Source organism: Mustela nigripes, chromosome 9, assembly GCF_022355385.1.
Source record: "Mustela nigripes isolate SB6536 chromosome 9, MUSNIG.SB6536, whole genome shotgun sequence".
NCBI classification, from domain to species: domain Eukaryota; kingdom Metazoa; phylum Chordata; class Mammalia; order Carnivora; family Mustelidae; genus Mustela; species Mustela nigripes.
In genome coordinates this window covers 13,570,017-13,641,897 of record NC_081565.1, presented here as the reverse complement: position 1 = coordinate 13,641,897, position 71,881 = coordinate 13,570,017, and the positions used below count along the sequence as shown (strand labels likewise).

General features: G+C 41.0%; 3 protein-coding genes and 1 long non-coding RNA gene across 4 annotated transcripts in view; 2 read left to right on the top strand and 2 right to left on the bottom strand.

Moving 5' to 3' along the window:
• LOC132025033 (uncharacterized) overlaps positions 1–1,612 on the top strand; it is a 2,578-nt gene extending 966 nt beyond the window's left edge. Inside the window, exon 2 of the long non-coding RNA XR_009406391.1 lies at positions 1–1,612. This exon is cut by the window's left edge and continues 456 nt beyond it. This is a non-coding gene — a long non-coding RNA (uncharacterized LOC132025033).
• Positions 1,613–20,286: 18,674 nt separating this feature from the next.
• Positions 20,287–44,969, bottom strand: FBXW2 (F-box and WD repeat domain containing 2). The gene is made up of 8 exons (XM_059410927.1): positions 44,881–44,969; positions 44,670–44,778; positions 39,582–40,091; positions 32,530–32,724; positions 30,313–30,446; positions 27,819–27,905; positions 26,813–26,982; positions 20,287–20,947 (listed from the first exon to the last, which is right to left on the bottom strand). The coding sequence occupies exons 3-8, from the start codon at positions 40,069–40,071 to the stop codon at positions 20,659–20,661; spliced, it is 1,365 nt and encodes a 454-aa protein (XP_059266910.1). The 5' UTR covers positions 40,072–40,091; positions 44,670–44,778; positions 44,881–44,969; the 3' UTR covers positions 20,287–20,658.
• On the top strand, positions 44,421–49,872 carry B3GALT9 (beta-1,3-galactosyltransferase 9). The gene is made up of 5 exons (XM_059412170.1): positions 44,421–44,453; positions 44,601–44,817; positions 44,879–45,064; positions 47,444–47,535; positions 48,769–49,872. The coding sequence occupies exons 1-5, from the start codon at positions 44,421–44,423 to the stop codon at positions 49,870–49,872; spliced, it is 1,632 nt and encodes a 543-aa protein (XP_059268153.1).
• Positions 49,873–53,313: 3,441 nt separating this feature from the next.
• Positions 53,314–71,881, bottom strand: part of PSMD5 (proteasome 26S subunit, non-ATPase 5) — a 25,091-nt gene continuing 6,523 nt past the window's right edge. Inside the window, exons 2-10 of the mRNA XM_059410926.1 lie at positions 71,006–71,150; positions 69,914–70,027; positions 69,357–69,485; positions 65,858–65,967; positions 64,617–64,759; positions 63,569–63,760; positions 56,905–57,014; positions 55,676–55,816; positions 53,314–54,131 (exon numbers count right to left, since the gene is read on the bottom strand). Coding sequence (XP_059266909.1) covers positions 53,874–54,131; positions 55,676–55,816; positions 56,905–57,014; positions 63,569–63,760; positions 64,617–64,759; positions 65,858–65,967; positions 69,357–69,485; positions 69,914–70,027; positions 71,006–71,150 — 1,342 coding nt within the window. The 3' untranslated portion in view covers positions 53,314–53,873. The remainder of the gene's footprint in view (positions 54,132–55,675; positions 55,817–56,904; positions 57,015–63,568; positions 63,761–64,616; positions 64,760–65,857; positions 65,968–69,356; positions 69,486–69,913; positions 70,028–71,005; positions 71,151–71,881) is intronic.

The following is a 71,881-nucleotide window of genomic DNA, read 5'->3' as shown; positions in this document are numbered from 1 at the left end:
CTCGGGGCCAACATGACATCTCAGAAAAGAGGCGAGACCAGAAGGAGGGCAAGGAGGAAGCTAGATGGCAAGTCCATCTCTGGGACAGAGGAACAGAAGAGCCAGCATGCGGAGGGCACGATGAATGAGGGGAAGAGGGTAGGAGATAAAATCTGGGAGGAGCCTGTGGTCTGCACCACGACCTACTGCGCTGTGCCTGGCCCAAGAAGAAGTCATGGCATGATCCCAGTCCCCAAGGAGCAGAGCTACAGCAAAGCAGAAATCACAGCAGCCTCCTGCTGGTACCTGTGAGGACCGGGTGCTCTCAGGCACCTGGCTAGCCTGGGGTCACGGGGGCTACTGTCTGACTCCTGCTCCTACCCAGCTTTCCAGTTCAACAGCAGACATCCATCCACCTGGGCTTTCTGCCTAGGCCACCATGTCAGGAGGGTTCCTCTGCTTCTCCCCCAGGGAACTCGGTGCTCCTGGGGCAGCCACACAGGCCAGAGGCAACCAGAGAACGCTGTTCTCAAAGTTTCTGAGAAAGGCTAGACTCTCGGAGCTTCACCTCCTTCGTAGGGCTCCTTCCCCGGCTCTCAGAGTCTTGTCGGGGACCCTTCACTGTCTTCTCCAGTCCGACTAGTTCTCAGGGTCAGTGATGACAAGACGGTTCACCCAGGAGGGATAGATGGCACTATGCCCTCTCCCAGGGAGTCCTGTATTTTTTCAGAAGTCAAAAGTCCTAGTGAAAGAAATATACCAAAACTTAATTTTGGTAATCTGCCCTCCAGGTGGGCACGGGAGGGAGCACCTGTGGAGGTACCAGGTGTATGGCAGGGCCCTGCCTGCCTGCAGCCGGGGCTTCTGGCTCCAGGCTCCAGCGTTAACTCCACCAGGCTACGTGGCCTTCTTCGGGTAGGACATTTACTCCACCCACCACAGGCATCTGACTCTCCGGAATTTGTAGGGTCTGCACTAATGGCTGGAGTCTGACTCCTGTGGAAGGGTGGGGTAGTCCCAAATAAGTGGACAGTCAGAGAACTGGGTATCAGTTGAGGATGTTCTCATGGAAAAGCCAGAAAGTTCTGTCTGGCTCAGCAAATTGTCTTGTCGTCTCTTTGGCACTGCGTCTGTATTTCTTTCCCATTTCAGACCAGGAGAGAACACATGGGCAATCTCTGCGATTTGGTTTTATCTCTCCTTGGGAATGATCTAACCTTAAGCTACAAGGCCAAGAAAACCTATTCCCACCCTTTGGTCCTTCAGTCTGCTTCTAGGAATGTGTCGCAAGGAAATACTTCCAAAGATTGTTTTCAAAGCTTGTTTTCATAAAGGTTGATAGTATTACATACAACAGCAGAAAGTTGGAACTACCCCAGTGCCAAAGGACAGGTGGAAGGACAAACTGGCCCATCCACTTGAAGGAATATTATGACAAGCCTTACAAATGACAAATATAAATCTTGTCAAGACACGGAAAAACACGTATGAAAGAACGTCCAGTGACTATATGAGAAATCAAAACTGCACAGGTCTATCAATTTCTTCCCCAGAGGGCTATACCTAAAAACTGGAAGAGCTCACGGAAATTTTAAAAACAACTTAAATAAAGCACATCTCTATTTTGTGGATATTTGGGTGCTTAGATAAGTAAATAAAATAAACCTGGGGAAAATGCTAACTTTTCAATATAAAACCTGAAAAGTTTTATATTGAAATATTATATAATTTCAATATAAAATTATTATTAATTTTCTCCAAAATATAGTCCATGATTTTAATAACTGCTAATTGCTCAATCCCCCCTTAGGTGGTCAGGACAGAAGAATGATTGTTTGCTGCCTGGGGTCGGGAAGAATAGAGATTGAGTCTTGACCAGGGCACTCCCCATCTCAGGTTACTCTGGGAACTGGGATCCAGGCAGAACCACACTTGCTCACGCTAAAGCACAGGAGATTACTCTGTCAGCCAGCTCTTGTACTGGCCCAGGGGAAACCATCCCTCCGGCCCCAATGGCCTGTCCTAGAGAACTCCTCTTCTCCCAACTAATAACAGTAACCATATCAAGACAGGATTCTTGGCTGCAAACAACAAATATCTCTTATGGAATTTTTTTCAAAAATAACAATAATTCCTGTTGCTATTACTATCGTTGGCATCCCTGTCACTAGATGCTGGCATTGTCCCGGGCTAGGTGGCAAGGGTTGATGTGCATTATCCCTTTTTATCCAGAATTTTAAAAAAAAGGAGGCAATTATTCCCAGGTAAAAATGAAGTAATTGAGGTTTAGAAAGGTTGCCAAATTTGCTCCAAGGCCACGGATTAGTAAGCGGTGGAGATGGTGTTCAAAGCCAGAGCTAACTACAAAGCTGGAGGTCCCACCCACCCAGTCCTGCTGTCCGGACAGTGAAGCCTCTTTTGGGCTGGAGCAAAAATCCGGCCAGCTGGGGATGGTGCCTCCATCCTCCACAGGCCCCTACGGGCCCCAACTGTTCTGTGCGATTTCCAGAGTGCTGGCTGGAGTTGGTTGTTGACATTCACGCTAGCAGAGCCATGAAGCCCACTCTCCTAGCAGCTCTCACGAACTGGCAAGAAGCAGAAAGTGCTCTCATGGCCTCAGGAAACATCTGCAAGTCCTCAAGGAGGCAAGACCTGCCCCTTTATCGCCCTTCCAGGACAGATAACAAGCCTGCCCCCTCTGCAGGGATAGGACAAATATGCTGCATTTACTTTCCAGGCTGGGTCCCAGCAAATGGAACAATTCACTCCTATGTCACTTTTAGGAGCAGCCACTGGGGAGCAGACCCCACACGGGGCAGTAGGGTCACAGTTCTGAAATCAGAGTGACTGACTACTTGCCTTCTAGGGCTCACAAGGCAATGGTGAAAACAGCAGTAAACAGGATTTGCAATTCAAGGTGACTGCTGTAGGAGAGAGGATGTGGGGTAAGGGGAAAGTATGACTTTGGAGTCAGAAAGACCTGTTGCATCACATCCTGGTTGTGTGATTCTGGGCAAATTTCCTAACTTCTCTAAGGTTGTTTCTTCTTCTGAAAGAGATGTAAATAATTATACTTTCATTGCATAATTCCCATGAGACTTAAAAGGAACAAATATGTCAATGGTTAAAATTGCCTGGCACAAAGTGGGGATCTCCAAATGATAGCTACTATTAATATTATCGGTATTATTCTACAGATGCCAGGAAGGGCATCTATAAATGTTGTTGATAAGAAGAAAACAACAGAAGGGACATTTGAGCTGGGTTTTGACAGGTAAGTAGGAGTTCATGGAGTTGAGTGGCTGGTGGGCAGGAAGGGTTTTCTAGTTAGAAACAACAGCAAGGACAAACTTTGTGAAGGAGCTGAGTGGGCCAGTTAGGAACTACCAAAATATTCCCATCAAGCAATAAGGGACTAGTCTGGGGCAAGATAAGTCTCTGAGATCCCCTTCCTAACCCTCAAATAAAGGAAAATAAAGGACCTCTCTGGGTAAGTACATAAACCACCATTCTTGGAACCTATGTTCTCTGTAGCAAAGCAGGCTCCATCCCCCTGGTCCGTCAGTGCACAGGGAACAAATAAACTAGCTTCTGGGCACCCAAGCTTCTGACTCCCCTCCTCTGGAGTCATACAGGCCTGGGTTTGATTCCTGGTGGGCCACATTCTCTGCTGTATAGCCTTGGGAAGCCACTTGTCTCTCTCACCTCTCAGTTCTGTTATCTGAAACAATGAGAATAATTATATATTACATTCTATGTACATATTACATTCATGATGCACTATCTCAGCCCCCAGCAGGCAACCGGTTCTACAGTCCAGAGAAAGAGGGTGCTCTTATGCCTGAGGTCACAGCACAGTGAGGGCAGGACAGACATTTCCTGGGGGAAGCCTCACAACTTCAAACACTGAGAATAGAAAACAAAACTTCCACCAAAGTGCTATGTCTTAGATAGTGCTCTGCACTTTGCTTTTTTCAATGTCAATATAGGTCTTCCTCATTCTTTTTTCTGTTGAGCTATAACTCACATACCATAAAGTTTACTCTTTTAAAGTATATAATTCAGGGCTCCTGGGTGGCTCAGTCAGCTCAGGTCATGACCTCAGGGTCCTGGGATCGAGCCCCAAGTTAGGCTCTGCCCTCAGTGGGGAATATGCTTCTCCCTCTGCCTCTGCTCCTCTTACTTCTCCTGCTGTCTCTCTAATAAATAAATAAAATCTTTTAAAAAATCAAAGTGTACAATTCAGTGGATTTTGTGTGTTCCCAAGGTCATGTACCCATCACTACTAACTCCAGAATAATTTAATCATGCCCCAAAGAATCCTAGTTCCTGTTAGCAATCCCATTATATCAATAGTATAGATCAATAGTTAGAATTTCCCCTTCCCTTCCCAACGCCTGATAACTACTTATTTTCTGTCTCCATAGATTTGCCTATTCTAGACATTTCATATAATGGAATCTATTATGTGAGGCCTCTGATTCCTTTCACTCAGCATGTTTTCAACATTCATCCATGTTGTAGCATGTCTCAAATCTTCATTGCTTTTTACAGCTGAGTGATATTCCATTGTATGGATATCATACCACATTTTGCTTATTCACGAGTTGATGGAGATTTGGCTTGTTTCTACTTTTTGGTTATAATGAATAATCCTTGTTCTTCTTCTTCTTCTTCTTCTTCTTTTTTTTTTAAGTAGTCTCAATTGCCAGCATGGAGCCCAATACAGGGCTTGAACTCACAACCCTGACATCAAGACCTGAGCTGAGATCATGAGTCAGGATACTCAACTCACTGACCCACCTAAGTGCTCCATAATCCTTGTTCTTTTTAATAGTTGCATCATATTTCATTGATTGGTTGGCATGTAGTTTATTTAAGCACTTGCTCCTGAAGGACAGTTCTGATCTTTCCCATATTTGGTTCACACAAAATGCTAATGCAAAAAATGTTGCCACAACATCCTTCTAGTCTTCCCTATGAGGCAGTCAAAATCACCCCGTTTCCTGAGGAAATTATCCAACCAAAGCAAAAAGTTATGTTGACAAAGACGTTAATTGCAGCAATTTTCACAGTTACATAAAATTGGAACTATTTAAAGAGTCCACAATAAAGGAGATGTTTAGATAAATTCTGTTATTCAACAGAATAATGTACAGTCGGTGAAAATGATAACGATGAAGGCAATGTAGCAACAAGTGACTTAAAGTGATGATCTTCAATAAAAAAAACAACAATAAAATACAAAATGGCAACCCTTGTGTATGCTGGTTCTCCCAATTACATACAGAATCCTAACACATTAGAACAGATTTGACCATTGCAAAAACTTCCTTATGTCCCCAACAGGAAAAGTGAGGCTCAGAGAGGATGAGGGACTTGCCTAAAGTAGGACTGGTCAGATCTGGGATTTGCACCAAGGTCTTCTTTAAGGCTCGTATACTTTTCACGGTGCTACAATTAAAAAAATGCTTCTGAAAACAATTGGACCCCTGGCAGCTTAGTCAGTGTTGAGTGTACACAAAGCAAAATGTGTCTCGAAGTCCTTAGATGACATAAAATAACTACATGCACGCACACACACACGTAACACACACATACAGGCACAGGTATACATGTGTGCATTCACACCCACTTGGTACAACCAGCGAACACATTCATGTTGATAGAGATAGGATATGAGGACTTCATTATTCTTGAGAAACTATTGGTTAAGCACCTGCTATAAGACATTTTTGATACCCTAGATCCTGGTAATCAATGGCGATTGAAAAAGATAAGATTCTTGCCCATGTAGTCTTAAACAATATTTAAATCTGGCTAAAAGTTGCTGAACATCTATTATACACTGTACGTTTGTGGTATTAAAGCAATAATGTTAACCCTGTTTATTGAGTTAGGGTGTGTTATGCGCCATAACCAGGGAACTATTTCTAATCTCATAACAACCCTATGAGATAGTTGTCATTAACCCCATTTTATAGATGTGAAACCTGAGAATCTGAGAGTCCGTGGATTTCCCAGGGTGACACAGACCAGACCATCAGGGGCAGAGCTGTTTTTCCAATGCATGTCTCTCTGCTTGCAAAACTAGGGTTCTGTTTCCTACAAGGCAACTTCTCCTTCCAACACCCATTCATCACAAAGCCCAAGTAACAGCTTAGGATTTGGTGTATTTGGACCTATCCAGACTTACTGAACTTACTGGGATGGGACCCAGGAATCTTCTGTTTGTTTTTTTTTTTAATCAGTTGTTAGATTTATTTATTATTTATATTTATTGTCAGAATCTTCTGTTCTTAGTAAGATCGCTATATACTCCATACTGATGCTAAAGTTTAGGAACTACTACCCTAACCTGTAACCTGGAATCCTATAGTTCAACCTTCCAAGAAAGGAATTAGCCCCCTCTTCAATCTTCAAATTCCACTAGGGGGCAGTATAGCCCACTGGGTCCAGAGAAGCAGTCCATCCTTGAAGGGGGTGGTGGAATCAGCCTTGACATTCATTCTTTCATTCACTGGACCAACAGTGAGGGCCTGCTGGGTGCTAGGCACTGAGTCGGTCAATGGTGGATGATTCCTGTAACTCTTCCGCTGTCTACAAACTAGGAAATTTGCTTTGGAGCAAATTTAATAATATTTTGTAGACTTTCCCATCAAGGGGTGGTATCTGTTTCCTCACCCCTTGATTTGGGGCTGACCTCATGACTTGTTTTGACCAAAAGAACCTGGTGGAAGCAACTTGTGGTGTTCCTTCTACAGAAGCCTTTGGAAGGCTTCTGCCATGGAGAAGAGAAGCCCTGGGTGAAAGACCACAAGAGAGAGGAGGCCCCGACCTGTGGGGGAGGCAAACCCAGACAGGCTACCAGGAGAGGTCAGCAGGCCCAGTCCACCTGCTAGACTGTGAGAAATAACAAATCACTGTTGTTTTAAGCCACTTACTTTCGGAGTAGAATATTACCTGGCAATAGCTAGAAACAGCAATACACAGAGGGTTACTCATTCCCTTAACAATTATTTACTGAGGGTGTACTGTGCACCAGGTTTTATATTATCCTAGGTGTTGGGATCTTCTCCTTGTGGAACAAGAGAGAAGCCCCAGACTCATATGGGAGAAGAGAGACGATAATTAAGTAAACTGATAGGCATATAATTTCATTGGGGATTAGGTGTGTAAAGAAAATCAAAGCAAATAAATTTGAAAGTGATTGGTGTTGGGCATGCGTACTTTGAGAGTAGAGTGGTCATGGAAATTTCTAGAAAGGGGAAATCTGAGGATAGTCCTAAGTACTGAGAAACATGGCTACTAGCAGAGATCTGAAAGAAGTGTGTTGTAGGCAAATGGAAAAATCACTACACATACCCAAAGCAGGAAAATCTTTATATTCACACACAGCCTGGAGGCCAGTGGGATCTGTTAAATACAACATTTCTCGCTTAAGGTAACTTTGTAACATATTTAGAATTCTCTAGGAAGTGCTAACTCAAATGGATACAGTTCGAAAGTTATTTGACAAAAGATGTCTAAAAGTTCTTTCCTTTTCTGGCTTTAGAATCAGCAAACTATTTTCCACTTTTCTATAGTTCTTTGGTGTTTTTTGTCTTTAGTGTTCTTACAGTGTTCACAACCAGATGTTCAGACCTAAACCACCTCTTCAAAGAATATTAACGGTTTTAAAGCAGACAAATTAAGTTATGGGGTCCATATGAAGATGGTCAGCTAACACTGGGCCTTCTGTCTTTAGGAAAATGGAAGGACAGAGTTGAGGAGATTGCAAACAACACCTAAGAAGGGGCCTCTGAGGAGCCAGAAGTGTGTCTGGAACTGCTGTGTGTGCACCTGGAAGCAGGGAGGGGGTCCCTGCAGCGCCGGGAGGGGGGGTGTGGGGGGGGGGGAAGGCTGACAGAGGGAGCAGAAAGAAGACAGGCTGAAAGAAAGGCCTTTAAGGCTGGCTACTGCCTCATCAGGTGCTGTTCTGGGATAACCACTGTCTGCCTTTCCCCGTGAGTTTCTGCCTTTCCCCGTGAGAAGCCAGAAGCCCAGGCAGGCCACAGGCCAGCCTGTCAGGAAAGCAAAAAAGCCTCCACAAAAAAAGAAAACGGAGCCAGAGATTACACTTCAGAGAGACAGCCTCCTCCCAATGCTGCCGCTTACTGTGACTTTAAAGACAAATCCCTGATCAGGGAATTAAGTCCACTTAGAAGAGTGGGATTAAACCAGAGAGATCAAGAGTCATTGTGGAGGGAACTGAGGGTCTGTGACCTGGGGCTTACCCCTCCTCATACCTTAAACCCCCGGGGAGGGGGGAGGACAGAGACTAGAGCCCCTCCCCCAAAACATTACAGAGCAGTGATATCTCAAGGGAACCTGTGCTCACAAGCCAAACTAATGAGCCACTTGAGAGGCACAATCACAGTAAAAGGAGGACAAACATCTACCAGGACAGACATCCAACCATCTGAACCAAAATGACCGGAACAGACTGGCTGAGAATACGCATGGTAAATACACTAAAGGCATTTTAAGTAAGTGAGTAAGGAAAGGAAGAAAGGATGGTAGGAAGAAAGAAAGAAAAAAATGTAAAAATAGAAAGCAAAAAACAGGAAGTTGTTTTTAACCAACTTTCGTGATGTGTAATTAACATACAATTTGCTGCACGCATTTGAAGTATTCGATTTGATGAGTTTTGACATAAGTATCCATCTGTGACGCCCCCGCTCTAATCAAGATAATGAAGATCTCCTCCCCCTGGAAAGGTTCCTCCTCCCCGCCCCCATAACCCGCCCTTACCTCCGTCTCCATCTAGACCGCCGCTGATCTGCTTCCCGTCACTAGGAGTCAGTTTTACACTGAGAATTTCGTGTCACTAGAATCTTAGAGGCTGCTTTCTCTTGTGTGCGGCGGGTTTCACTCAGCGTGATAATTCTGAAGTGCACGCATGTTACCATATGTGCTGGTAGTTTTTCCTTTTTATTGTTGAGTAGCATTCCGTCGTGCGGACATACCTGCTTTTGTTTACCCATTTACCAGGAGTAAAATATACTGGTTAAGATACATTCAGAGCCTTGGGGCACCTGGATGGCTCAGTGGGCTGAAACCTCTGCCTTCAGCTCCGGTCATGATTTCAGGGTCCTGGGATCAAGCCCCAAGTCGGGCTCTCTGCTCAGCGGGGAGCCTGCTTCTTCCTCTCTCTCTGCCTGCCTCTCTGCCTACTTGTGATCTCTGACAAGTAAATAAATTTGAAGAAAAAAAAAAGAGAGAGAAACATTCGGAGCCTTGCCTCTTTCATAAAATCCCATCTTTTGTCTCTTTTAATCTATAGATTCCTCTTCTGTCCTTTTTCATTTTCCTACCAAGTATGAGTTGCAGAATCTTTGAACTTGCAGCTTCCCGCAGACCGCATCCCCCAGGCCACCCTGCACACACACACACACACACACACACACACACTGTCTTCAGTCCTCCGTATTCCTGTACAACAGCAGCAGTGTTCAGAGAGTGGTTCAGACTCAGGTTTGGTCCCTTTGGCAAGGCTGTAAGAGGCCCATGTCTGGTTGTTTCTCCCCTGGGATCTCAGAAGCCGTTGATGCTTCATGCCTAAGTGTTCAGTGGGGCTGACAACCCGTGCTTTTCTATCACTCTTTTCCCGCTTAGAGTTGAAATGCTTTTATTAAGATGCGTTTCTCCTCACCTGTTATTTGGGTGGTCCCTCTGGGTCAATATTTTCAGGTACATGGTATACTTTCAATATGCAGTGTTGACCTTTTTGTTTAAATGGAATGTTTCCTTGAATTACAGTTTTTAGCATTTCTTCTTGCTTTGGGGTTCTTCTTCAGGCCTGTTACCTGTGTTTGATCTCCTTTGCGCGCCTCAAAGATGGGTCACTTTCTCTCGAATCTTGTGTCTCCAATTCTTCATCTCCTCTTTACTTATATGTCTTTTTCTTTATCACCCTCTATTTTTCTTAAGGTGTTTGTTATCTGTTGTGTTTAGTCCTTAACGCTGCTTGTGCTCCAGTCTTCACTTCTCTCTTCTAAAACTTTTCATTTATTCATTTGAGAGAGAGAGAGTGCACATGAGCAGGAGGGAGAGTCAGAAAGAGAGGGAGAAGCAGAGTCCCCGCTGAGCAGGGAGCCCAACCCGGGGCTCGATCCCAGGACCCTGGGATCATGACCTGAGCCGAAGGCAGAAGCTTAATGGACTGAGCCACCCAGGCGCCCTGTCTTCATTTCTCAAATAATTTCTCATTTTCTTAATTCTTCATTCCATTTTCAATCTATGTAATTTTCTCATGTCTTCTTTCATGTGCTTAGTGTATTTTCATTTTTAAATATGTTATGGTTTTGGTCTCTAACCACGTCTCCCTGGTGTGCTTCCATTGTCTATAGGGATGCTATTGTGCTTCCTCTTGGTCCCTTTTCTGTTCATAACTTTGGATGGAATTTGGCCTTAATACTTTTCTATTGTTTATTTGATTGTGAAATGATCCTTCCTGGCTTTTTGGATTAAGGCTATGTTCAGAAAAGATTTTCAACCTTCACAGAGCCCTCTCTTCTGTTGCTTTTGTATGGAGTTTAAAAATAAAACAGCTTGCTTTCTGGGACTGCCTCTGTCCTTACCCTTTCTTGAGTCTGGGCCATCTTTCTTTCCTTGTCTTCAAATTCTTGTAGGGTCTTACATGTTCCTACACTGCCTACAAAGACTCTCAAGAGGAATAGTCTCCCCTTTGTCTCTGTCCTGCTCAATTCTGCTTTTAGTCCCAGGTGTTTTCGCAAGTGTGGAGTCCTGTCCTAGAAGAAAGCAGGCAGCCTCATGAGCTTATAAGGGCTGCCTTGCTCCAGCCCTTACAGGTGCTCTTCCAGCAGGCCCTCGCATGAACCCACTTTTGGGAGAGGACAAAACTTCTCTCAGCTTCAGCCAGCACTTTTAGATGGGCTTCCCCTCTTCAGTGATCACCTATTGCCTATCGTGGGTTCTCCTGTTCTCACGTCCATCGTACACTACCTCGTTCCTTCCTATTCCTCCTGCACAAATGCTGTTCTCGTGGCAGTTTTTTGTTTGCCCCACCTGCTTATATTTTGGGGCTCATGGGGTTACCTTGTGACCTACTTCCAAGTATTGTCTGAATTTTTAGTTTTGCTACTGAGGGTTTGGTTTTTTTTTTAATGGACAGATTTGAAGAGATTGAAAAAATAGGCCTCCACCAACAACTTGCTTTTTCTGTTGAATTTCAGTTGTTTAATGATTTTGTCTCCAAATTCTAGCACTGTCTTATGTGTTCCTCTATTGACTACAGAGACCCCCAGGAGTAATACAATCCAGTCAACCACGAATATCCTACAGTCGGCTTACAAAGGCTGGTAACTTACAGGGTATCTGAATCTAGAATTGTCTTAGTTTGGGAACTCTCTGGAAAGTTACTTCCTCTGGGAAACTGTGGTTACCACGCCTAAGTAGAGCTTCTCCCTTACTTGTATTTCCTTCATTATACCGCTTGGGTTTAGTGTGTATGCCACCCCAGAGAACTGAGAGCTCCAGGAAGCAGAGACCATACACATTTCATCTCTGCAACCCCAGACCCTAGCACAATGTCTGTCTGGTATGGGGACTTCATAAATTCTTCCTGAGAGAAGAAATTTGAGCTAAATAATGCTTACAGCTGTATTACATAACTTACAACATTTAAAAAATTATTCTTAAAAATAATTCAGACTCATCATATAAAACTTAGAAAATTTTTTAAAAAGCATATAGAAAAAATTTACCTACAATATCATCCCCAAGAGAGAACCACTATTAATTACGCTTTGGTTTATTCCATTTTGTTCTTCTGCATATTTAAACTATTTAGTTGGAAAAATGTTGTAGGCCATTTTAACCCCGTTTTTCATATATATTTTTGCACTTCTCCCGTGTATTATTCTTCCTAGCACTATTTAATAGCTGCGTATTATTCCAGTGTGATAAAAGCAATTTCAGTACAAAATTAAAGGCACTTCAATAAAGATGAGCTTACACAGACTTCCTGCTGATATCTTGACATAACCTGCCCTATAATAACTGGAAATGAGTATAAGGCAACTCCCGTTTTAGAATCCATTCAGAGAAGCTTAAGGGCAAAAAAATTAATAGAATTAATGTAGTAGACTCATTGCCAGGTGCTATTCCCATAAATTCCAGTAGGTGGCAGAACAGGTTAGCTAATAGTGGTTCTCAACCTCCATGGGCATTGTCACCTGCCAGGCTCCTGCCAGAGATTCTGAGTAAATAGCCTTGGCGTGGCCCAGTCATTTGCATTTCTGATAAGTCCCAGGTAATTCTGATACGCTGGAAGGAAACACACTGTGAGAACTCTGAATTACAGGAAATCGATGTAGATCAATCCAAAGCGCATTCACGCACACATCCATGCATGTCCGTGTTATTTACTTTCCACCGGTTCTGTGAACACAGGAAAGAGGAAGAGATTTCCTGTTCTCCAGACATAGCCTTATGAAAGGGGTGGGGGGGCAGGAGAGAGGAGGAATAAAGCAAATAATGCTCTGCTTATTACTTGTACCTCTCCGTGTTTTTCTTCCTGACATGCAGCCTTCATGAATGTTTGTTTTTCTGATCCTGTCTCCAAAGAGAGTTCGAGCTTTGCGCCCTTAAAGCCTGAATGGACAACTAGGTCAAGAGTCACCTCACATGGCTGAATGTGCTCAACACCAAACTCAGTATGTCTGCTCTCCAAAAATTCCCAGAGATGAAATCTCTCCTCTCTGAACCTGAGATATAAAAGCACACCAGACAACCTCTTCCCTGACTCTGCATGAGGAAAAACAAAACATTGGTATGACTACGTTCTTGGTATCTGCACTTGGCTGCCTCTTGGATTAACTCCCCCATTTTAAATTTCAAACATATTATGGTTAATTTTGGAAGAAAAACTTGGCTCGTGATTGTCCCTATTTTCCTTTAAATACTACTCATCACCTGTGATACATCCACATTAGTAAAGGATAAAATTAAAGTACAGTTTTACTATATAACCAATACTGTTGATTAGCTCTGTTCTGCAGTTCTGGGTCTTACTAGACCTACTTTAAGAGACAATGCAGGGGTGCCTGGGTGGCTCAGTTGGTTAAGCATCTGCCTTCCGCTCAGGTCATGATCTCAGGGTCCTGGGATTGAGCCCCACGTAGGGCTCCTGGCTCAGTGGGGAGCCTGCTTCTTCCTCTGCCTGCAGCTTCCCCTGCTTGTACTCTCTTCTCTGTCAAATAAATAAATAAAATCTTTAAAAAAAAAAAAAAAGAGAGAGAGAGAGACAATGCATATTTGTGACCTATCACATTAATTACTGGAATGTTAATTGTGATTGTTGATAGGTTTGCTTTCAACACATGCCTTGGGTTTAATTATTATTTCTAAATTAGTAATGCTCAGATTAGTGAAATTTTATTTGTGACCTTAATTCATCTTAAACAATATTGTCCAAGTATTTGAAAATGTAATAAAAGTAAATGGGTGAAAGATGAAGAAAGAATTAAAAAGAAGTACAAATAATCACACATAGAGTAAAAAAAATCTGTTTTCTGTCTTCACATAAAGACAAGAAATGTCAGTTAAAGCAACCTCGAGATGCCCTCTTTATATAAACTAAATTGGCAAACATATTCAAAATAACCACTCAATCTTCCCATTAAACTAACTGCTACCATAAGGAATGACTTTATAAAATTCTGAAAACTATATAGGTTACATCAATATAAAAGAAAATAATGGCAATACATCTGTGATGTTTTCCAGTCAACATAAGAATTACAGGTAAATACTGTTAAATTCTTTGTCCAACAACAAGAGTTGATTCATTTGGACAGTGTGATTTATGATTTATTTTTTTAACCAAATACCTCCTCAGTAATTTATAATGGCTTTGCAGTAATCAGCGCTGGAAAACAGATACACATTTCAAGTGGCATGAAAAGCCACACAATGGATGTTAAAAAAAAACACTCAAAACTGACGGTGTTGTGGTGAAACATTGTATTTAATCCAGCAAGGTGATAAAGTAAATCCCTGTAACCCCTTCGGAAAGCCATAAGATAATTATGATACAAAGGTCATGAAATGTTCCTTCCCACATAGAGGAAGTTTCTGGGGAGCCAGAAATGATCCTTCGTGACTGTGACAGTCCTTAGGTGTTCGCTTTGTAACTGTTCAATAAACTGTGTGCTTTATACACTCTTCCCTGTCAGTGACAAAAGTGTTAAGAAAGAATTCTCTGCTTTTACTCGTGAGTCTTCTACTGGGAACTTATTCTAAGAAAATATGCACAAAGAAGTCCTCTGTACCACTGTCTAAAAGCAAAACTGGAAGGTACGTAATCACCCACCAAAATAGGAACAGCTTAGCAAATTATGATAATAAAAGAATAGTACAAAATATTATGGTAACGGAAAAGAGAGCACATTTTTGACAGCGCAATAAAACACAAAGATTTGTTACCATATGAATCAATACTTAGGTGATAAGGATTAGAATATTTAAAATTGTTACGATATAGGAGCTCTGGGGAATTTTCTCTATAAATCTGTCTTATTGTTAGATGATCTTTACCACAGTGAGAGCAGAACATGTGGTTCAAATGCAAAGAACAGGTACATCCCACTGGTAAAGACTACTCATGTCTAATCAGAGCAATCATCAAACATTGTGCCCAAATGTTCTCAGAACAATTTAGATGTTTATACGATATGCAGAACAGGGGAATCTAGGAGGTAGAGCTGTGTGTCACTGGTCTTTCATTTTGCTTCAGTGTTCGGATACTCAAAAGTTATTTTTCTTCCAGTTAACGTAGCCCCTAAGATGATCCATAGAACTTACTAAAATAACTTCCCAAGAACCTATGGAGCATCATGTAATGATTCAACCTTAAACAGTGTTGCTGGGGAGGTAAGGTGTTTACCTGAATTTTGAAAAGTTTATGGATCAAAGGTGAGTTGATGGTTTGCCATCTGGAAAAGGTACAACGTGAAGAACTGCCAACAGACTGCCCGTCTAACTACCTCAGGCAAAAATGTTGAGTTGGGCTGAGTGGGCCATGTTGGTCAACGGAGGCTTGAAAGCTAGCGGGAGGTCAATGGGATCCTAAAGTCTGGCTCTAGGAGTGGTAACAAGGAACTTGGGGGCTTTTCCATGAGGATGGGAGAAGATCCAAGAGCAAAGTCAGGAAAACAAAGAGCAAGAACGGTTTAAAGAGATGAGCTGGAACTCGGTTATGGATAGGTTAATAAGTCTAGACATACCCTGTTGGCAATAGGAAGTTACTGCAGTTGTTTCCACAGAGGGGCCACGCGCTCAAAGGAGTGGCTGGTAAGATGCCCTAGAGGCAGGTGCCAGTAGCTTGAAAGGCACACACAAGTGGCCGAGGGGGAGGGGAGCTGTCCAGGTCTGGATGGAAGAGCCTTGAAGTAGGCAGAAAATGGGAAGGGAAACAAGGATTGGGGGGCGGTAATCTAGGATCTGGGTCTGTGGAGGCTAAAACTCTGGGCCCCAACCTCCTCAGCACTCACTATTCTTCTAAGCAACTGGCCGTTTTCCAAGCCTCAATCTGCTCCTCTGTATAACAAAAGTGACAATCTGCCTATGACGGTACTATTGGGGATCAAAGGTACAGGACCATGCTTGGTGAACAACAAGGAGTCCGACAAATTTAAATTAAGAATCAACCAACTAGGGGATTGAGTAGCGGAGGCAGGAAGACAATCCCCAAATCCGGAACCTGCATTAATGGCACTCTTCCCCTCACCCCTGCCCAATTTGCATCTACTCATGGGGTCGCCAGAATCCCTTCCTTGCATCTGACTTTTCAGTGTACGGTTTTCCTCTTGGATCTCATTCAGAAATTGTTATGAAGTTGGGTTTACATTCTAGAGCACACAGGAACAGTAAAGGCACAGAGCTGCTTCAGCTCACATGAGAGGCAGTTCCACTTCTAAAAACACATTCTAAAATGCAAGTGCTCTCGCAAAGTCCCATCCGAATTCACTGGGGAAAGGTGAGAAAATAGTCTTCACTACAGAATTATATTTTTAAGGAAATGCAGCTTTATTACTTTCAAGTACAAACAATAACTTGGACTTGACTAACCAAATGTTGCCTAAGTGAGAGAACCTGCCTTCATGTGTAGATATCAATGATTTATAGTTAGCACAATCACCCATGGTAGAACAACGCTTCTGTGATGCATGAAAATAATTTCTCATTTTATAGAGACATCTTGTCCCACATTTGCTCTACTATCTTAGGCACTCCCTTCTCCCCACATCCCAGACACTTCAGATAAACTTTACCTCTTTCCCTAGATTACAACATACATCAAATTAGTTAAACGTGAGCTGAGATGTGTTTATCACGTTGCCATAGACGCTGGATTGGTGAGACCAGCCTTTCTCAACCTGAGCGTTCTCCTCAAGAGCACTAAGTCTAAATTAGTGAAATTCATCTGTTTGCAATGTGAATAGAGGGAACACAGAATAACTGTGAGTTTCATCATCTGAACTCATGATTTTCCAGGTTTAAATATGCAAAAACATTTTAATCTGAGCACATTCATGAAGAGTAGAAGTAGCTGGGTTCTTTAAACTGTAATAATCCAGTGGGGTCTCACTCCTCAGGACTGTGATACGGATTTGAAGCAACCACAGTTCCGTGCTGTAGGGAAGACTGGAAACACACTGAAACCGCCTGACTGCAAACGTCCATCTGCACTGAGCATGACCATCCTGCCTGACCAGGGAGCGGTGCAAAGACTATCCAGACTCCACTGGAGGATTTATTATGGGAAAAACCTTCACTTTCCTAGAGTAGTCACGAACAAGGGACCCTGTGATCAGACACTGCCAGAGATGGCTAGTGGGTATTTCTATCAAAAATGCTAACCTGCTCTTTGCATCAGACACTCTAGCTGGGGACTGCATAATTCTCAAGACAGACTTGGTGATCTTAAAAGTATCTTAGCAAGCACCAACATAACCAGGTAGGAAGGCTGCACCAATGGGACAGACCTAAAGAGCTTCTCCCCTACCCCAACGAACTCTGTCCCTAAAAGCAAAGGTGACCGTATGCCCTGCCCCAGACTGCATCCTAGAACAGTGATCTGATTCTGCACACTTCCCTACTCAGAAAGGCTCTTGCAGGCCACCTCGGCCCGCAAGAGGAGGAGGCCCAGAGACTGGCAGAGTGATTTTGGAAGATTCATCGCGAGGTTCCCAAGAAGCCAGGGCACACAGCCAGAGCTGCAGGGAGCTGGCTGGGTTTGGCCAAGGCAATGTCGTAAAGCCCAGCTCCACCATCGTTTGCTACTTCTGCTAGGTCAAAATGCCTAATCTAACAAACAGCTTCTTCATGTCTAAAATATACTGTTTCCAAAAATATTTCTTTTCTCCCTGTTTTCTAAAATGCAGAGCAATAATCACTCTCCTGAGAACAAACACTAGAGTGATTACACAATCCTCATTCATAATTTAATGTGACTGTAGTGGCCAGAATGGTCTTTTTTTAACCATGAAAAATGAAGTACAATCCTTAAAATTTAGTAGCAACAGTCCCCTACCTTCCACTTGTGAAAAGCTATCCAAAGCTATGTACTTTCCTGTGGAACTTTTCAACATCCAACCCCCCCCCAACCCCGCCCCGGAAAAGAAGTCTTTCTTCCTATTTCACCCATAGGTCTAAAGGTCAGCTCAGGGCCAGTTTTGACAAATTTGACTTATTACTTCAAATAAGGGGGCTGGAGGAACTTACCACCCTTTGGAATGCGAAAATGTCCCACTCACTCAGCTCTCCTAGACCCCCAACGCTCACCCCGGAGCCCGAAGTTGTTTCTCTGCCCTTTATGCACCTGACAGGAGAGGGGCCCTTTGCTTCCACCACAACAACTTCACTCAAGAAATCCAACGCTCATCAAAAAAGGATAGGGTCTCTTCTGCTCGTGACTTACGAATTTTTCAGAAATGAGAATATTCACCAAAAAAAGAGTAAAAGGCAATTTCTTCCCCTCTGAGCTAAGGAAGCAGAAGTCACTGCGTGCGGAAGGGCAGCCCCCTCATGCAACGCAAGGGGACGACGCCACTCCAGCTTTGGCTCTCCCCTACCCACTTCTCTCACTGGCCCTCCACTTGGCTTTATTCTTTAAAGGATGCATTAGTTTTTCATTTTTATAAAAGCTGGCACTTGTATGAATAAACCCAGCATCTATAAAGCTTTTAAATAAAATGCTCAGGTGAAATGAAGGCCTCTGTGAGGAGGAAATCAAAGCTGTACCATGCTACCACCCGGAGGGGAACTTCGGTGTCCACCGAAAACTGAAATGGGACGTGTCATACAAGTTCCAGGTTTGTCGTTAAAAAAAAAATCCCACAAATAACTCTAATTACTTGCCCTGTGAAATGCTGGATGTATCTGGAGGTGAGGTGGAATAGGGATGGTCATCAGATCAGTGACCTCAGAGATCTGTTCAGGTCGGAGGTAGAGGAGAAAGGCAGTCACCCTCCTCCTTGCCCCACGTCTCCTGAGGCTCCTCCAAAATGGACTCCAGCCGCAATTCCTGGTCCATTTCTTGAGAAGCCCAAGCGGACCTCAGGCACACAACTGAGTGTGAGATGGACTTCAGGGATGGAGACGATACTATATTCTTTTGCCTAACCTCCTTAGAGTCTACAGGAATATGAAGTATACCTGTCCTTCAAACCGAACACTGATTCTCTAGAGTCTTAACTCCACAGCATTCAGAGGTCCAGCCAGGCTCTGTGTTACTGCGGATTCTGGAACAGCAGGGTCCCCACCAGGTTTGGCTTCCTTCTCAGCTTTGCCAGCAAGCCCTCTGCCCACCTGTGAAGTGGATAAGCTTTATATCCACACCAGCAAGAATGAGTCAACCATACCCCCAGGCAGAGGCTACAACTGAGGTTCCAGTTTATGTGTCCATCTTCAAACTACTTCCTGTTGGTGTGCGGATGAAATAAGCCCCCTCACTTCCTGTAACACAATAGGAAACAGCTGAATTGTCCTGGAGCTGGCTCCCTCTACTCTCCCCCTCATGTCTATGACAATTATGTTAAAACATTCCCACTCCTGATCCCAGAGTTACCTAACTTTACAAGAATGAGAAGGTGGAAGATACAAACTGGCAGCTCGCAGACTTACTTTGTTTAGCTCACTGTATTTTAAACTTTCCTCAATTAGCTGTCAACATTTTACAGATCAGGAGATTTCAAATAAAAATCTGGATTTCCACTTCTTCCTGAAGAAAATCACAAGACCTGCCTCCACTGTGCTTACTTCTACCTAACACTTAGAGCTGAGTAACTTCCCCATTAGATAAGCTTTCCATGATTCAGCACAACCCTGTCCAGCACACTCCAATCATTTACATCATGTACATGGCTGCCATGGCACTGGAGTTTGTGAACCCCAATCTAGGGCAATTCCTTCATTTTAAAGATGAAGAAAATGAGGGTCGGGGGATAGAAAGTTAATCTGCCTAAAGCCACACATCAGGTTAGAGGCAAAGGAGCAAGAAAAGTCAGGTTCAGGTGTCTGAGACTGCCCATTCTGTCTAAAGAACCACAATCCCCCTTAGCTAACATTTTCTAGGTAAAATCTGTTACATTTTCTACATTCCTCCTTTATCTATCCTTTTCATATACCTGGTTTCCTTATAGAGAATAACTTTGTACCAATGATTTCATTTAAATATCTTCGACCTAAATGAAACAATGAATCAGACAAAACTGAAATACCAACTCGTGCCCACACCTCAGCAGACACAGGACCAAAACCTTAGAAATCATTCAGCTTAACAAACGTGGCTACACAGACAGGGAAAACGGGGCCTAGCGAAGTGATACACTGAGGCCACACAAATGCTAGGTGATAGAGCTGGTTTTCAACTTTCCTGCTCAGTGCTCTTTCTACTGTATCCCATCACCTCTGTGCACTCACCCAGGTGGTAGGGGTCGAGGACAAGTGTGTTCCACAGGGGAACAAAAACTCCAGAACCCCCTTACACCTCAGACATAGCCAACCTTGACTCTGCCAAGTGCGAGAGTTTAGAATGTGTTGTGAACAATCAATTTGTAGAACTTGATTTGCCCTGGAAGACAGACTTTCTTTAGAACTGGTATTTGGTGAAGAGTTTTTGAATGTCACAGGACTCAGCGGTCTTTATAACACTGGTGGTTATAAAAGCAAAGCCCCACATGAGAGAAGTTGCTGGAACAACATCATAGCACCTTTGCTTCAACTTCAAAAGGAAAAAAAGGCGATAATAAAAAGCTTTAATAGACTGAATGTGTTTTTATAGGCAACCAATTAGCAGATTAATGAACCATTGAACCTTCTTTACTAAAAACGAATATTCAAGAACGATGAATCCCAAATGCATCCTCTTATACTGACCAACATAACTAAGTACAAATGAAGTCATTAGCATGCTGTGCTGTGTGTCAAGAAAACAAGCCCTCCCCCGCCCCGAGCCCTGGCCCCCTGGCAAACACAGATAAATGATTGTGCACTGCGCGATGATACCGTTAGGTGAGAACTTTGGTTCATGCAGTCGGCTGCCAGAAAGGTTGCACTGAAAACCCGCAGCCCTGGCACCCAAAGTCAGTCAGCGGTGGTCAGCTCGTGGCGTCAGCCGTGCTCCTTCCACAACACCAGGTGAATACTGTGGTCAGGCATGCTGGTGGCAAACACCAAGCCCGTGTCATTGTGCCCATCCAATCCATTGAGCCAGGACGCTTCGCCTGCCAGGAAGCTCGAGCCTCTCTTTGATTTCCGGTACTCTGGCAGAGGCCAGCGGCTAATCAGGCTCTCTGTCCGCAAGTCCATGATGTACAGGTAGCGGTTGTCAAACAGCAGGGCAAAGATATCTCCAAAGCCAAGTAAGGCCAAGTTTGCTATCTCAGGAGTCTTGATGACCCTACAAAGACAAGAGTTAGGAGATATGAATCAGAAGGCAATATTACTTCTGTTTCTGCCACTGTAATCTTTTCTGGAGACACAGAAAGACAATGCAAAATTCAAGAAAATTTAGAGAGTTAAAGTTTTGCATAAAAAAGAAGAGACAAAACACGGAGCTTCCTTAAGAAAGGGCGGGGGAAGAACCCTTCACAATGACACGGTAACATAGGCATGTAAGGGGAAAGGCAGCATCTGATGAAAATTTACGGAAGCACAAAATGCCCACCCAGATTATCTCACTTAACATCTAATTTCCAAGATGTAAAAACTGAAGTCTAGCTGAGGTACATACTTTGCCTAAGGATTCATAACTGGTCAGTTACCAGTAAGAACTGGGGTGCAATCACCTTCATGACTAGGTAAAAAGATGGATTCATCAAATCCTAGAATACCATCAGCCTCTTAAAGCCTGGAATAAAGACTGGAAACCAAGGGACTCACGTGCTACTCTATTCAGCAGGTAGCAAACTATAAAAACAGTAGAGGCTGGGGACGCCTGGGTGGCTCAGAGGGTTAAGCCTCTGCCTTCGGCTCGGGGCATGATCCCAGGGTCCGGGAATCGAGCCCCGCATCGGGCTCTCTGCTCAGCGGCGAGCCTGCTTCCTCCTCTCTCTCTCTCTGCCTACTTGTGATCTCTGTCTGTCACATAAATAAATAAAATCTTAAAAAAAAAAAAAACAGTAGAGGCTGAAAGATTAGTTTTCCTAAATAATCCAGAAACATTAATAATAAATGCTTCAGAAGTTGTTAGAGACAACTCAGGGAGTGGGAGGGCAGACAGCCTTCACCTTCCCCAAATGCTGGTGACAAAGGCACAGAGTGGGAGCGATCCCGCCAAACAGCAGCATAAATGAAAAACAAAAAATCATCGTCTGTTGTCTGCACACTTAAGTCTTTTGTGAGCACGCTTAGATAATTTGGAGGCACTAAGAAAAGAGCTATGAGAGAAGGATATGCAAATTCTGCTCTGGGAAAATCAGTTTGGGCCCCATGAGAGGTCAATTAACTTGACTGGCAACAAGGACACGACTGTCCAAGAGGTCAACCAGAAACGGCAGGGCCTGGTAACCAGGACAAATAAGGAGCAGGTGAAGGAGATCAGCTGAGAGGGAGAGAAACAGAATTTGCAGGAACAAATAGCTGGTCACCACCTGTAAATATGAAATGAAGGATGTGTAAGGCCAGACATGCTGAGCTCTAGAAGAGAGAATTCAGTCCACGTCAGAGAGTCACAGCTAAGCAGACTTCACCTGACATTAGGAAGGGAAAGGGATTCTGTCATGAAGAAGACCTGTCCCTCACTCACTCTGTCCCAAACCGAACTTGGTGGCCAAACCTGTTTCTCCTTCTTACTTCCTGGCTTGCTCCTTCACCCAGTTACTCAAGCTAGGAAACATGGCAACCATCCAACTCTCCTCCTTATTCAAGCCACAAATTCAATCACCACCATCTATTGATTTTACCTCTTAAATTCTCTCCTACTTTATTCACTATTATCTCAATTGTGACGACTCTGATCCAAGATGTCATCTTTTGCCTGCAGGGCTGCTGACAATTCCAATTGGTCTCACCACATCTACTCTTGGCCCCTTTCAGTCAATCTCACCTTAAAAATCTAATCCTAGGGGCACCTGGGTGGCTCAGTGGGTTAAAGCCTCTGCCTTCGGCTCAAGTCATGATCTCAGGGTCCTGGGATCGAGCCCTGCATCAGGCTCTCTGCTCAGTGGGGAGCCTGCTTTCTCCTCTCTCTCTGCCTGCCTCTCTGCCTACTTGTGATCTCTGTCAAATAAATAAATAAAAATCTAAAAAAAAAAAAAAAAGTTAAAAAAAAAATCTAATCCTATTACCACCTCATTTAACTTCAAACCCTTTGAGGGCTCTCTACTGCTCATGCATCTCCAGCACCAGGCTCCTTCAGTCTCAGGGCCTTTGAACAGACTGGTTTCTTGGTCTCCAATGCTCCTTACTGCACGCCCACTGCCGGGTAATGCAGATACTCGTCCTTCAGAGCTAAGCCCAAGCCTCTTCTTCAAAGAAGCTTTCCCTTATTCCTCAGCTACGTGAGGTCTTGAAGTACTTACTCCATACAGTGTGGCCCTTAGTCCAACCATGAAAACATCTCTAGGTAACTAGCTATTTAATATCAATCTTCCCTCCTGTGGGAATTTCCACCAGTGTGGTGAGTATTTCTGCAGGCTCCCATGTAGATCCTGATGCCTAAAACATAGGCAGTGCTCAGTAACCATCTGCAGCACATAATGAATGCAGCCGTGGAGCAATGAACACCGGCAAATGAAAATGCCTACAAAGCAAATCCAAAGGAAACTAGGAAAACAGCAAGAAAGTCTAGTAAGCCCCACATCACCAATGCAAAGCAGGAAATAACCAGAAACTTAGATAACTGCTGGGGATAGGAGCACCGACTCCAAAGACTGAAGCACATGTATGTTGCAGAGAATGCAGGTCCTGACAGGCTCACAGCCCCTTTAACTCTGATTACTTTAGAACTGTAAACACACATCCCTGCCCTGTAGTCTGGGCCCTTGAACTTAAATAACCCTGCTTGCTGTACCAAGAGAACTCAGCTCCAGAGATTGCGTCATAGCGTCGATTTACTGAGCAACAGGCGACCGTTCGTGCTTTGCTTCTTCTCAGTCAGCTTCAAAGCGTCAGCAGCCCGATCCGATCTTAGCAACTGATGCCAAAGGAGTTGCACTATGATTTCAAAAGAGGCCGGTTTATTTGTGTTGTGGCAGGTGGGGAGGAGGCAAGAGATAAAACGGCCCACCTTCCAAGAAATCTGAATCTAACACTTCTTAGCGGCAAACAATTCTGCAGCTTTATTGCTCAAAGCTAGTGTATCCGAATCCCCAAATTAACACAACTTTCATCTGGGCCTCTGGACTCTGTACATGCCACTCAGAGTGCAAAAAATACATACACAAGAAAGGCAAATGCAGGATCAAATTAAAACCCTTAGAAACTCAAAGCATTAAAAAGATGATGATACCTCTATTCCACCCTACTTCTCCATCCCTCCCATCCAAGTCTTAACTGAAAACAAAAACAACACAGCATGCCTGGGTGGCTCAAGTGGTTAAACGTCTGCCTTCGGCTCAGGTCACGATCCTGGAGTCCTGGAATCAAGCTCTGCATCAGGCACACTGCTCAGGCAGGAGTCTGCTTCTCCCTCTCCCTCTCGCCCAGCTCATGCTCTCTCTCTCTAATAAATAATCTTTAAAAACAAAAATGATACTAAACTGTAAAAGATCTGATTTTCCCACAGTAACTACTTGGATTTGAAATTCCTTCAGAAGTTCCTTCTCTCTGGCTTGCTGGTACTTTAAGCATATGCCTGCTAGATGATGCCAGGATGGTGGACAGAGAGACAGACAGATGGTGGATGGATGGATGGATGGATGGTGGAGGGCTAGGGTGAGCTGTGTGAGCTGTGAGCTGGCCAAGGCCCATACCCACTCTTGCTTCATTTCCCCCATCTATAGAATGAAACACTTAGACTAATGTTCTCTGGCACCTGTTCCAGTCTTTTTTTCTCGAAGTGTAATTATCAATCATTTCTAGAAATGATTCTGACAGTTTGGAATCCTAATTGGTTAGAAATGTAAGTCTGATTCCAGGAAGATATAAAAGGGGTTATAACTGTATGACCAGAGAGGCAGGGCCTGCCAAAGTCCTGCAGGCTAGTGTGACAGATCCCATACAGCTGACCTCAAACAGTCACGCACAAAAACAATGACGAGTACATTCAATTTTCTGTACTACTCCAAGTCAGCATTTTCTGAACCATGCCGCAGAACACTAATTCTGGGAGCTGGTAATAGGTGCTCCTTAAAAGAAAGGTTCTGTGTACAGTGAGTGTGAGGCACAGTAGGTTAAACGAGCTCAAGCAGGCTTCTTCATGCAGGACTTCTCAGAGCTGTCAGTAATACCAATCCCCCAGGTCCTGTGCTTGGTCCTCACAGGTACTTCATCTCATCTTCACTTTCCAGATCAGGAAACTGAACTAAAGGTTAACTGAAATGTTAAGAAACTTATATAAAATCCTCCAACTTACAGGAGGTGATGCTGGGTTTTAAATCAAGGATTATCACCAAAATAATTTCTCTCTTTTTGGAGAGAGAGAGAGAGAGAGCATGCATGCCTGAGGCGGGGGGGGGGTGTGTGTAGGGGCAGAGGGAAAGGGGGAGAGAATCCCTAAGCAGGCCCCATGCACAGAGTGGAGTCTGACATGGGACTTGATCTCACAACCCTGAGATCATGACTTGAGCCAAAATCAAGAGCTGGGATGCTTAACCAACTGAGCCACTCAGGTGTTCCACCAAAGTGTTCTCTTAGTCACATACAGCACCAGCTTCCATTAGCTTCCGACATGCTTACAGATATCATCAATCTCCAAGAAGGGTCTAAGGTTATGCAGGAAATCACAAAATTATTTGGCCATGGACCTGTTCTTATTTATTTCTTTGGAGAGAAATCCTATAAGTTTTATTTTTCTCTAAATACTTCTGTCTTTCTACTAGTCAACAGAAGGCAACTTGATCCCTCAATGCAGAATTCCACTGAAGAGGAAGCAAAACTTAAAATATCAGAACCATACCTGAGAACATACAGATGGCCAAAGGACACATGAAAAATGTACAACATCACTCATCGTCAGGGAAATGCAAACCAAAACCATGATGAGGAGTGCCTGGGTGGGTCAGTACATTAAGCACCTGCCTTTAACTCAAGTCACGATCCCAGGGTCCTGAGATCAACTCCTGCATTGGGCTCCCTGCTCAGCGGGGAGTCTGCTTCTCTCTCCCTGCTCATGCTCACTTGCTGTCTCTCAAATAAATAAAATCTAAAGCAAGAACAAAAAACCATGATGAGGTACCACCTCGTACCTGTCAGAATGGCTAAAATCAAAAACATAAGAAATAACAAGAGTTGACAAGGATGTGGAGAAAACGGAACCCTCCTGCACTGCTGGTGGGAATGCAAACTGGTGCAGCCATTGTGGAAAATAGTATGGAGGTTCCTCAGAAAATTAAAAATACAGAACTACCTTACAATCCAGTAACTGCACTACTAGGTATTTACCCAAAGAATAGAAAACACTAATTCAAAGGGATACACGCATCCTGGTGGTTTTACTGCAGCAGTTATTAACAACAGCCAAGATATGGAAGCAGCCCAAGTGTCCATCAACAGATGAATAAAGATGTGGTGTATGTATGTATGTACAGTATATGCTGAATCACTATATTGTACACCTGACACTAATATAACACTACAGTGGTAACTATACTGGAATTAAAATAAGAAAATAAATATATCATTATTTCACTAAATACACATTATCTGTCTAAAACCTTAAAAAAAATTTTTTTTAAATATATCAGAACTAGGGACCTGAAAGATCTCTTCATCCAAACCCCTCATTTTCCTGAAAAGCACTTTGTTTGTTTGTTTGTTTGCTTGTTTGTTTTGGTGGGCAGCAAAGTTTATTGAGGGCTAGTATAAAGCTCCCAAAGAGGGAGGGGACAGAAGAGGGTTGCCCAGCAGGTTTAATTCTGCAAGGGGAAGTGACATAGTAAGGGGACAGATCAAAACTTAGGTCTTCTAGACTCTAGCATAAAACTCTATATGCCTCTAAAATATTTTTTATGTGTGTGATTTTCAGCATATAACTGTTTATGACATTTCCAGATTCAAGCTATTGACTAGTTCATCCAATATTTAGTTTTGTCTTTAATATTAAACCACAACAAAAAGATAAACAGGAATATTCTGTCAAAGGGAAGGCTCAGAAAAACATTACCTGAGAATATCATAACTGGCGAAGTCCCACTGGTAGAGACCCAGTGCCGAACTACAGACAATGTATTTGCCATCAAAATGAAGTCTTGGCTGCAGGCAGATACTCCTATCCTCGGAGACAGACAATGTCTTCAAGCACTTGCAGTTGATTTCTCTCCCAATTGGCCAAATCTACAGATTAAAGAAAATAAGGAACGATGACAGATCACATCACCATAGAAAAACCTGTCCTTAAACAATGTGATTTGCATTTGCCGAAGCCAGATAGAAAGTGAAGTAAATCGGAAAGACCACAGGTTTTATAGTTCAAGCTCTGATGCTACATGTATGCACTGTGTGTCCTTGGGTAAGATACTTAACCTCTCTGAATCTCAGTTCCCACAATGAAGACACCTACCACTGGAATGGTTTAAAAAATGCAGTAAGAACAGATGTGAGAGTGCTCCGTCAACTTTTTGCAAATTGTTTTTTTTTTTTTAAACACAAGTAGATTTTTATGTTTTCATAGTTTAGATCTAAGAATTAGAAGGGTATGAGATATGGGTCTTAAGAAAACAGAATGTGAAGATAAGTTTTTGTGGATCTTTTTTTCTTCATTTACAAATCAGGGGTAGAAACTGCCTCATACATACAGGACTCCCAGGTGGCTCAGGTGGTTAAGCGTCTGCCTTTGGCTCAGGTCATGATCCCAAGATCCTGGGATCAAGTCCTGCATCAGACTCCTTGTTCAGCCAGGAGCCTACTTCTCCCTCTAACTGCTGCTCCCCCTGCTTGTCCTTAGTCTCTCTCTCTCTGACAAATAAATAAATAAAATCTTTTTTTTTTTTTTTAAAAAGAAAGGTCTTCATACATAGAATGAGTAATTCTCTTCCCAAGAAGTTTAAGATGGCTATACTAAGCCATTCCTGCTTCCCTTGAAATATTCCCTCTGTGCTATTCCATTTTAATTTTCTTTTATTTCCCAGTTTTTCTTTGATGAGGCAAATTAATGGAGGAGAAAACCTCACCTTGATCTCATATTTGTCCGCACTTAAGAGTATGTAGTCTCCAGGGCTGTGCAAAAGAGACTTGACTTTACACTTTTGCAAAACCACCTAGAAATATAAACATCCATGTTACAGAATGATCCTTTTAAAACTATTTCTATATCACTTTTTAAAAAATTAAAATATGAAAAAGAGCCTGAAATGAGATGGTATGCTATAAGAGCTAAGCTGTAATTCTATGATGTTAGCCTCTAGTTAGTACAAACAGATTCTCTATAATGTCAGCAGGATGTAAAATTGTCTAATGCTGGCGGCAGCATTTAATTTCTGCTTTACTCTGGAAGCAAATATTAGAAATGATTTTAAAAACTGTAAAATGTGACTTTATAACAAATGAGAGGAATAGGAAAGAAAACAGCCCATAGACCTAAAAGCAAATACGAATGATTTGTTTTCCTGAGCAGATGCATTATAACGGAAAAAGCACTGGACTTGGGACCAGAATCTGCCATATCCTGACTCTGTAACCTTGGGCAAGACCAGCCAGCATCTTTGTTTCTCAATTTCCTCATCTTTAAAATAGGGGATGAGGCATTTATTATATCTCATAACTGAAATGAAAATGAAATAAAACAGTTAAATGAGGATGATGATGTAATAAAAGCTAACATTTCACTAGCCCTTCGGATATTCTGTAAACATTTAGTGGCTAGTTATTTTTGTAGTAAGTCAGCATCAAGTGAGAGGGAGGCCAAGCTCACTTCTTCAGTAGTCTGTGCTCCCGATTCAGCTGAAACTGACAGACCTACTACACCCAGATGCCCTGCTGGGTCCTGTCCCATCATCTCTTTCAGAATTCACAGGAACATTTACCAGATGAAACTCAGGCCCTACAGGGAGAAGTGACTTGCCTTAAGACATCACACAGTCAGCATCCTGGTCCCAAGTCCAGTGTTTTTAACAAAACACGAGATTGTCTTATGTAACTTTTCCATTTAAATAGTCAATGTAAAAAAAAAAAAGAGAGAGAGAGAGAGAGAGCGATGCTTAAATAGTCAATGTACCCAATACAGAACTGTGGTAAAAGATACATAACATAAAATGTACTATTCTCAATCAAACAGTTTAGTAATGTTACTGATCTTCTCACAAACCACCCTTTTAGCTCTGCCTATTTCAGAAAAACACATTCATCTACCTGACCTAAAACCCACTGGGTAGCTCTAATTCCTCCTTCTTTGTTACCTATGAGTCAGTAAGTTCGGCTGCCTTTCCCTTAAAGACATATCCTTCATGTGTGCTCTTTTCTTTCTTCACTGCTACATGGGTCCATGCCACAGGTGTCTTTTGCTTAGATTACTGCAAAAGCCTACTTGGCCTCCCTGGGTCTGTTTGTGTCCCAACTCCAATCCATTTTTTACTTAGCAGTTATTTTCTTAAAAACATAAATCACAGTTTCCTGCTGAGAACGCTCAATTGTTTCCTACTACACGTACGACACCCAAATCCTTAACACGCCCAAGGCAGGCCTACACGATGGCCACCTCTTCCACACCACCCCAACCATAGCACAGCTCCACTGGCCTTCAGACCAACAAATGTTCTAGGATCTTTCCCACGCCAGGGCCTGGGCACATACCACGTACTCTGAAACACTGCACTTTATTCTTTATCTAGCTACCTCCAATTTCTTCTTCATGTTTTGCCCCTTCTCAAGAAGCTCTCCCTGAATGAATTGGGTACCTTCTAGACATTTTCACAGAGCACTGCACTTTGCTTTCATAGCACTTAACACCATTTGTAACTGCACATTTATTTGTGAAATTACTGTTTAATAACTATCTCTCCTACTGGGCTAATAATGTCTGTGTCAAGCCCAAGTCTGTTTTGCTCACTCCTCTATCTGCTATCCCAGACAGGAAGGAACGGGAAGCTCAGGAAAAGTGTTTCTATATGACATTTCCATGACTAATACTGCATTTGATCCTCGTAATCACCTTTTTTTGAAAATAAGAAAACACAATATTCTTTTAAAAATCCTATACATTTTTCTTTATCCCATTTCTTACAACTATTATTTTTTCAAGATGAAAACTGCTTTCGTGATTCAAAAAGATACATGTTTATCCTAAAAGGAAAAATAGCACCTACAATTCCATAAGTGATAATAACCTGTAACATTCTGGTGCATAACACACTTATTCAGAAATTGTTATCATACTCTACAATGTAGTTTTTTGTCCATGACCTGTTTTATTTGTTCCCTCCACCCACCAAATACACTGTGGGCATTTTTCTGTGCCCGTGAGTCATTCATTTGTTCAACTATTTACCAAGTGTCCCTTACTTGGCTGGTCGCTAATGCAGGCCATCGTGCATTGTGGATACATCTGTTCCATTTTAGGGCTCACCTACCAATTAACAAGACAGCACCTACCATCCTCCACCCCATCCACAGCTCCCTCACCCCAACAAAACCTGATGTCAAGGAGAGTTCTTCTGTAAGTCTTCCTACCTTGGTGACCCATTCCGTGTGCCCGGTGAGTGTGTTCAGGCATGTCCCAGCAGATAGAGCCCATACTTTCACAGTGAAGTCTGCAGAGCCACTCACCAAGATATCCAGTTCATCATTGTAGTCAACGCTAAACACTAGTATATATAACATGCACAAAGTTAAAACATGCCCCTGTGAGGGTCTTTTGTAACAGAGTTCAATCGTGTTCACTCTCCTTGCTGACCAACTGTGTAATTCTCAGCCAGAGATACTGTAAGAATGGCGCTATTCAACTAAGATTTTATGATAAAAAATATATTCATTTCAAAATTCTTGTTATTATTACAGCTTATTCTTCTAGGGATGGAGCATCCCTGGAATGACACAATCTCTTATCCTTGTACTAGCTTCGAAGTTCGAAGTGAGAGGTAACACCAGTGCTGGAGATAACGGCATTCCCACTCAGCCTTGCCTGCCTGACACACCACAAAACCAATCCAGCTCATGCAGGGAAAAAACAACATAGGTGGCCCTATTCAGATTTGCCCTATTCTTCACAATGAGACAAAATGTCAAGAACAATACCCATGACCAAGAAAAGCCAGTGTAATGAGAAAAACAAAACACACATAAGGATCTCAAAGGTGAGACGAAGCCCTTCTCTCCAACTCTCTGAATTTCTTGAGGGGTGTACCCCCAGCACCTAAAACAGTGCCTGAGTATAGCAAATACTCAAACATTTGTTTTTAAATGCCTGCCAGACTCTCTAAAGGAACATTGGGGACCCAGAGATATACACTGGGCTTTTCCGTAAGGAACTCAGTCTAAGGGTAAAGGAGGAGTCCAAAAAATTTAAATGTTTACCTCTTGCTAGGGAAACACCAAGGAGAATGACTAACTCTGCCCAAAGGTATCAGAGAGGACTTCAGGGAGGAGGCGATATTGGAGATGGCCCTGAAGGATGAGTAGAGTTTATCAAGGAAAGAGAATATTGCAGGTAGAAGGAACAGCAAAGGCATGGAGTTAGGAAAAGCCATAGCAATGTCCAGGGAACAGCAAAGACGAAATTTTTTTAGAGCAGAGGTCGTGAAGTTGATCAGGTATAAAATCACCTGGAATGTACATCCTGACATATGGAACGGTATACTGAATTTAATATATACCATGCTAAATCATGTATCTTCCAATATTAATTTCTGTAACAAGCAAGTGGTAACAAATTGAGGGAAAATGTTTAAGATGACAAACAAAAATAGGGAAAAAATTGTTTTCAGCAAAATAGCTAGGTTCACTTCAAAGTATTACTGAGCACCAGACACAATAAAAGGAACTCAGGACCTAAGGGTGAATAAGACAGGCAGGGTCCCTGTCCTTCTGGCATGTATAGCCTGGCGGGGAACTGGATTACCATACTCATTTGTATGGTGAGTGTTATGACAAAATTCAGGTTATTGGGAAACCTACAGTAGAAGGGAGTCCAAGAAGACTGCTCATAAAACGGGATGCTGAAGATCATAGACTATGACTCTCCAGGGCTGAGGCAGTGAGTAAATGGAGAAAAGGAAGAAGGGAGCTGATGCACAAGAAGATGGGAAACAGCTCAACAGGATTTCTGCACAAAGCTCCAAAATACAATGCAGCAGAGATTAGCAGCTCAGGTCTCAAGGCTATACTCAAATGACCAGTTTCTACACACTAGGCCACTATAAAACTACTAGGAATACTCAGGTATCTGTTTATCTTATCTCTAGACACTGGTTTATTTTAATCAATTGTCAACCAAGATCCAACTCAACATAGTATGTGTAGATTATACAATCTGAGAACTACTGTCACTCCAAAGGATTTTCAGCCCTGATTCTACAAACAGAGTAGACTGAATTTACAAGTGTAGGACTTGCTCAATTTGGAGGTAAGGAATCTGACAAAAGCAAAATGAACTGACTGTTCAACACGGTATAAATGAAATACGTCAAGGAATACCACCCCCTCCCAGCACAAGGGTACACAGAAGAGTTTTGAAATACACCACGGAAAAGCAAAATTCAGGAAAAAATTCCAAATAGGAATGCCTTAAGTAAAGGGATTAATGGCTATGACTAAGAAATAATAGGAGGGAAAGGCAGGTTAAGTTAAAAAAACAAAAAGAAAACAAAACAGGATCACATTCTTGGCTCCTGGTTTTAAGGAATGAGAGGTTAAATTAACTGTAGAAATCCCTGAAAAAGGGCAACCCACCCGCCCCTGTGTGCCCCCGGAAGTGCTGGGTCCTGGCTCCGGAACTCCACTCCCAGCAGGCCACAGTGTTGTCAAAGGAGCCTGTCACAAGCTTCTGCTCATCAAATTTCACTGCTGCACAAGTGTGGGTCTGGATGCCATAAACACACTGTCCTGTGCTCACATCCCACAGTTTTGCAGACAAGTCATCTGACCCTTCAAGAGAAAAACAGGGAAGTTAGTAAGAAACCAAACACTAAAGAAGGAAAATTTATCCCCAAACCATGGTATTCTTCAAGCAGAACCTCATGATCCCCTCCTTCTAGCATTTCCACTTAATAGCTGAAAAAAGCAAAGCATGGGGAGGGTAATAACTCACTCAGGGTCACCAAAATGGTGTGAACAGCACAGGGACTAAATGCAGGCTTTCTGGTTTAGTCCTCTTTCCTTAATTTTCCAGGTGACAGAGGAGTACTAGACAAAGTATCCCTTGGGCTTGCACTTGCAAAATTTCATATACCTTTGACTATCACGAGCTTTCTGATTTGAGCTTGAAATGATGAGTATTACCTACGATTGCACGTATACATTTGTATGCCTACCCATGACCCAACAACTCTGAGCGAATAAAGAATGCTGAAGAGTAAACCTGTGTGCCGGAATATATTCTACCCTAAGATAAGTCAAAGATAAGCCACAGATCACAGGCTAACTTCTGCAAAAGCTAACTGCTATTTCCTTAAGCCATCCTGAAATCTGTAAAGGAACCTCTAAGAAAACCATGGATAAATTATTCCCACACATTCACAACTCAACAATTAGCCTATAAAGTGTCTCAAGATTCTGCAGAAAAAAAGTGAGTTTTATCTCCGCATCTGATCAAATTATACTGATCATGATGATAATTCAGGATTAGCTTTATGTTTAAAAGTCTAATGATTAAATCAGCCTCACAAACTTACCTTTATAACAAAAAAGTAGTAATAAGAATTGTTAAAGACATTTTGAAAATAAAAAAATACACTCACAAGGACACAGTATGCAGGAAAGCACTGAATCACTGGCTTTGGAAAAGATGAAATGACTAAATAAAACTGGCCACAATTCTACCTTTAAGGTTGGTAGAAAGCCACTGTTTCACACAATGAAAAAAATAACACTTATGAAAAGGGTAGAGCATGAAATTCAACCTGGACAAACGCCAGGAGAACACACGGAAATGAAGACTGTACTTGCTGTCACTCTAGGTATTTACAGACCCAGTTTCCTTTTTATAAAACTAGAGATGGGACGTGGTTGGTGCTCCTCAATAGTCATATGGGGCATCAGAATCATCTGGGGAGGGGCACTGGGCTGGCTCAGTAGGTAAAGCATGAGACTCTTGATCTTGGGGTGTGGGTTCAAGCCCCATGTTGGGTGTACAGATTACTTAAAAATAAAATCTTTGGAAACAGCACTGTCCAACAGAAACAAAATACGAACCACAGAAGTAATTCAGATATGTAATTTAAAATTTTCTATTATTTACTTTAAAAAGTAAAAAATATATATAATTTCATTAGCCCAATGTATCAAAAATAAAATTTCAACACGTAACCAATATAAAAAATAAAATATTTTATATTCTAAATCCATTGAGTATTTCCCATTTCACATCTCAGTTTGGACTAGTGCCATCTCAAGAGCTCAAAAGCCTTATGTGGCCTATAGTTACTATACTGGACAGTATGTCTAGATAATCTCAATTATACAACACTTAAGAATGGTTAAAATGATAAATCTAAATGTTCCATAAATGTGTCTTAGGAAGTGGAATGACTGGATCCTCAATCTTGTGTCTATTTTACCACAACTTGATAAAAACAAAAAAAAATTATCCTAATTGTTTAAATTAGTTTATATAGGAAAATATTCAGTTTTACACCCTAAAGAAGTATCAGAGAAAATTAGCTTGATGTCAGTCCCATTTTACAGAGCTGCAAGTCTACTCTGTTGGGCCTTCAGGAGCCACTATTCTCCTCTCCTATTTAATTTTTATTTCAACCTCCCCTGTGGACTCCCATTTGCTGCACTGACTAGCAGCAGGTCATCAATGATGCAACCCAGAGATGAAAGGGGACTAAATAAATGAAGACTATTTTTCATTATATGAAAGAAAAAACAAGGCCTCTCTACTCAGGAAAGATGATGAAAACAATACTTTGATATAAAAAAGCACAGGGATGGGTATGTAACAAAAAGGTAAGCAGAAAATGGAGCTGTAACTCAAATGGAGTAGTAAACTACCGGATCAAGTGAAGTTTAAATATTTAACTGGTAGAATCAGATCTCAGCTCTCAGCTGCCTCTTGGGGGCATTGGACTCTGATGACTAAAATGTCCTTGAAACTCTTCACCATTCTGGTTCTGTACCTCTTCCCCCTCTAACTACGCTCTTCAAGGATCCATCCTAGGCTATATTCTTCTTCCTCTCCAACTCCTTTTAAAAAACCCCTGTTCTAGCCATAGCCATGACGTGGCTAACCCCTCAACCTTTTGCTCTTGCCCTGAGCTACTCCCGAAGCTCTGATGTTGCATTCCAGATACCTATGGGAATCTCCACTCACATCCAACTACGTTAAGTTCATCCCAAATTTAATTCCCTCTACCCTCTCTATTTCTTCATTTTCTGTTCTTGTTACTAGCACCACCAACTTCCCAGGTGTATATATAGCTAGAAATCCCAGTTATTTTTTAAATTAACCCTTTCCTCGCCACATACTCAATCCATTCCAAAATCCTGTCAATTCCATTTTAATGGTGGCTCTTCCATTTAACTGCTCCTTTAAAAAATCTCTATCCTTACTGTTCTATATCTAAATCTATCTACTCTGACCTAAACTGCAACACGCTAATACTTTCAAATTTTTATTTATTTTTTAAATTTCTTTTCAGTGTTCCAGAATTCATTGTTTATGCACCACACCCAGTGCTCCATGCAATCTGTGCCCTCCATAATACCCACCACCAGGCTCACCCAACGTCCCACCCCTCATCCCTCCAAAACCCTCAGATTGTTTTTCAGAGTCCACAGTCTCTCATTGTTCATCTCTACCCTAATACTTCAATTCAGAAACTCTAGTTCTGTTTACTCTTCCCTAAACCGCAATACTCTAATACTTTAATTTGGAAACTCTACATTTGTCAATGCCACAGGTCTCAACAGAAGAAGTATCATCTCCTAAGGGAACATTTTAGAAATGTTTTTAGTGTGTTTTCAATTGTCACAATGATTTTGGGGCAGAGGGTAAGGGGCATTACTAGCCTCTGCCAGGCTAAGGCTGAAAATGCTAGACATCATGGACAGTACACGAAAAGAATTGTCTCGTATTTTGCATGACCTCTTAACGATTCTGCCCGATATTCCTAAGTAAAAAGCTTATCCTTAGTTGTCTGAGCCTCAGACCAGTTTTACAAAGCATGGAGTTTATTCTAAATTTTCAGAGTATATCAGGTAGATTGAGGAAAAATGTATTTTGCTTTCTTGGGGGCTTTGCTAAGAGTTTTTTCACTGCTTGAGGTCATACCACTGATGGTACAAATACAACACACTGCACTTAGAGCCGTCATGTTCATGACAACAGTACATACACAGGTGCAAAGATCTCATTTCATTTCTGTCTTCTAGCACAGCTGGGCTTGAGCACAACATGTTTAATGTGTATTATTCTAAAATTACTATCTTTTTATTTCTGCTCTGGATCAGCATTTAGGTATTACATTAACTTTCTGAAATACGTGCCAGTAAGTTATTTCTATGAATTTTAGTTTAAGGTAAGATAATATTACAAAATATTATAAGAAGAGGACCTGGGTCTGATAGAAATAAGAAAAACTGGTCTACTAAAGACAACTCTGATACTGGCCCTTTTTCAGCTCAGAAAACTTTCATATTTTTTTCTTCCTACTCACAGAAAACCGTCCAAACTCATGTTCCCAATATTTAAGGTTTTCATAATACACCTCAAGCCAATTCTTCAGCTTATATTCTAAGAATCTCACAGGGTCCCTACTTATATCCTGAGATCAGCTAAAATGAATGTTCTTTATTTTTCTCCTATAAGCTCCACACTTAGTCTTTTCCACACTTTTGCTAATGTTAATGCTGATCTTCCTACTGGAAAGCACTTATTCTCATCTCTCTAAAATCCGCCCACTTTCCAAGTGAAGGAAAGCACTGCTTCCTCTGAACAATTATATGATTTGTTCTCCTCATATAATTCAATTGTATCATTTGATAACACCTCTTTTATAGCTATTATTTTTCTTATTCAACTATAAGCCAAGGTAACACTACAGCAGCCTGCAGACTCAATATGACCCAACCAATATTTTTAAAATGTGAATAATACTTAAAAATCAGCACACTATAAAACAAACAAACAAACAAACACACTAAAAAAAATCAGAATATTGCACAGAAATCTAGATCTGGGACTCTAAGTATCAGATCTGATCACTCTAACCTTAAATCCCATATGGCAATAATTCACTACAGTGGAGCAGCTGCTACCCTCTCTAAAAGGGCAAGTGCTTGCTCTTTCATAGTCTAGATGGAGACTTCTACCTAATCAGGGTACCTTCCTGATCCCACTGTGCACATTCTCTGAGCAAGAACTGTCCTAATTCATCCATGTATACTTCACATTGTCTTTCACATGGAAGTCATTTTATATATACCTACTGAATGGCACAAAGCACAACAGGTTCCTTTCTTACCATTTTAGAACTAAGCAGAAGGGTAACTACCTAATTCACTATGCTATGTTAATTTTTACTATCAGCCATCAATCTTTTTGGCAATACTATTTTATTGCTTGTTCAAGGGGCTAATCTAAAAATGTCAACTGTAAACTTATTGCCAAATTCAGAATTTCCCAATTCTACCACGGAGAAAACACGAGCTCTTCAGTAACAGCAGGGAACAAACACATGTATGATTGTGTAACAAATACTTCTCTCACTGGTTATGCTTCCAGGGATGCTGCTATTAGAAAAATTAAACTAATGCTTTGGATTATTTTCAAAAGACAGAGCAGAATTTTCAATATGCAAACCTGATGAATTTAATCAGAATAAAAAATACAAACTATAGACCCACCTAGAAAACAACCTTAAAGTGCAGGGCTGGGTTCATAGTTATTGTAGATACTAACTTTCCAGGTAGTTAAAGAACTCAGTGAATGTTTCCCATTCACTTCTGCTTCAAATAACTAATGCAGCTTTACTACATTTCAAAAGTAAAGTTTGATGAGAGGTGTTGTTTTTTTTTTTAAAGCTCAATGTGGCTCTGAAAATGAGTCAACTCGCCAGTACTTACCTAAGTACAAATGAGCACAAATCTCAAAGGCAATACTGCATCTTAATCTTTAAAAACTACCTGCCATTGATTGATCCTAAGGCAAAAAGAACACAGAAAAGCTCTCAACCCAATGGGAAAGTACATCAAAGTATAAAAGAACAGATGATGCCTTTCCAATAATCTGACTTATAAGACAGGGAATAACGAGCACGAATAGCTTTTGGATGACAAACGAAACCATGAAATGCCTTAAATTTAATGCTTATTTTATAAAACTGGCAAGGTATCTAGCATTTCAGAGAATATATCACCACATGAGAAAATATATATGCTTGAGAAATCCTACATCTCAAAAATGTTAAAACTGAGTCTGGTGGAACTCTCAGAGAGAAGGAGGGTTATTTAAAACTTTGCTGTGGCCATGGCACCAATTTGATCTCTCTGGAAAGGACAGTAAGAGGAACTTTAAAATCATTCATATTCCTGGATCTGTGATTCTACTTTAAGGCTTCTGCCCCAAGGAAATAATTCAAGGGAAAAAAGTGCAAACAGAGATATTCATAAAAATAGAACCACCTAAATATGAATTAATGTTGAATTGGCCAAATAATGGTGACATATTTACACAAAGGAACAGTATATGCTATTTAAAAAGGCAAATATATACTTAGGTAAAACTCAAATGTCTATTAGAAATGATCTTGGGGAAAATAAATAAATAAAAGAAAAAATAAAAGAAACTATCTTGGGGGGTGCCTGGATAGCACAGTTGGTTAAGCATCTGACTCCTGAATTTTGGCTTTGGTTGTGATCTCAGGGCTGTGAGATTGAGCTCTGTGTCAGGCTCCATGCTCTGTGGAGTAAGCTTGAGATTCCCTCTCCCTCTTCCTGTATCCCTCCCTTTCTGCTCCCTGTCTCTCTCTCATAAATATTTAAAGAAGGAAAGAAATTATCTTGAATGAAGAAATAACACCAAGTATCCCTAAATATTATACACAATGAAAGTGAACAGACATTGGGATCATTGATAAGAACTACCTGGAATCATTCTAGACACTGCCTAAGAGTTATCTACAATGCCTATCAAAATGTATTGCCTAAAACATATGCATTGATTATAAGTAGAAGCACACGCCCATCATAATTAAGATATACATAATTCCAAATTTTAATGATTATTTTGTTATATAGTTACTCAATTGCTTAGGGTTAAAATATCTAACTTCCATGTGTAAACTCGTCTAAGTCTTCTTAGAACCACAGGAATTTACAGCAAAAGAGAAATACTTCCCTTCCCATATTAAACAGACAGGGAAACAAACACACAAAGGTTAAGTAATTCTTCCAAGATGAGCTAATTACTTGCTAGATCTAGACACCAACTTTTCCATTGATTTTTCTCAAAAAATACTGCTGACAGAAAAAAAAAAATTTAACCAATATGGAGAACTGTACATGGAAGGAAGAAGCACTGAAAAAAACAGTTACAGCTTCCTGATTCACATCACATTTAAAAGAATGTCTGGAGCTTTCTTCTCATACAATTTTATAAAAATGATTTGTTTTCTAGAGGGAAAGAGGAAAGGGTTAGGGATGGGGGAAGGGAGAATGCCACTACAGATATCTCATATAATTAATCTTGCCATTCTCAAGCCTAAGGAGTAATTTTTTTCTGGTTCTAAAATTATAACCTATGAAATACAAAACAACAAAACAGTTCCGAGGTCTCTTACCTGTACAGAGAAGTCCATCTTTATAGTAAAGTGCATACACTCTGGCACTGTGTCCAATTAATGATGAGGTCTCAAAGGCTTCATGGTCCTCCAGTTGCTTCATTCTCAAAATAGCCTTCAAATAAACCTTCTTCCAGTGCAAAGCGTCCTGAACAGAATCATCTATCTGCCAGCCCAAATTTTTACACGCAGTCTGCCACACCTCTGTACAGGCACTTATCACCTTATTCCACTGTTTAGAGACGAGGCAGCATGTGAGTAAAGTCTGAGGATCGAGCCATTTTAACAAATAAAAACTGAGCTCCAGGGGAAGGAGTTTGAGGAAGTCCCGCTTGAGGAGAGTCTCCAGGTTATTGGAGAGATGCCTGAGCTGGACTGCCCCACTCAGACTAATCAGGTGATCCAGAGTTTCATTTTTCTGCAAGTCCGTCAGAGAAAGAAATGTAACAGAAATGTTATCAAGCCATGTCTCAAAGTCCTTTCTCTCCATAAGGTTATGGAAAAATTTACCTGTGGCACATCAAAATATTGTATTAGTTCTGCTCAAAAAAACTGTTCAAGCAAGACTGCTAACAAATGAAAAATTAGTGTAAAAAACTTGGCATTACAACTTTATGCTTAGTTACCACATTACAACTTTACAGTAAACATATTCCATCTGAAAATCTTCCATGCACACAGAGGAAAATACATACTGAGAAAACATACTTTAATAAATCATGATCTCTGAAACACAAGTCAGTGAGACTTATGTAGGTGTATGTGACTTGCTCCTTTTGAAGTCTAGCACATGCTACATGCATCTTCACAGTAAAAGATTTACAAAATGTTCATTATAAAATAGCTTTTTCTACGTAATATACTTCTCCCCACCCCACCACTCATCAAAACCTTCATAACACTGTTTACTTAATACACTCTATTTGGGTACTAAAATCACAAAAACAACCAGAAGGCAAGTCTCCTGAGCAGTAACTGGACATTTTAGTTATCATGCTAGGCACAGCCTGACCTGTTACCAAAATCACAAAACCAACTACTGGGTTTTCGATAGATGTTCAGACAAAAAGGTTTAGGGAAGAAACATAAGCAGATGTCTTAAGTTACAGGTATTCTGGCTCAGGTATTCTGGTTCTTCTACTTCTTTTATGGCACCGCCTGTTAGAACATGAATTACTAAAGGCCTTACATGGCCTTACCTAGTTTTTATAAGCCTCATATGAGCTGGTGACAACCCCTAACCATGTGCCACACACATGAGCAGTGAGGGTCAAGGAAGCCTCACAAATAAGTCAAATTAGTAATCCCGAAGCTTCGAAAACACCAAGAAAACAAGAAGCATCATCTCTACTTTGCAGGGGAGGAAGTTAAAAGTCAGAGAAGGTAAGTGATTTGCCTACAGTCAACAGAGCTATTAAAATAGCATCAGAACAACCCGGAGGTCAGTGCTCTCACCATCCGTACTCTTCCAACCACACCAAGCTGTCTCTCTCTGATGACAGCCACAACCAGGAGAATCACAACCTGGTTATAAAATCTGGAGGCACTATGACTATCTGCTTATAGCACCTTCTCCTTTAGGAGAATGACAAATTGCTCCAGGACTAAATGGAACAGAAAAAAACCTTACAAATAGACAGCACTACATACTGTCAAGGTGTCAATCCACTTTTGACAAAAGGGACTAAACTAATGAAAAGAAAACAAAAAATAAAGCAAACCCATAAAAACATCTTTCCCAAGGTTGGCTATATGTTGATAGATGTTGGTGCTGAATGATCAGTACACAGAGGTTTTTTTGTTCTTTTTATTATTATATGTTTAAACATTTCCATAATTTAAAAAAAAAAAACCTTCCTTCTATCTGATCATTTATTCTCCAACCAGATTGTCATACTAATTTTAAAAATTTATATCCAAATTAATGTGGAAGAGGAAAATAAATTCCTTCCCATATATGTCATCTAAGTCAAGTCTACATCAAAAGCCAGATCTCATCTTCCAACTCTGTTCATGTAGGTCAGTAAAAATCATTTTCATTAATTTTCCAATATCAAATTTGGCAAGAATGTTATTGGACACTAAAGAGTAAAAGCAACCAAACCTTCCAATCATATTATCTCCTATCGAACAGTTTGATTTTGGGAACAGTGAATGAACTTTAAAATAATACTCCAGAATCCTCAGGGCTTGGGCTAGGCAGGACTTTTTAGTTCATGGATTTACTAGGCAGCCAAAAAATAATCAGTTCACCAAAAGTTTTATCAACAAAACAAGCTAACAAGCTTCCTCTTCCTGAATCTAAACAACATTCTATCTATAACATTTCTGGAAATTTTTTACTTTAAAAAAACCACTCATAGCAAGTCAAAACAATCCTTTTCTGTGGACACTCACAAAATGTCACAAAATCTAATTAATTAATACTGGCCAATTAAAAACATGTAACAAAACATCTACCCAGGAATAAGTGCAGAGGACTTCCTCTCTCACACCTACATACACACAGAAGTATCCACACATCCATCACAGAAATGCTTATTTCTGCTTATAAGAAGCTGAATTACTATTTAAATGACTACAAGGCAAATTTATAATACCCATGAAAATGTTATCAGGTTTCCACCATTGACAAAAACTAAGACATCCTACAGAATGCCAAATTAATGTAGTCATGACACCACAGATTATGGGACAAACTTTCCAATGAGCACCTTTAAAAAACTCAGCCATGTCTGAGATTCAGATATTCTCTTAACCCCTAATAATTTTTTCCCCAACTCTGCACTATTACAAAACAAAACCCACCAGTTTTTACTTTTCAAACAAAAAAAAAATCAACTGACTTTGGAGGGAACTTTCTTAAGGTCACAGGTCTAAAATGAACCCTTTTGGAGAGCCTCTAGGAATATCATGTACTCCTGGCAGCACAAGGCCCAAACAGGACAACTTCAGGAAGAAGGATTTCAACTCAACAGGAGCTTTCCAATAATGTAAGGGCTGTCTCCAGAACCCAATGCAATTCCCATTGCTGGGAAAGTCAAAGACAGTGGAAACAGAGGCAGAATGAGGTAAATGAAAATGCCCTGGAGTCAGTCAAATCTTTTACTGATTCAGCCACTTCCTATGGGATTATGGGCAACTCTGAGACCAACTTCTAAAACTTCAGTCATCTGTAAAATGGAAGCTATCACTCACTTTGAGAGTTATGAAAATCAGAAACAGGGGCCAGAACAGCTTTAACACACAGTCTGAAGTAACTCACATGGTATTTTTCATAGTTTTATCGCTATGAATACCTGCCAGGAAAGCTGGCAGTAGCCCTAAGGCTGGAAAACATAGGGCCACCAACATCCCTTTCGACCCTATGACCCTAATCATAAAATTTCCCTTAAAATGGCTTAAAATATATGGAGGAAAAATTCGAGAGCTTAAACTTACTGAGATTTAGTTTTATAATTAAGGGCAGTTATTGACTTGAGGCTAGAATTTCCCACTAGGTGCATTTTTGTCTCTACCCACACTTCATTGTGTCTTACCCTCCCCTGCCCCCACTTCAGATTAAACATTAAACCTGCCCTTCTGCCCTCAATACTAACAATCACTAAGGCTCCGAAATGGGTGGCGTGATGAAGACACCTAAACTGGAAGGTGGGAGGTCTAGGTTTGATCTCTAGTTCTGCCATTAGCTCCCTATTGTTCCCTTAGGCAACTCTCATATTTGTACTGATTTAAAAGACTCAAGTACTACTCATAGACATTACCTCATTGGATTATCAGAACTTCATGGAAATTATCAGTACTACTGCCCTTAACGAATAAAATGAGGAAATTTATGGCCTAAGAAGTGGAGTGACTTCCCCAGGGTCCCATAAGAAGCACCTTAACATCTTTCTCAGCCCCCACCCCCTCGAAACAAAACAAAACTATACCCCTAGGTTTTATTGGAGACAGCCATTCTAGATAAAACACCCCATATGTGTTCTCCTCTTCTCCACCAGGACCTGGCCTAGTTAAGAATGAAAGCAAGACATCTGTTGTTGGAGAGGAGGATTCATCTTCCCTGTTTTCTTATCAAGCACTATCAGCAGTTACAGTACAGAGGTTCTGAACACATGTTATTTATAAACATACACGTGCCCGGTATCTTTTGAATATCAAAAAGCTGGTAACCCTGGTTGCCTCCCGGGAAAACTGGAGAGCTAAGGAATTGGAGCGAGGAGCCCTTTCTTGAATTTAAAACCATGTGAATATACTATTTACTTTAAAATCGCCTTTAGGGGCGCCTAGGGGGCTCAGTGGGCTAAAGCCTCTGCCTTCGGCTCGGGTCATGATCCCGGGGTCCTCGGATCGAGCCCCGCATCAGGCTCTCTGCTCAGCGGGGAGCCTGCTTCCTCCTCTCTCTCTCTCTCTCTCTCTCTCGGCCTGCCTCTCTGCCTACTTGTGATCTGTCTGTCAAATAAATAAATAAAATCTTTTTTAAAAAATAAGATAAAACCGCCTTTAGCTCTAAGATAAATAAAAACAGCTCGGAAAGAAACAGTGTGTTAAATACAGGCTCTGCAGCTCCACCTGTTGCTGAGTGACCCTGGGGAAATCACTTCACCCATCTCAAGTTCAGTCTCCTCACTTGTAAAATGCAACCACGCACAGCATTCCGTACAAGGGTTTTTGTGAGGATTAAGTCGGATAACGCACGTAAAGCGTTTAGCGCAGTACCCGACACACTGTAAGCTTTCAGGAAATGCCAGTTACCATTATTATTATGCATTAATATTGTTATCTGTATCTCAAGCGGCACCCCACATACACACCTGTTTCCATCGCAAACCCACAACTATGGCGCAGTCCCTCACATTAATACAGCGCTTTGTACTTCAGAAACCACCTCGCCACACTTGATCATCTTTCAAAGTCATGGTAGCATCATTGTTTACTCATTTCGCGGCTAAGGAAACTGAGCAACTAACAGGCAGTAACTCCGAGACTCAATTTTCCCATCTCTAAAATCAACTCCAGATCCCTTCAACCCGCGTTCGTCGTTCCCAGGTCCCCCGCTTCCAGAGTCGTGTTCCGCGCAGCACTGACCTGAGCGAGCGCCCCGGGGCCCAGGACCTCGCGCCGGGCTCACACCGACTAGGCGCGCTCGGGCCGCCAGAGCCTCGCAGCGGCCGGGTCCGCTCCGCAGCCATGGCGCCTGCAGAGAAAGAAAGACAAACGGCCCGAGGCGCGGCTGGTCAGCAGAGGCGCGGGCGCCTGAGAACCCCCTCCTCGGCCTGACCCCGCCTCACATACAGACCTGGACCAGCGGCCGCCGCTCGGGGTCTGCAACCTCACAGGGGAGCGGCTTCCGGTGCTGCCTGCGTCATCTCCGCGCGTCCCTCCGCCCGCGGCGCCCAGCGGACGCGGGTGCACTTCCGGCCCCGGCCTCCCGGGGAAGCGGGCTGGCCCGGGAGAGCGCGGAGGGAGGGGGAGCGTGCGCAGTACGGCTTAGGCTTGTGGACCGTCGTCCTAAACTTATTTTTTGCTGTGTATCGGGGATGTGTCTCATCCGACCTGACCTGGCCCTGTGTGGCCCTTTTTCTTATCCTTTCTTTACGGAGGAGAGGCAGGACAATTTCAGAGACGTGTCCGAAGTCAAACAGCCCATTGAGTCACCGGTTATTTCCCAAACACGGTTCTGGGAGATAGGGTTAATGAGCGAAAAGCACAAAAATACGGAACCCCTGGGATTTACGTCCTAGCGAGGGAGGCAGACAGATAAATAACTAAGCAAGGCATGTGCAAGTCTTAGCAAGTGCCAAGGAGAAAAATTAAGCAAGTTAAGGGAATCGGTGAGCGAAAGAACAGTCAGGTGATCTAGGTTCGAATCCCAGTTCTTACACTCATGCTGTGCCTATGGCCTACTTATTTAACCTCTCTGCATTTATTTCCTTCTGCAGAGTAGTTTAGTACCTTCCTCATGCCATCCTTCTGAGGACTGAAAGTTGAAGCATAAATCTTTAAGCTTGAACTGTGCTTCCGATGTCCCCAGCAGTATCCTAAATCAATTTGTGTCACCGCACTCAATTCCCACAGCAGCCCTACACCGCAGTTACTATTATTAGCTCCGTTTTTAGAGATGGGGAAACCGAGGTCAAAGGCATCTTGCCTAAAGTCTTAGTAACTGGCTTCATAGGATTTCAAGCCCCCTTCAGAACATAAATTCTCCTGGTCTCTCTGTAAAGGTTCATAAACCACATACACATACTCCTATCTTATACCAGCACCATCTGATAAGATTTTCAGCAATGATATTCTAATTTGCATCGTCTGATAGGGCAGCCACTAGCCTCTTCTGACCATTAAACACTTGAAAATGCCTGATATGACTGAGGAAATACAATTTTAATAGATTTAAATTTAAATAGCCACATGTGGCGAATGGCTACCCTGTTGAACAGACTGGTCCAATAGATATATCACATTATATAGACAATAAGACAGTCACATATTCAGTTAGTGGTAGAGAATAGCCAAGACTCCAAGCATCCTGGGTTCATCTAGTGTACCTAAAACATGGGAAGTAAAAATTTGACTATGTGAGGTAGAAGTCACTATGATGGCTTGAAAGTCAGGTCTCAAGAGAGCAAAAAGGAGTCTCTGTAGCCAAAGAGTGACTGATGACATTCTAAGAAAATTTAAGAAGAAATGCACACAAAGATCAGATAACCTCTATGAAAGGGAAGGCAGTGCCAAGGAAATTAAGAAAACCAAGCACCCCTATGTGCCTCAACCCAGTGAAGTAAGAGTTTGATGAATCAAACTGAAAATCCCAGATGGAGCTGCCTGGAGATAGTGTTGTTAGACCTTCCCATGGACAAAGAAACCAAACTGTCTAAAAAACAGAAAGAAAGAAAGAAACCAAACTAAGTTGAAGCCAAGAGGAGATCTGGGAACAAAATTTATAGCTGAGAACTGAAAGTTGCAAAACAGGATTTGTATTTAATTAAATACAAGACCTATTTAATTGCTAAACTTAGAACTTATAAACAATTTCTTTTCACTTGCATTTTTTTAGGTTATATTTTCCCACTTTGTAAAACAAATTTCCAAGATTGCATGACAGTGGTTGAGAAAGCATAGTCAGCTTTGAATGTAATAAGATTTTCCTAGCCAAACAATAAAAAAAAAAAAAAATGCTGTGAGTGGCAGGCAGGAAGATCAGCATGAGAAAAAACAAAGATGAAATATAGCCCTGCCTAAAAACAGAATGCTCAATACAACTGCTTATGTGACAAGAACATGAAAATATGCTGAATGTTGTTTCTTTTCTTCAGCTTTCTGGTAGGAGCAGTGTTTGGAATAATTCCTACACATTCATGCCCTAGGAAAATGGCAAACATTAAACAAATCTCACCATATGATGTTTCTTCAGAAGAAAAGTAGGCACCCATTAGGGATGACTATTCCTTGATGTTTTTAGTCTATGTCTTGCACGTGCATATACTAGGGAGCAGGAACTATTCCAATTGTTTAGTTTCTTGAAAACACTCCAAAACAGACTGTACGACGTTTCTCCTTGTGTGATGATGTGTGGAGGGGTGATGTAGGTGAACTGCTCTTTCAACTCCCACACTTACTTCACCAGGAATTCAGCATAAAGGCAAGGAGTCCGTTTCAAGAGGTACACAAGGTTGGGAGCATTTGAACAGGTTTGTGTTCTCTGTTTTTTGTTCTGGATTCACTCTAGCTGTAACATAATCTTCACTTGCTTTCCTATGCAGCCAGCAGGTATTCTGGGACAAAAGCTCAAGTTGATTAGGAAGAAACTTTATCCTCAAAGTCTTGGGCACCAAGCACTTTACTTCAATTGCTGTTAGACTGGAATGATGCTGAGCCACATTCGGGCATCATTTGGCATCTGGACTCAATAATTTCCAAAGCCCTGAAATTGCTTACAGACAACATGCAGGTAAGCTTCTTAAATCTTTGAAGCATTTGATGTCTATTAAAATAGGCTTGAGGAAAGTGAAGTTTCTTCTCTTTTTAAATCATTAGCAATTGAGCAAATGGAAAGGAGTTCAGATGATAATTGCAGGGGTTCGTTTTGTTTTGTTCCTTTCCAATTCAGTGGACACGGAGAAGGAAGAGAGTCAGGATTCTCAGGGGTTAAGAGTGAGCTTTGGAATTTTGCAGACTTGAATTCAAATCATGACATTACTCTTTGTACTTACCCATTGAGTGTTCTTTGGCAAGTTATGAAACCTGGATGTTTAATTTTGAAGATAACCTATCTGAAAGCATTACCAGGGCTAATTAAGGCATATAAAGTGCTTAGCACAGTGCCTGGAACACTGCAAGTGCTCAGTAAGAGGTTACTTTTATTATGAGAAGCTTTGTCAATTGAAGCTCCAGTAGAAATTTAATTCCTTGAATTTTCCCTTGCTTTATTATGTTACAATACTGTATTTACCCTTCCAGAAGGAAAGTTTCCATCTTCTTCAATGATGTGGAGTAAACTTGGCATAGGTCCACCCTAGATCTCCAAAGGGGTGCTATGCAGATAGCGGGAATTTGTCCATATTGATAGATGTGTCGGATGGATTAGGGGACATTGCCAAAACAGACAATGTCAGAATTCAGTATTGGATTAAACTGGAAAACCATACTGGAAGGATATAAATGTTTTATAGTAGCCATTGTTCACTGGGCAACAAAAGCAACTACTTCATGGAAAATTAGCCCTTGACCTTTGTAATTAGAGAAGAAACCGATCCAAGTGTTTCACTTCCTGAGAGAACATCATATATTTTCCTATAGGTTTTTAGCACAATGATGCCACTTGCTACTTTATATCATGTGTCTGTGTCTGATTCTTCTTTGCTTCTCCAGCGACCGACACAATGCCTTGCATTTAGTAAGTAGGCTTTCATCCAAACGAGGAAGAAAATAACCAATTAACATTTTATTCAGTTTCTATCTCATACCAAACACTGAACTCTGCAGAACTGAAGAAGAAAGAGGCATGATATCACCTGTCCAAGGAGCCATGATATAGTGGGAGAGGCTTAGAGCAAAAATAAGTCAGAAACCCTTAAAATAGTGTACTTCTAAGTGCTGTGAGGAGTACTTATAACATTCAGTGGGGGCAAAAACAAGAATGGAGATGAAGTTTGAATGAACATGTTTTTTTTTTCTTATTTAGGTGACATTCTGCAGACTTCGGACTCACCAGTGGTGTTTCATTCTATTTAATGTTATCTTATTTCATGCCTTGCTTTTTGGGGCTGATTTTGTGGAAGAATACTTTTTGCGTGCTTTGCCTTATGTAGATATGAAAGTTCTTGAAACAAAGGATAAGGCAAGAAAATTGAACGTGGAACCCCTAAGAAGTAACCTTTCCAAGCATTATATCCTAAGCCAGTCGGAGGTGTGTAAAGGGAAGAATATATTTTTACTCTCTCTTATCTTCAGTAGCCCAGAAAATGGAACAAGGCGGGACCTCATCAGGAAAACCTGGGGTAATGTGACCAGTGTCCAAGGGTACCACATTCTCACACTGTTTGCTTTAGGAATGCCTGTTTTGGTAACTACCCAGCAAGAGATAGACAAAGAGTCCCATAAGAATAATGATATAATTGAAGGAATCTTCTTGGACACTTCTGAGAACCAAACCCTGAAGATCATCACAATGATGCAATGGGCTGTGACTTTTTGCCCTAATGCCCTATTCATTCTCAAGGTTGATGAAGAGATGTTTGTCAATCTTCCAAGTTTGGTAGACTATCTTCTCAATCTGAAAGAACACCTTGAGGATATCTATGTGGGAAAAGTTATCCATCAGGATACACCCAACAGAGACCCCAATAGTCAAGAATTTGTCCCTTTTAGCAAATACCCAGAAAAGTACTACCCAGATTACTGCAGTGGTGAAACCTTTATTATGTCCCAAGATGTGGCTCGGATGATGTATGTGGTTTTCAACGAAGTACCCATAATGGTTCCTGCTGATGTGTTTGTAGGGATTTGTGCCAAGTCCATTGGCCTTATACCCATCCACAGTTCAAGGTTTTCTGGGAAAAAGCACATCAGATACAACAGATGTTGCTATAAGTTCATTTTTACATCCTTGGAAACTACAGATGCTGAAATACCCCTGGCATGGGAGGAAATTAGCAGTGGGAAAGAATGCACCCTGTTTGAGACTTACTACGGACTCATTTCCTGCAAACTTCTGACATACCTTGACAGCTTTAAACGTTTTCACATGAATACCGTAAAAAACTATGACATGTATTCTGGTGATTAGGAGGGATTTTTGTGGGTTTTTCTTTTTTTGGCGTTTTCTTATAAATGTGTTCTTCATAAATTAACTCATACCTTGCTATAAAAAGCGTCCCTCCTTCCTTGTGTTTCTGTAGTTTCTCTTAGCAAGTTTCAAAATGTTATTAGTGCTGTGATGTAGTACATCATACTGAGATTTTATTTTATGGTATTTAAGTTGATAGAGTATGATTCTTTTCAAAATAAAACCTTTTGGGGTGCTTGGGTGGCACAGTCACTTAAGCGTCGGACTCTTGTTTTTGGCTCAGGTCATGATCAAAGGGTTGTGACATCGAGCCCCACATGACGCTCTGCGCTTGGCATGGAGTCTGCCTAAGACTCTTTTTCCCTCTCCTTCTACCCCTCCCTGCTGCTTCTCTCTCTCTCTCTAAAAGAAGAAGAAGAAGAAGAAGAAGAAGAAGAAGAAGGAGAGGGAGAGGGAGAGGGAGAGGGAGAGGGAGAGGGAGAGGGAGAAGAAGAAGTAAATCTTAAAAAAAAAAAAAAACTTTTATCCAGAAATGAGAGAACATTAATTATAACCAGAAGTCTTGTTTCTCTTTACAGTTAAGTGTATTTGTCAAAATCATATTCTGTGGAACTCTCGTGACTCACCAACAGAAGGGGTAACTGATTTTTGAGAATGCTCAGAATTGAAAGAGAACACTAAGGAATGTGTTGAACAAAATTTTCATCTTGGATGTAAGCAAGAAACATTTTGGTAACCGGGTGGTGGAATGACACTTAATTTAAAAGCATAATCACCTAGTATATGTTAACTTAAACCATACCAAAGACTTGGATCTCTCTTGGTAAAGCACTTTTCATCAAGTCCTAGTTAGACACTGTGTTACAGATGGGAGGCAACAAATTCACATTTTGTGTTATGTGTATACTCTTCATTAGTTTCCTAGGAATGCCCTAAGAAAGTACCACAAATTGGGTGAATTAAGAGAACAGAACGGTATTTGCTCAAAGTTCTGGTGGCTAGATGTCTGAAATCAAGGTGTTGGCAGGACCCTGCTCTCTCTAAAGCCTATAGAAGGGAAAATCCTTGTCTTTTCTAGCTTCTGGTGGTGGACAGCCATACTTAGCATTCTTTGGCTTGCAGAGAGATCACTTTAATCTCTGTTTCCATCTTCTCACATGGCCTTCTCCTGTGTGTCTGTGACTTCACAATCTTCCCTCTGTGCTGTGTCCTAATTTCCCTGTTCTAAGGACACCAGTCATTGGACTGGCACCCAAATGACCCCATTGTACTTTGATGACACCAGCAAAACTATTTCAAAATAAGGTCACATTAGGAATCAGGGGTTAGGATTTCAACATTATCTTGTTGGGGGGACACAATTCAACTTACAACACACTTTCTGATTTCTCTTGTATAAAGACCAGGTCCTAGATCAATAGCTCCCATCCCGGGGTTCTTGGGATTTTAGGTGTCCCCAAAGTAACACACTTTGAAAATCCCTGCCATTACACTTCTTAGATCGTATTTTTTGACAAATGACTTCAGTTTATGTATAAAATCAGACTTGTGGACTAAATGAGATCTGTCAATCATTTAGCATTGGATTTGGCCCATGGTAAGTGTCCAATAAGAGGAAGAGGCAGCATTTAAAAACGTATGTATGCTCTGAGTTAAATAGCTTAGATTCAAATCTTGGCTCCATTTATTTGCTCTGTGATCTTGTGCACGTTCCTTAATTTTGCTGTGCCTTGGCCTCATGCGTAAACAGGGTAATAACAGTATTTTATTCCTGGGAGAGGAAGGACAGCAACATGAGTTAATAGATGAAAGGCTATTTGTTTATTTATTGGGGTGGGAGAGAAGCAGAGGGAGAAGGACAAGCAGACTCTTCGCTGAACCAAGAGCCTGACGTGGGGCTCAGTTTTACTGAGATCACGACCTGAGCTGAAATCAAGAGTTGGATGCTTAACCGACTGAGCCACCTAGATGCCCCTGAAAAGCTTTTAGAACAATGCTTCACAAACATTTGTTTGCTGATATCTTCAAAATATAATCAAGTAACACATGTGAGTAGCCACCAGGAAGCCAGGTTAACATTCTAGCTCTGGAGTGTGCAATCTGTCAGAAATAGTAGTCACTGTTAGTAATAATGGTAAAGAATTTTGTAATTTTTCCCTTTTAAGTTCCAGGTTTTGGTCATATTGCCTTGCAGTTCCTCCAAATGTTTCTTGTTTTCATATCTGGACCTCTGTTTTCCCTGCTGCTCTCTGTTGTTTTCCACTTGACTCTATCCTACTGGTTCTTCAAGATTCAGGTGTTTCCTTCTCTGGAAATCCTTCCTTCAAGTCTAGGGTAGATGTTTCCTGTTTTTCTCTCTTATTGTACTTACTATACACTAATGTTCTATATCTATTTCTAACAGAATTTGTTTCTTTTTTCTTCCACTATTCGTGGCTTGCTACCTGTGTGATTTTGAGATGACCTACTTAATTTTTCTGAGCCTGGGTTTCTTCGTCAGTGAAATAACAGATGTAAAAATGTCAACACGATGAATTTAGCACTTAGGACAATGTCTAACGCTTTTCCCAATGCCAAGCACACAATGAGCAGTCAATAGTGTTTATTGATTAAATGCAAAATAAAATAATTTGCAAATTTTATTTAATCGTTGAAAAAAAGTCACAGGTGCAAAATCAGAATGAGTTTATAGGTCACACATAGGAGAGAGGGCAACTCTCTGAACTTGGACATTAAATGACTAAAATCAACATCATGAATGAGATTAAACAAAAGTCAACTTAGAGATAGAATGTTTCTCAGGCTAGGAAAGACTTGGCTATAGCCTAGCTAGTGGTATTAGCTGTAGAGAAACAATGAGCATGGAAACAAACAAATCACCCACAGAGGGATATCAGAGATGATAGAAATGAGATGATTAATCTGGGACAAGGGAATTCCGGGCACCTGTGAACCACTTTGTTAGATTTGGAATGGTTTATCAACATCACTATGGCTTAAAAGAGATCTACCTGATTCTGAATCACACTCTTGATAAAACACTCATGCCAAAACCTCTGACTGGTGATTGGTGTGCAGAGTACTTTTCCAGTTAGAAAGCAGCGCAATGGAAATAGGTGGGAACATTTTTTTTCTCTTTGTCAATGAAAAGTGCATCCTTTGTTAATCAGTGAGATGGCATCCTGGTTTTTGTATAGTGCCCTGCTATCAGACTCTGGTAATTAAGGAGTCAGCGTCTCTCTCTCTCTGGTCAATTCAATTCTGACTTGATGGCTCTGAAAGATTAAAAGCGAAACCCTCAACGATGCTGACCCACCAATAAGTAAAACAAGAGTTTGGGGAATCTTCTTGCTTTAGCATGTTAGCAATCCTTCCAAACCACAAACCACAACGGAATAAAAGTCAATGACAAACAACAAAAAAAGCAAAGAACACCAGAAACATTTTTTAAAGATTTATTTATTGTCCATTTTCTAAAGGGATATAATGGTAACAAAAAAACCCAAAGACATCATATTAAGTTTTTATTCTTAGTATGGAGAACATAATTTCAAGATTCTATACTGTTTTTCAAAGAATATTTATACTCAACACTTTGACAGTGAAATCAGAAAGGTGAAAGGACCAAAAAAGAAAAAAAAAAAGTGGTAAAGTGAATTCAGAAACAATTTGGTTCCATTCCATCTGAAGCAGAACTTTAAATAAGACATTGAGTAAGTCCATGAAAATTTTCTGGGAGAACAAAAACACCATCTTCTTGGAAAGATTAAGGCAGTCAAAGGAATCTGAAAAATACCCGGTGCCATGAAGACCAAGTTTGCCTGCTTTCCTGGCTCCACACTATGCTTCCATGTAGAAACACCACAGACATAGTGATACAATAACATTAGACACTCCATGATAATTCTGGGGGAAGGGAGGCCTCTCTTTTGTAAAATACAGGTGAAATCAAATGCCTTAGGAGAAGTTTTGGTCAAAAATGGTCTGTACTCTAGAAGAAATCATTCAGCTCCTTCCACAGCTGTAGTGGAAATAGGTTTCACGTAGTATGGACCTTCGCTCAGGTAAGTTCTGAGCCTCAAATAATTTGGGTTCCCAAAGATTTCTGCAATTGTCTTGGAATTGGCAAGTGCTTTCACCAGTTCATATTTGGCATCCTTTGAAGCTTTATCATGCTCCACAGACCGGTCCATCACATATTCCACAAACCCTGGACTATTAAACATAAGTTTCTGAGCCCAGGGTTGGTTTGCGATGGCCTGAAATGGAAAGCAGAAAGATTACAACTCCTCTGAGCCTTAAGAAGTTATATGTGTTACTTGGATAGCACATTAACCTTAAAAATGTTACTTTTGGGGCCACGTGGGTGGCTTGCTTAGTTAAGCGTTTGACTCTTGATTTCAGCACAGGTCATGATCTCAGGGTTCTAGGATTGAGCCCACATCAGGCTGCATGCTCAGCAGGGAGTCTGCTTGAGATTCTCTCTCCTTCTGTCCCTCCCCCAACTCACACTCTCTCTAAAATAAATAAAAATAAATCTTTAAAAAATGATACTTTTGCCTAAATAAATTCCCCTCCAAAAATCTAACTTAAGAAAATAATCTAGGGGTGCCTGGATGGCTGAGTCAGTTAAGCATCTGACTCTTGCTTTTGGCTCAGGTCATAACCTCAGGATCATGAGATCGAGCTCAGTGTTGGTCTCTGTCCTTAGCGAGGACTCTACCTGTCTCTCTCCTGCTACTACTCCCCCGACTTGCACTCTTTTCCCCTCTCTCTCTTGCAAATAAATAAAATCTTAAAAAAAAAAAAAAGATCTAAATATTAAAAAGCTTTGTTTACAAAGATGTTTATCATAGGGTGAAAGTTATAATATAAATGTCTAATAGTGGGAGGGACAGGTAAGTAAACTACGATATAGAGTAAGAAAAAATTAAATAAACATTAAGCATGTTTATAAAGGAGGTGCCTGCGTGGCTCAGTGGGTTAAGCATCTGCCTTCGGCTCAGGTCATGATCTCAGGGTCCTGGGATTGAGCCCTGCATCAGGCTCCCTGCCCAGCGGGGAGTCTGCTTCTCCCTTTTCCTCTGCCCCTCCCCCTGCTTGTGCACTCTCTTGCTCTCGCTCTCTAATAAATAAATATAATCTTAAAAAAACAAAACTTCACCAAAAAAAAGTAAATAAATACTAACACTAAAAGGAAATACACAAATCAGGTCTGACTTTAAGTGATTTCAAAAATTTCTACTTAATGTTTACCAAATTTTAAAATAATGAATAAACAGCTTTTATGAGAGCTGACACGGCTTAACTCAACCTTGTGGGTTTGGGCAAAGCTTGCTGAAGACATACCTGAGCTAGTCCTTTAAGAATAGAGGTTACCAAGCAAAGTTGGGGAACACTGTTGAATGTAGAGGGCACAAAAAGGTCCAGAGATGGGAAGTAAGCAGTCTGGTGTCACTAGAGCATTAAGTGCCAGAAGGGGAAATGGCAGGAAATAAAGCTCAGGAAGAGGACCAGGGCTGGGACAGTAGAGGGCTCGCTTGATGGCACATAAGGAATCTGGAATTAATTCTGTGATCCCATAGAATCCTGCCTAAATCTCTGCCATAATACCTAATACCTTTAATGAGACAATCATTTACACACCTGTCTCCCTCATTAGTCCACAAAGTGCATAGGGCAGAATGTGCACTATGTACTCGTATATCACAGGCCATGGCAGAGGTACTGGCGCATTCTAAGTACTCATGTGCTGAGCTAGCTTTGTACCAGAAGGACCTGTGAAAAAGAAGAGGATGTGTACCGTGAACACTTTCAAGGCAGCGCAGTGCAGTTCGGGGAAGGGCTGATTACTGATGCCACGGAAGAGCTCCAGCGGATCCCGAGATAAAGAAGAAAACCAGGATTCTGTCATCCGCAGGAGGTCATCAGTCTGCTGCTCTGGCTACAGGACCGAAAAGAAAAATCTCAAGCTTTTGGAAGTCAGGAAGCTTGGGTCTGACGGCACATGTCCTGAGTTTGCTCTCTGATCTCTAAGTCTGAAGCACACTTTTCCAAACCCCGCTCACACTTCCCTAGTCGTTTCTCCTTTTCCTGATGGGGTTGATTAGGCAAGCTCTAGGGTCCTCTCTCTCCAGTTCTGACCTGGCTGACTCCACTTTAACTTAAAAATTGTCATTAGGGGCGCCTGGGTGGCTCAGTGGGTTAAAGCCTCTGCCTTCAGCTCAGGTCATGATCCCAGGGTGCTGGGATGGAGCCCGGTGTCAGGCTCTTTCACAGCTAAACCTGATCTCTATGGGTTAGGAAGAATTCTCTGCCCACTAAGAGACACTGGAAGTCACATGGTAAATGGCAGTTAGTTACACATCTTTCTTACTGGTAGGGCATGAAATAATTTGAAATAACAAGCAACCAATTTATTACAATAAAGTTTTCCTGTACGTTCATCAAATGACAAGTAGGTCATTTTCTCTTATTGATCAACAGTTTTATCCCTGGATCATTATCATTTTACATAGTACTTCTTCATCCTTTCCATGAATGATGTATTCATCCACTCTGCTTCATTGGCTCACTCCCATGAACATACCTGAGGACCTGCTGAAATCCCTGTATGACCTCAATTTCAGGCATTGCTCTCTCAAACCATTTATCTTTTCTACTCATGCCCTTTAATGTCTCAACTACAGGGGCGCCTGGGTGGCTCAGTGGGTTAAGCCGCTGCCTTCGGCTCGGGTCATGATCCCAGGGTCCTAGGATCGAGCCCCGCGTCGGGCTCTCAGCTCAGCAGGGAGCCTGCTTCCTCCTCTCTCTCTGCCTGCTTCTCTGCCTACTTGTGATCTCCGTCTGTCAAATAAATAAATAAAATCTTTAAAAAACCAAAACAAAAGAAAACTGTCACTAGTCATATACTGACTTTAACTAAGAGTTGAGTAACATTTATATTAAGTTAACCAGTATTTTGTTGATTTATACAGATTTATTCTCCTAAACATATCCCACTGCCCTTCATTAACTTCCTGATTTACTTACCGGTATATAAAAAATCGACGAAATTGCATCCAAACACCTAATTTTGAGCTCTGTCGAGGCATTCTTTGCTTGATATCCTATTTTCATGAGCAAGCGTTCAAAGCGAGTTCCTTTGAAGGATAACAAAATGTTTTTTATTGTGATAAAATTAATATTAACCAATTTTAAGTATACAGCTCAGAGTGGCATTAAGTACATTTATATTGTTGTGCAATCGTCATTATCCATCTCCAGAACTCCATCATCTCAAATCAAAACTCTGTATTCAGTAAACAGTGACTTCCCATTTCCCCCACCTCCATCCCCTGATAACCAGGATTTTACTTTCTGTCTCTGCATATTCAATGACTCTAAGTATCTCTTTTAAGTGGAATCATGTAATACTCCTCTTTTTGAGTCTGGCTTATTGTACTTAGCATAATGTCTTCAAGGCCCCTACATGTTATATACCATGTATGAGAATTTCATTCCCTCTTTTGGTTCACACTGGTCCACGCCCAAGGTGAAGCCCAGTGTGGGGCTTTAACTCATGACCTCGAGATCAAGACCTGAGCTGAGATCAAGAGTTGGACACCTAACCAAATCAGTCACCCGGGTGCCCGTCATTCCTTTTTAAGATTGGATGTTTCGTTGTATTGTATGCACCACATTTCGTTTAAGCCCTCGTCCATCAATGAACAGGATTGTTTCATAGCCAATCCTTCTTGGCTATTATGAATAATGCTGTTATGAAGACAAGTGTACAAATAAATTTTGAGTCCCTTCTTTTAATTTCCTTGGGTGTATATCTAGAAGTGTATTTGCTGGATCAGATGGTAATTTTAAGTAAAATTTTTAAAAAGATTTTATTTATTTATTTTAGAAAGAAAGAGAGAGTGAGAGCACACTCAAGCTGGGGAGAGGAGCAGAAGAGGAGAGCAAGAGAGGGCAAAAGAATCTCCAGCAGACTCCACACCGAGTGTGGAGCCTGATGTGGGGCCCAATCTCAGGATAACTGAGATCATGATCTGAGTTGAAACCAAGAGTTAGTCTCTCAACAAATTGAGCCACCCAGGTGCACCTCTATGTATAATTTTTTGAGGAACGATCCACCATAATGTTTTCCACAGCAGCTGTACCATTTTACATTCCCACCAAATATGTACCAGGGTCCCAATTTACATCCTTGTAAACACTTGTTATTTTCTGTTTTTGTTGTCTTTTTTTTTTTTTTTTGTCATTAATAGCATCTAAATGGGTATGAAGTAAACAATGGGATTTTTTTAAAAGTATGCTTTCAGGGGCGCCTGGGTGGCTCAGTCTGTTAAAGCCTCTGCCTTCAGCTCAGGTCATGATCCCGGGTCCTAAGATGGAGCCCTGCATCGGGCTCTCTGTGAAGCAGGGAGCCTGCTTCCCTTCCTCTCTCTCTGCCTGCCTCTCTGCCTATTTGTGATCTCTGTCTGTCAAATAAATAAATAAAATCTTTAAAAAAAAAAGTATGCTTTCATATATAATGAAATCAACCTAAATTGACACAAAAATTAAACATGCAGTCAGAGACTAAATGACAAACCTAAAACACACATTCGTATATATGACAAATTATAGAGGATTTGGAATCAAAGGACCTGGATTTGAGTATGAGTTGCCCCACCCCGTCTGTGTGATCGCCAAAGTATGCTCTTTGCAGGACCGTAAAATTACATGTTATAGGTAAAAGCACTTAGAAAAGTATGTATCACAAGGATACCGGTTGTGATACACAATAGCATTTTCTTTTTTTTTTTTTTTTAAAGATTTTTATTTATTTATTTGACAGAGAGAAATCACAAGTAGGCAGAGAGAGAGAGAGGAGGAAGCAGGCTCCCTGCTGAGCAGAGAGCCCGATGCGGGACTCGATCCCAGGACCCTGAGATCATGACCTGAGCCGAAGGCAGCGGCTTAACCCACTGAGCCACCCAGGCGCCCCACAGTAGCATTTTCAATTTTCAATTCAAGATATATGTCATAAAGGTTTTACAGTGCCCGTATTATTTTTTTGTCCATATTATTTTTTGTATAGAATTCAGAGTGCTTTAATATACTAATGGATGTACACTGCCTACAAGAGACCCATCTGGAACCCAAGGATACATCCACACTGAAAGTGAAGGCATGGAGAAGCATCTTTCATGGTAATGGGCCTCAAAAGAAAGATAGGGTAGAGATTCTCACATCAGAAAATTAGATTTTAAACTAAAGACTAGTCAGAATACAGAAGGACACTACATCACTCTTAAAAGGGTCTATCCACCAAGAAGATCTAATAATTGTAAATATTTGTGCCCCCAATACAGGAGCAGCCAACTAAATAAGACAACTGTTAATCAAGATAAAGAGTCATATTGATATAAATACATTAATAGTAGGGGATCTTAACATGCCACTGTCAGTAACAGACAGATCATCCAAGCAGAAAATCAATAAAGAAATAAGAGACTGAATGACACATTGGACCAGATGGACCTCATAGATATATATAGAACATTCTATCCTAAAACAACAGAAAACTCATTCTTCTCGAGTGCACATAAAACTTTCTCTAGAATAGACCACAGACTACACACTGGGTCACAAATCAGGGCTCAACCGATACCAAAAGATTGAGATTATTCCCTGCATATTCTCAGACCACCCTGCTTTGAAACTGGAACTCAATCACAAGAAAAGGTTTGGAAGGAATTCAAACACTTGGAAGCTGAAGAACACCCTGCTTAAGAATGTTTGGATTAACTAGGAAATCAAGAAAGAACTTAAACAATTCATGGAAACCAATGAGAATAGAGATACTTTGGTCCAAAACCTATGGTATATGGCAAAAGCAGTCCTAAGGGGGAGATACATAGCTATCCAAGTCTCCCTCAAAAAAAAATGAAAAATCTAGAATACAAAGAACTGAAGAATCAACAACAAATTAAGTGAACCTCCCACACATGAAGAGAAATAATCAAGATTAGAGCAGAGATCAATGAGATAGAAACTAGGGATACAGTAGAACACATCAATGAAACTAGAAGCTGGTTTTTTGAAATAATCAATAAGACCGATAAACCACTGGCCAAATTAATCCAAAAGAAAAGAGAGAGGACCCAAACTAATAAAACTATGGATGAAAAGGGAGATCATGACTAACACCAAGGAAATAGAAACAATCATCAGAATTTATTATCAATAATTATATGCCAATAAGTTAAGCAACCTATGGATGCATTCCTGGAAACCTATAAACTTCCAAAACTGAATCAGGAAGAAACTGACAGCCTGAATAGACCAATATCTAGTAAGAAGATTGAAGCAGTGATCAAAAACCTCCCAAAAGGAGCACCTGGGTGGCTCAATGGGTTAAAACCTCTGCGTTCGGCTCAGGTCGTGATCCCAGCATCCTGGGATCGAGCCCCATATTGGACTCTCTGCTTGGTGGGGAGCCTGTTTCCCTTCCTCTCTCTCTGTCAAATAAATAAATAAAATCTTTAAAAAACAAGCAAACAAACAAACAACCTCCCAAAAAACAAGAGCCCAGGACCCGACAGATTCCCTGGTAGAATTCTACCACACATTCAAAGAAGAAATATCTATTCTCCTGAAGCTGTTTCAAAAGATAGGAACAGAAGGAAAACTTCCAGACTCTTTTTATGAAGTCAGCATTACCCTGATCCCCAAACCAGGCAAAGACCCCACCAAAGAAGAGAATTTCAGACCAATATTCCTGATGAATAACGGATGCCAAGATTCTCAACAAGACCCTAGCTAACTGGATCCTACACTACATTAAAAAGGTTATCCACCATGACCAGATGTGATTTATCAATGGGATGCAAGGGTGGTTCAACATTCGCAAATCAATCAATGTGACAGAACAAATCAATAAAGAAGAGAGAAGAAACCACATGGTCCTCTCAATTGATGCAGAAAAGGCATTTGACAAGACACACCACCTGTTCCTGATTAAAACAATTCAAAGTATAGGGATAGAGGGAACATCCTCAACCTCATAAAATCTATCTATGAAAAACCCACAGTAAATATCATCCTCAATGGGGAAAAGCTGACAGCCCTCCCTTTGAGATCAGGAACATGACAAGGATGTCCACTCTTGCCCCTATTGTTCAACATAGTACTAGAAGTCCTAGCAACAGCCATCAGACAACAAAAAGAAATAAAAGATATACAAATTGGCAAAGAAGAACTCAAACTCTCTGTCTTCACAGATGACATGATACTTTATATGGAAAACCAAGACTCCACCCCCAAACTACTAGAACTCATATAGCAATTCAGTAATGTGGCAGGATACAAAATCAATGTACAGAAATCAGTTGCTTTCTTATATACTAACAATGAAAATACAGGAAGGGAAATTAGAGAATTGATTCCATTTACTATAGCACCAAGAACCATAAGATACCTAACCAAAGAGGTAAAGGATCTGTACTCGAAGAACTACAAAACACTGATGAAAGAAACTGAAGAAGAAACAAAAAGATGGAAGAGCATTCTATGCTCATGGATCAGAAGAATAAACATTGTTAAAATGTCTATACTGCCTAGAGCCATCTATACTTTCAATGCCATCCCAATCAAAATTCCACGGGCACTTTTCACAGAGGTGGAACAAACAATCCTAAAATTTGTATGGAACCAGAAGACACACTGAATTGCTAAGGAAATGTTGAAAAAGAAAAACAAGACTAGTGGCATCACATTGCCTGATTTCAAGCTTTACTATGAAGCCGTGATCACCAAGACAGCATGGTATGGGCACAAAAACAGACACACAGACCAGTGGAACAGAGTAGAGAGCCCAGATATGTACCCGCAACTCTATGGTCAACTAATCTTCAACAAAGCAGAAAAAAATATCCAGTGGAAAAAAGACATTCTCTTCAATAAATGCTGCTGGGAAAACTGGACAGCTATATGTAGAAGAATGAAACTCGACCATTCTCTTACACCATACACAAAGATAAATTCGAAATGGATAAAAGACCTCAACCTGAGGCAGAAATCTATCAAACTCCTACAGAATAACGTAGGCAGCAACCTCTTGGGCATCGGTCACAGCAACTTCTTTCAAGACACATCTCCAAAGGCAAAGGAAACAAAAGCGAAAATGATATCTTGGGGACTTTGTCAAGATCAAAAGCTTCTGCACAGCAAAGGAAACAGTCAACAAAACGAAGAGGCAACCCATGGAATGGGAGAAGATATTCACAAATGACAGTACAGACAAAGAGCTGATATCCAAGATCTATAAAGAACTCCTCAAACTCAACACACACAAAACAGATAATCACGTCAAAAAATGGGCAGAAGACATGAACAGACACTTCTCCAAAGAAGACACACAAATGGCTAACAGACACATGAAAAAATGTTCATCATCACTAGCCATCAGGGAGATTCAAATCAAGATCACACTGAGATACCACCTTACACCAGTTGGAATGGCAAAGTCAACAAGACAGTAAACAACAAGTATTGGAGAGGATGTAGAGAAAGGGGAACCCTCTTACACTGTTGGTGGGAATGCAAGCTGGTGTAGCCACTTTGGAAAACAGTGTGGAGATTCCTTAAGAAATTAAAAATAGAGCTTCCCTATGACCCTGTAATTGCACTACTGGGTATTTACCCCAAAGACACAGATGCAGTGAAAAGGAGGGCCACCAGTACCCCAATGTTCATAGCAGCAATGGCCACAGTTGCCAAACTGTGGAAAGAACCAAGATGTCCTTCAATGGACAAATGGGTAAAGAAGATATGGTCCATATACACAATGGAGTATTATGCCTCCCTCAGAAAGGATGAATACCCAACTTTTGTAGCAACATGGATGGGACTGGAGGAGATTATGCTGAGTGAAGTAACTCAAGCAGAGAGAGTCAATTATCATTTGGTCTCACTTACTTGTGGAGCATAAGGAATAACATGGAGGACACTGGGAGATGGAGAAGAGAAGTGAGTTGAGGAAAATGAGAGGGGGACACAAACCATGAGAGATTATGGACACCGAGAGACAAACTAAGGGTTTTGGGCGGGTGGAGGATGGGGTGAGCCTGGTGGTGGGTATTGTGGAGGGCACATATTGCATGGAGCACTGGGTTTGGTGCATAAACAATGAATTTTGAACACTGAAAAAAAATAAAATAAAAAAAAATGATACTCATGGATATGCCATAAAGTATCACTCTGAACAAAAAATTTCTAACAAATTTTTGTTTCTTTTTCTTCCCGGATATTACAAACATAAAACAAATATGTGTTTTCATTAAGTAGTCACAATCCCAAGAAGCAGTTGTTTACTCTTTTTATGAATGAATGAGGAAAACAGGGCCTACAGTAATGAAGTCAGTGTTAGAACTGGGACATGAATTCAGGTCTGACTCCAGTCCACGGTCTCTGAACCATGAATACTATCAAGGAAGGTATAGAGGGGACACAGTGCTTGGTCTAGCCAAATAAAAAAGTAAACAAAAATTCATTAGTAATTGAGACTTTCTAGGGATGAATCCAAAGTCACAGTAAAAAGGCTGTCCTCTGTAAGAGTAGTTTCTACAATGTAGCTAATGCACCAGCAAGTGAGCTTATATATTTAATCCTTGTCAAAAGTGAAGATATCTCTAAAGAAAGCCAAAATAGTCATACCAACCTGTTTTTTGTAAAACTTGTTTTCCTTCAACATTGGATCCCAGGATTCCAATTGTGTCCACTGCTACACCAATCATGGTGGGGTCCTGACTTTCTGTCATTTCAAAGACTTTCTCCACAAAGATAGGATAACGCTCACAGATCTGTTGAGGACTATCCATGATAGCCAGATTTCCAAAAAACTTCACAAATCCTAAAGATATTTACAAAAATATACGTTAATAGAGGAGGAAGACCATACAAATTGTGGGCCCAGGGCTTTCCCAGGGAGGGTAATAAACTACTGGCCAGGAAGGGGAAAATGGTTATAGTACTCTACTCGGTTGCCTGGCAATCAGATCGCCCATAAAAAGATACCAAAAGACCTGTGATGTGTGTTCCTGAGAACAGAAACCCCAGGCTGCCAGTGCAGCTGAAGTCAAGCACTGAAGCACTGTCATATGCAGGGGGAAGAGCAAAGAACAAAGACCACTGGATATAAACTCCAGGAAAGCAAGTTCGGAATGCTCGTTAGGAAGAAATTTTTTTTTAAAGTAAGCTCTATGCCTAAATGTGGGGCTGGAACTCATGACCCTGAGATCAAGAGTCGCATGTTCTACTGACTAAGCCAGCCAGGCGCCCCAAGAAATTTTTAAACAGAGATGTTCACTGGTGAAGTAAGCAGGCTACCTAAGGAAGGAATACAGTTCCAATTTCTGCAACTGCTCGAGAAAAGCTAATTGGCCATATCCTAGAACAGCATGGCTGGACTAGATTCTGTATTAGATAAAGAGTCTAAGAGAGAGTTGCTGAATCTGTGAAATATACAGTAGTAGTATTTTTATTTATGTTGCTTTTGACTGAGGTTTGAAGGAAACCATCCTAATGCTCTAAAAAGCAATGGTATTTCCAGAAAATCAGAATTAAAAAGGCATGGCTCCCATGGCAATAGATTCCACGTCATTAAGGGCCTGCAGGTATCATCTAAAGGGAATCTGCTCTAAAGAAAATAATCCCTGGCCTCTCCTGTCAGAGATAACTCAGAAAAAACAGAAACCAGTATTTCTTACCTGGCAAATAGAAACTAGAGAAAGGGTCTGAATCTGCCCCAACAATTATATTAGAAATCTGATCAATTACTCCTTCTTGAGCAAGGTACTGTCGTCCATGATGAGTATATGCCAGTGATGTCACCATTTCTATACAGGTGGCTCTGAAATGCCAAGATTTTGCATATGGTTAACATAGTTTATAAACTGTTTTCATAGGCTATGTTACTTAACTCTTTTAATCGGAACGTCAGTAACCTGGCTCTACTTTTCAGATGAGGACACAAGGATGAGATAATTGCAGGGATTTGTTCAGAATCACATTGTTATTACAAGATAGAGTTTAGACTTAAATTTTGACCTGACTTGAGGCCCATTACTATTTCCACTATAACAGACCTGCTCTAAAGAATTTTTCTTAATTTTTATTTTGAAATGTCATGCATATACGAAAGAGATCAGTGCAGTATGCCCCCATGTACCCATAATCCTGATTGCATAGCCATCAAGATCTTGCCTTACACAAGGCTTTTTTTTTTTTTTTTTTTAAAGATTTTATTTATTATTTGATGGAGAGAGACACAGAGAGAGAGGGAACACAAGCCCGGGGAGTGAGAGAGAGAGAAGCAGGCTTCCCGCTGAGCAGAGAGCCCGACTCAGGGCTTGATTCCAGGATTCTGGGATCATGACCTGAAACAAAGGCAGATGTTTAACGACTGAGACACCCAGGCACCCCCTTACATAAGATTTCTAATAACGTTTTGCTTTTCATCTTTTTCCCTCCATTTTTGCCGAATTATTTTAATTTTTTTTTTTAAAGATTTTTATTTATTTTATTTGACAGAGAGAGAGATCACAAGTAGGCAGAGAGGCAGGCAGAGACAGAGGGGGAAGCAGGCTCCCTGCTGAGATCATGACCCGAGCCGAAGGCAGCTGCTTAATCCACTGAGCCACCCAGGCGCCCCCCAAATTATTTTAAAACAAATTCTAGTCATCTAGCCATTTATCTCTGCATATTTCGGTATGCATCTCTAAAAAACACGAACACTTCCTCAAACAATTATGTCATTTCCACATATTTTAAAAATTGATAAAAAAAAAAGTGCTTGGTATCAGGGCAACTGGGTGGCTTACTAAGTTACACAGCTGACTTGATTTCAGCTCAGGCCATGACTTTAGTGTTCTGGTTACTAAGTCCCAAGCTGTTTCCTGGACCTCCAAAAAAAGACGTTTTGCTTTAAGAGCTCTCTCAACTAACATACCTGACCAGCACATCCTCCCCAGTCAGCTCTCTGAGGAGCTGAGTTACCAATCCACTGGTGGTACAGTAGGTTAAAGATTCTGTTGACACGGAAGAAATCTCCACAATTAACTGAACGAAAAAGAAACAGAAGAAGCAAAAAGGTCAGAACAGCCCCAAATCTGTTAGATCTCATTTTTTTAAACAGTTAATTGGATTTTTATAACCAAACAGGTTTTCTTGTCCTTTCTCAGATTCTTCTAATGACAAGATGAAATGAAGCCTCTTCTAACATAAGGAAGACTCTACTCTTTTCAAAATTCCCTGGCCCAAGGCCTTTAATATTACTTCTTCTTCTTCTTCTTTTTTTTTCTTTTTTATGTTCAGTTAGCCACTGTGTAGTACATCATTAGTTTTTGATGTAGTGTTCAATGATTCATTAGATGCGTAGAACACCCCATGTGTCCTCCTTAGTACCCATCACCTTGTTACCCCGTCACCCCATTCCTCTCCCCTCTGAAACCCTCAGTTTGTTTCTCGAGGTCCATAGTCTCTCACAGTTTGTCTCTCCCTCTGATTCCCCCCTTCATTTTTCCCTTCCTTCTCTTAATGTCCTCATACATAAGGAGTACCTTATGTTCCACAAATAAGTGAAACCATATAACTGTCTTTCTCTGCTTGACTTACTTCACTTAGCATAATCCCCTCCAGTTCCATCCATGTCAATGCAAATGGTGGGTATTCATCCTTTCTGATGGCTGAGGAATATTCTGTTGTATGTATGTATATATATATATAGATATATATCTATATCTATATATATATCACATCTTCTTTATGTATTCTTCTGTTGAAGGGCATCATGGCTCCTTCCACAATTCAGCTATTGTGGACATTGCTGCTATGAACACTGGGGTGCATGTGCCCCTTCTTTTCACTACATCTGTATCTCTGGGATAAATATCTTGCAGTGCAATTGCTGGGTTGTAGGGTAGCTCTATTTTTAACATCTTGAGGAATCTCCATACTGTTTTCCAGAGTGGTTGTACCAGCGTGCATTCCCACCAACAGTGTAAAAGTGTTCCCCTTTCTCCGCATCCTCGCCAACATTTGTTTTTTCCTGTCTTGTTAATTTTTGCCATTCTAACTGGTGTAAGGTGGTATTTCATGTGGTTTTGATTTGTATTTTCCTGATGGCTAGTGGTGTTGAACATTTTTTCATGTGTTAGATATCATTTTAAATTAAACACAGGACTAGGTACTTTATATAACTGAATTTTTTAAAAAAGTCCATTACTTGTCTCTATAAGTAGAGAAACTTCATAAAACATGTAAGAATTACTCTGGCACATAAATACTCTACTATATCTGATTGTATCTGTACCTTTTTTTTTTCCTTAAGAAATCATCAATTCATCAATCAGGGTACAAAAGCCTAAATCAGCAAAAAGACAGTTATAAATCATTCATTCATTCATACATTCTATCAGTCAGTCATTCACTTACTCATTCCACAAGGTTGTCCTGAGGGCTTATAGAGAGATATAGGAAAATGAAGGATTTTAAGTAGAGGAATGACAACCAGATTTGAATTTTTAAAAGATCATCCTGACAGCATGTGAAAATAGACTAGTGGTGAGAGCTCCTGGTAGTTTACACTAGGGTGGTGGTGGCTGTATGGAGGAAGAGAAGTGCATGCTTTAAGTAAAACTGACCCCGTGTGATGACCTAATGGTTATGTAGCAGGGAAAACAAGGACTCACAGAGAATGAGCTCAAGGTTTAATACCCAACTATGTTGACTATGATACAGGGCCAGGGTGTTGTGGCTAGTTTTGATGGGAGCATGGGCTGGGTAAGGAAACACAGGAGTTTGGTTTGAGCATGAGTGTGAGGGGCCTAGGATACATAGATCTAAAGAGAAAACAGTGAGTAAGCTGTTGGGACATGGGGGTCTGAGCTCAGAAGAGAGGTTTGTGTTGGAGGTTTATGGAGTCATCCCATATAGATGGGAACTGAAATCATAAGATGAATAAAAATGCCTAGAAATGAGTATACAGTGGAAATAAGGTTCAGGAAATCACCTTCATGAACTCTACCCATTAAAAGTTCAATAGAGGATAAGAGCCAGGAGATTGAGAAGAAATAACCAGAGAGGCAGAAGGGAAACCAGGATAGCATGGTATTAAGACATGCAAAGTAAGAAAGTGTTTTGAACAGGGAATTAGACTGTCAGCAGTTCCATTTTGAATATGCAGTCTATTAACTGTATGGCCTCAGTTAGCTCCTCCATCAATAGTGAGGTTAAACTGGGAGAAGGAGAGGAGAAGGGTGTTGGAGGAAAGTGGGAGGGGGAGACGAACCATAAGAGACTGTGGACTCTGAGAAACAAACAAACAAACTTTTGGAGAGAAGAGGGGTGGGGGATTGGGTGAGTCTTGTGGTGGGTATTAAGAGGGGTACGTATTGCATGGAGCACTGGGTATGATGCATAAACAATGACTCTTGGAATACTGAAAAAATAAAGATAAAAAAAAATAGTGAGATTAGGGGCCCCTGGGTGGCTCAGTTGGTTAAAGCCTCTGCCGCCAGCTCGGGTCACGATTCCAGGGTCCTGGGATCAAGCCCCATATCGGGCTCTTTGCTCCGTGGGGAGCCTGCTTCCTCCTCTTTCTCTGCCTGCCTCTCTGCCTACTTGTGATCTCTGTCAAATGGGTAAATAAAATCTTTTTAAAAAACAAAATAGTGAACGGGACGCCTGGGTGGCTCAGTTGGTTGGACGACTGCCTTCGGCTCAGGTCATGATCCTGGAGTCCCGGGATCGAGTCCCGCATCGGACTCCCAGCTCCATGGGGAGTCTGCTTCTCTCTCTGACCTTCTCCTCGTTCATGCTCTCTCTCACTATCTCTCTCTCAAGTAAATAAATAAAATCTTTAAAAAAAAAAAAAAAATAGTGAGGTTAATGATGATCATGTATAGTGTTTACTATAAAAATTGAAGACAATATATCTGGAGATTTATCACAATGTTAAGTACAAAGTGGGTGCAAATCAGAGTCATTTCTTCATCTTACTACTATAATCATTTCAAAGTTTAGTTTTAACATTATCTCCTTTATTATAGTACTTTATGTAGTGCACTGTAAATAGTTTTTATATGACTGTCCCACATACTAGGGTGGTTGTTCAGCCCCACATCCCCAGCATCTAATATAGGGCCTAACACACCCAGTAAATGCATGGCAAACAAGCCATCTTGCCTTCCAGCGTGAGCACTACTGCATTCTGAATTGTAGGCATCAGAAAGTGTGCTTTTAGGGATGCCTGGGTGGCTAGGTTGGTTGAGCGTCCGACTCTTGATTTTAATTCAAGTCATGATCTCAGGGTCATGAGACTGAGCCCTGTGTTGGGCTCCATGCTGAGCTAGGAGACTGCTTAAGATTTTCTCTTCCTCTCCCTTTGCCCCTTCCCCTGCACTCCTGTACTCACTCTTGAGAAAAAAAAAGCATGCTTTCAGTCTTACCTCATACACTCTGTATCGAACAACGTCGTTTGTTTTCATTACCCTTTTCACATCATCCAGCAGATTGCTTTCAAATAAAGCCTCTAGTCCAGCTTGGGTTAGTGATATTCTTGATAAGGACTTAATGGCCTTATAAGGAAAGAAAATATCTCTTAAATCATAAATGCAGACTATTAATATCTACTTCATGAGATTAGTGAAATTAGTGTGTGGAATGCATCTTGCACAATGAGCACTCACTATGTTTTAGCTATCATTATTTAAAACTGAAAAAGATACATAGTATTCCCTCTAGAAAACAATGATGTAATTTTGTTGTCTTCTCAAGCGACCTAATATAAGCTCCATGATGTGTACTTTGGATATGTGTATTTCAGAAAACAGAAGGGGTTTACTGGTATTTATCTGACACCATTTATTTATCTGATACCATCTATATGAGTTTGGGAATTCAACTATACAACTCATTCATCCTAAACTTTCACCTCTCCATCCAGAAGGCCTTCTTTGTTTTTTAGGATACTCTTTGTTTAAGTTGATGGTTTTAGGTGACTTACCGCTTTAGCTACAGACAGATTGTCTCCACCAATACAATAAACGATCTGTTTTAGTAATTCAGCATTATTTAGAATCTCAGTAACAGCTTCAGAATTTTCAACAATTCTTCCAACCTAAAATAAAAAAGCAATCAGAAACTTCCTTAGTGTTCATTTATCTTAGAAGTTACTGATTACAGCTATAAGACAAGCCATTAAAAATTCCAAATGACTCAAATTCATTAAAGCTGAACACACTCATGTATAGTCACATTACTGAAAAGAAAGAAAAAAAATTAATGGTAAAAAGTTGACACTTCAGTGACAGAAGACAATACAAATTCTAGTTCTATCCATTTTTAGCTGTACTGACCTCAGGCAAATTAACTAACTTCTTTGAACCTAATTTCTTATCTGTGAGGATACAATACTTAATTGAAGGATAATTATGATGATTGAAGGAGACTAAAGAGGAAAGTACCTACTATGGTGTCTAGCACATAAATGGTTAGAGAATCAATCAATACTTTCTCCTTTTTTGTTAACTCATACTTCCAGAGGAGAAAAGGAGAAATAGCACTTGAATGTCTACTGAATAACTAACTGCTTGGTCGCTAACAACTTAACAAGATAAACCTCAGCAGCAGCTCTTCACCTGAATAGTAGAGTAGTTTGGTTACCAGGATTCTAAGAGTCACTGTCTTAATTCTTGGTTTAGTGACCTTTACAAGACTACTTTTTCCATGCCACTATAATAAGACCTACTATGGCAATGACTTTCTCTAAGACTAGGAGCTCCCTGAAGGAAGAAACAGGCTTTATTTGTCTTGGTAATTCTAACAGTATATTGTACAACGCCTGCCATGTAAAAGGAATTCAGTCAGTATTTGATGAATGAGTATTTCGGACAATACTTACTAGAACTCCTTCCTCTAGCTTGGATCCTCCTGGTTGTAGTTAGCTATGCACACTGGAATAGACTAGATACTTGCTAGGCACAGACAGATCCTGTTTTCTTCATCCCTCTGTCTTTGGCACCTAACACAGAGCTAGTCCAGAGCAGGTGGTCATTAAATGTCAGTTCCCTTATTATGTGCTAGTAAAACTTCATACCTGGGATAGAGTGAGAATTTTTACGGAATCATTGGGGTGAGTCAGTCCCCTCTGAAGGTCAGCCCCGAGGTTCCGGGCCACGTGAACTGGCTCCACAGCTTGGAGCAATCTCTCCAGAATGGATACACACAAAGTGGTCTGTTCCCTAAAGAAAACATCACAGATCTCATTAGTTTGTGTCCTGCCAGGTATGAAGTAACAACCTATTAATATCTGAAGCCTGGCTTAATGAGGATCTTCCCCACATAGACTTTCCTTTAAAATACTAACTTCAGGGGCACCTGAGTGGCTCAGTCAGTTAAGTAACTGTCTTCTTCGGCTCAGATCATGAATCCTGGGTCCTGGGGTCAAGTCTCACCCCCATGTCAGGCTCTCTGCTGGATGGGGAGCCTCCCTTTCCCTCCTGCTCACGCTCTCTCTCGTTATCTCTCCCTCTCTCTCAAATAAATAAATAAAATCTTTTAAAAAAATACTAACTTCTATGGGGCGCCTTGGTGGCTCAGTGGGTTAAGCCGCTGCCTTCGGCTCAGGTCATGTTCTCAGGGTCCTGGGATCGAGTCCCGCATCAGGCTCTCTGCTCAGCAGGGAGCCTGCTTCCCTCTCTCTCTCTCTCTGCCTGCCTCTCCGTCTACTTGTGATTTCTCTCTGTCAAATAAATAAATAAATAAATAATCTTAAAAAAAAAAAAAAAACTTCTATTAATTTATTAAACATTTACTAAGTACCTATTATGTGCCATGCCTGTGCTAGGGCTACAAAGAAGGAGAATATATATTCTCTAGCCTCAATGAACTCAGTCTAATGGAAAATACAGGAGAACAGAAAGGCAACTATAATTAGGTGGATAAATGTTAGAGGTTGGGGTGGGAAGCTACG

Bases quoted from the DNA above. Each gene is read 5' to 3' on its own strand.
- FBXW2 (XM_059410927.1), bottom strand. From the start codon at position 40,071: ATGGAGAGAAAGGACTTTGAGACATGGCTTGATAACATTTCTGTTACA. The intron at 32,725-39,581 runs GTAAGAGACCTC...TTTCTCTTGAAG, and splicing joins AGATGGACTTCTCTGTACAG to GGTCAGATGACTTGTCTGCA. The intron at 27,906-30,312 runs GTAGGAAGACTT...TTATATTTCTAG, and splicing joins ACACGGAATGGGTCACCAAG to GTGGTTTTGCAAAAGTGTAA.
- B3GALT9 (XM_059412170.1), top strand. From the start codon at position 44,421: ATGGCGCAGTCCCTCACATTAATACAGCGCTTT. The intron at 44,454-44,600 runs GTACTTCAGAAA...AATCAACTCCAG, and splicing joins TCACATTAATACAGCGCTTT to ATCCCTTCAACCCGCGTTCG. The intron at 47,536-48,768 runs GTAAGCTTCTTA...TTTCTTATTTAG, and splicing joins TGCTTACAGACAACATGCAG to GTGACATTCTGCAGACTTCG.